Source organism: Bidens hawaiensis, unplaced genomic scaffold, assembly GCF_021521415.1.
Source record: "Bidens hawaiensis isolate Kalapana, Puna unplaced genomic scaffold, B.hawaiensis_p1.1 tig00034647_1, whole genome shotgun sequence".
NCBI classification, from domain to species: domain Eukaryota; kingdom Viridiplantae; phylum Streptophyta; class Magnoliopsida; order Asterales; family Asteraceae; genus Bidens; species Bidens hawaiensis.
In genome coordinates this window covers 161,056-214,556 of record NW_027496001.1, presented here as the reverse complement: position 1 = coordinate 214,556, position 53,501 = coordinate 161,056, and the positions used below count along the sequence as shown (strand labels likewise).

Here is a 53,501-nt window from a genome sequence, read left to right as displayed (position 1 = left end):
ACGGCGAAAAAACGAGTTAAAACTCGTTTTTCCGGTGAGTTCGCGCTTTTCCGGCGGCTTTCCGGCAAAAGCGGCGCCGGAAAAGTTAATACGAGGTTACGGGGTGTCAGGGAATGTTCTGACATCCCCTGACCTAACCCTAGTTCGCTAGGGAGTAATTGACGAATTAGAAGCGATTCGCTAGCTGATTCGTCTAAGGGAATATAACGAACTAGCTTTGATTCGTGTAATAATTCGTTAAGGAAAGACTGACGAACTAGCTTCAGTTCATTAAGTCCAATTCGTATGTCGACCAGTTCGTTATAAGGTTTGATTCGTTATGAGGACTGGTTCGCTATGAGGGTCCAATTCGCTAAAAAGGCCAATTCGTTATGAGGGTAACAGATTAGCCAGTTCGTTATGAAGGACAGAAGTAACGATGATGAACACCAATTCGCTAAAGAGCATCTTAACTAATCAGAACTTTGAAAGAATGACAGAACAGTCCCTAGACTTAGAAAAGAATGTTTTTAATTACAATTAGGCCCTTGAAATTTTAAGTAGCAAATTAATTAACGATTCAAATGTTAATAGAAAATGTGTTACGACAGTTAATGAAAATAAAATTTTTCTAAGCTGACCTGGCAGCTTAACCCCAGCCAGGGGCTCTGCCCCTTGGACCCTGCTAGGGGCTGCTGCCCTAGACCCGCTGCCAGGGGCGCTACCCCCGGACCCCCGTTCGTTGTGGGTTATATAAAGATAGAAATACAACATGAGTAGTAGTTAATTGATACGTGTAACTATTATACAGTTAGCCGTGCACAACTCAAGAAGGGAATAACGATTAACGGAGAGCTTAACAGGATTCAGGTGAGTTTCTAGCCCCACTCCCTTGTTATGTTTTCGGGGCTGTGTGCATACTCGATGTGATAGTTAATACACTTATCTTAAGTGGTAAGTGTATGCCTTGTATGATTTATGTATGATGATTGTTTGACGTGTGCGTGAACGATCTTCGGATATTGCGTGTACCGTCAGGTGGTAGTTAAGATATGATTGATAAGTATGATGAAAGATAGGATGTATGTATGAATATATGATGTATGCATAATGTATGTATGTTATGATGATGGTACGTGAACACTCTTCGGAGATTTCACGTATTGTCAAGGAAAGTATGTATGAACAGGTACGGTACAGTTACACGAAACAAAGGGACCAGACCCTTATAATATCTGTGATATTAGGGACCAGACCCTAATAATATCTGTGATGTTAGGGACCAGACCCTTATAATACCTGTGATGTTAGGGACCACACCCTTATAATATCTGTGAGGTTATAGGGCGAAAGGCTCTTTAAAACGTATGATTATGTATGTAAAGAAAGTATGAAAGTATATGCACTTATGTGTGTATGAAAGACAGTTAAGAGGTTAAGTATGAAATGTAAGAAGGTATTGTATGATTATGTGATTAACTAGAACTCACTCAGCGTAGCTGACTTTTAGTATGCACGCAGGTGAGTAGAATGAGGCAGGTAGCTTGAGGAGAACACATGGCAGAGTTGGACGAAGCTGGCATCTGAAGATTTTGCTATGATGTTTTATTTTAAAAGACCATGTTTTGTTTTTAAATGACTATGAATGCTCGATAAGACCAGAATTATGGTTATGGAATGTAATGGTTTGAATGTTTTTAATGTTCCGCGAATGTATTAATTAACTCTGATATTTAGAACTGCGTTTATGAGTAAATCCAACACGAAAGTAGGGCTACCTGTAACGGGGCCTTACAATTTGACATCTACATTTTTTTAAAATTATAATAGATACATATATATAATTTTATAGTTTCCAATATCATCAAACTTTACATTTCATTTATGTGTAAATGTAAATAATGTCTAAATTCAAGATTTATGCCTTAAATAAAACCCACATATTTCCGATAATGTAACATCCCGTTTTCTAGTTCGGTTAATAAACGAAAGTATGAGTTATTATGAGTCGGGCTAGTGTCAGGTTAAATGGAATTGGGTTATGGACTTGGGTTAGAGGAAAAGAGGAAAGACCATGGGCTAAGCCCATGATCCATAATTATATAAACCTTAATTACCCATTTATTTCTCATTTCACACATATTCCATACACCACCAAAACACACACTTAAGCTCTCTCTCTCTAGTCGAAACATAGAAAAAGAATCGATCCCGATCCAAGGTATGATAGTATGATATTGTATAAGCTTAAACCCGTTAGATATAATCACAAAACGATAAGCCGACACCGTTACATCGTTAAAGTCGCGAGATTCGGGTGGAATCGGGTATAAACCGAACCTAAGATGAGCTAGGGGTCATCTGGGTCGAACGGGACGAAAAACAATGAAAAAAGGTGAAAATACGTTTTTCGGTGACTTTTGCGGTATTCCAGCAATGGCGGCGCGTGAAAAGTTATGTACGAGGTTAAAGTGTCAGAGAATGTTTCTGACATTCTCTGACCTAACCCTAATTCGTTAGCGGAAAAATAACGAACTAGCATGTAGTTCGTTAAGGAAATAAGGATGAACTAGCTCATTCGTAAAGGCTATTCGTTAAGAGAGAGACGAATGAACCCCATTCGTTATAGGGTTCATTCGTTGACCAGATCAGTTCGTCTTAGAGGTTAATTCGTTATGCAGATCAGTTCGCTAAATGGGTTAATTCGCTACAATAGTCAGTTCGTTATGGGGCTAATTCGTTAAGAATCCCCATTCGTTAAGAACGGAATAACGAACTGGATGTTTGGAAGAATGACAGAACAGTCCCTGGCCTATAAAAGAATGAGATAATTACACATTAACCCTTGAACTTTTAAGTTAGTAAATTAATTAATGATTTAAAATGTTAATTGAAAATGTGATAAGACAGTTAATAGAAATAAAATTTTTCTAAGCTGACCTGACAGCTCGACCCCAGCCAGGGGCTCTGCCCCTTGGACCCTGCTAGGGGCTGCCGCCCCTAGACCCCGCTACCAGGGGCGCTGCCCCCCGACCTCCGTTCGTTGAGGGTTATAATTGTAATAGAAATACGATATGGATAGTGATAGTAATTAATATGCGTAATTGTTATACAGTTACTCATGCCCAGCTCAGGAAGGAATTAACTATAAACAGTGAACATAATCGCGTTGAGGTGAGTTTCTAGCCCCACTTACTTGTTATGTTTTCGGGGCTGTGTGCATACTCGATGTGATAGTTAATACACTTACCCTAAGTGGTAAGTGTATGCCTTGTATGATGATTGCTTGATGGTGCGTGAACGATCTTCGGATATTGCATGTACCGTTAGGGGGTAATTAAAGATATGATTGATATGTATGATGTAAGACATGATGCATGTATGAATATATATGATGTATGCATAATGTATGTATGATATGTTGATGGTACGTGAACGCTCTTCGGAGATTGCACATATTGTCAAAGAAAGTATGTAGGAACAGGTATGGAACAGTTGCATGAAACAAAGGAACCAGACCCTAATAATATCTGTGATGGTTGGGACCAGACTCTAATAATATCTGTGATGGTAGGGACTAGACCCTAATAATATCTGTGATGTTGGGGACTAGACCCTTTATATATCTGTGATGTTTGGGACCAGACCCTTATAATATCTGTGAGGTTATAGGGCGGAAGGCTCTTTAAATAGGATGGATAGTTATATATGAAGAGTAAGTATGATTAATGCACACCCCTTCGGGAACGTGTGCAAGTATGAGAACAGATTATATGTTGTATGATTAACTAGAACTCACTCAGCGTAGCTGACTTTCAGTATGCACGCAGGTGAGTAGATTGAGGCAGCTTGCATAAGAGGAAGCATATGGCATGAACTTGAAGAAGCTGGCATCCCAAGAAATGTTATGTTATTTTAAAGACAATATTTTATGTTTAAATATTCGTTAAGACAACAATGGATGGTTATGCAATATTATGGTTTGAATGTTTTAATATTCCGCGAATGTTTTTATTAACTCTGATGACTAGAACTATGTGAATGACTAAATCCAACGTGAAAAGTGAGGCACCGGTAAGGGAGCCTTACAGATAACCAATTCTAAATATTCTAAACACACATATATATATATATATATATATATATATATATATATATATATATATATGTTTGAATCCAACAAAATAAACTTTAGTGATGTTTATTTTGTGTCACCATATTATAACCATAGTCCTCAAAGTTTTATGTCATTTTAATAATTTTATAAACTTTAAAACTTTAAAATTGTAACTCAAAGGTAAATTTTGTAAAATCAATGGTCAAATATTTCATAATGTGTAACATTACTACGATTGAAACTTATTATTTTTAAAAGGATTTTCAGTTTTAAATTTTAAACTTTTAAATTTAACTGGTCAAACATTCCATAATGTCTAAATGTACCATGATTAAAAATTCATTATTACTAAAAAGATATCCATTTTTAAATTTTAAAATTTACAATAACTTAAATATTTTTACGATCTGGTCAAACAATCCATAGTAAACCTATTAATGTAATTATGATATTAATTATTTTAATTATTATTAGAATTCAAAAACATACTAAATCATCTCATTTACATTATATAAATCTTAAGGTTGAAAACCCTAACCATTATAATCTCTCTCTCTCTCTCTCGGATTACTATCTCCATCATTGCCAATTCCGGTAAGAGAGATTAATTATTTTCCGGTAAGGTTTAATTTGATAGTCTAATAGTTGATTCTCATATTATTCATTATTTCATTAACAATTCTTTTTTTTCCCTTTTTGTTTGTATTGATTTTAATAATTATATAATTTTCTTATAATCTCTTTAGGTTCCACATCAAAATAAAAAATTCAACGGAGATATTGAACTATTACAGTTTTCCGGTAAGGTATTATGAAAAATACTATAATACCATATGGGTTATTAGCATCTTGAGTTGAAGTCATAACAAGTTCAAGTCAATTTTAGAGTGTATACAAGTTATGGCTTTATGAATCGTTAAACAAGTCATATAAGCCAATTGATGTTTCTAAGTGTTTAGTTATTAGCTATTAAAAAAAACCAATTTGTTCTTTTTTATATTAATCTTTGACAACAACGAAATGCTACAAATTAAAGTATAAACCTTGTATAAAAGGAAGTATTTAGGGAGTTGTAAATATTAAATTTATGATACTTTTGTTAAATAAATAGTTAGATTGTATAGACTTTTGTTCGTGTTTATTTTAAATTACACTTCAATAAGTTCTTCCTACATCTTGTCAAAGTGAAAGGTACTTAAACTATAAAAAAAACACGAGGCTCACAGTTGGATGTCAATCCTTACATGTTGAAGAGATAAAATAATTTGCGAATTAATTATTGGATATATGTGAATGGAATGTTGGGGGGTGGGGGTTAAAATGATGACAAATGAATACCGATGGTCTTCTAATTAACAATTCATTATATCCAGTATATGATTTAATAGACTTTGTGTATCCTTCGATTTTAGACAAGTTCAATGAACTTACTTTCAAGAACGGGCGATATTGGGAGTTAAAATTATTTGTGTTTATTAGACGAATAATATAATATTCAAATATATAATCAAATTTCTTTACGTGACGAATTTTCTATTTTCCACCCGTGTACTACACGGGTTAGTAACCTAGTTAAACAATATAAATGCATACTTAAATATATATATTTCTACAATGCTGAAATATAACTACTATCCCAATAATTGATTCTTTTTGGTATCAACTTTTTTTGAAATGTGATTATAAAGGTGACATTTAATCACCTGTAATAATGAAGAGTTAAGTATCTTTTTCATACTCGAGATTTGATCAACTAAGCAACTTTAGTACCGTTTTTAATTTCTTTGCAAATTCACACGTGACGTTTCCAAAATCATGCTATTTTACTTTTCACGAACTCCGTTTGTTTTTTCAGTTAAATCAACGATAAAATAATTATTTTATATTTCTCGTTTACTTAACCTTGTGGTAAAAAATAAATGTGCTGGACAAGTTTTTTAACAAAATGAAACGAACTACTTTTTAAAAAAAAAATAAACGAATCGAAAAGTGATCCGGTTCGTTTATTTTTGCTACAAATAGCGGCTCGGTTCATTTACTTTTATTAAAAAAAAAGTGGTTCGGTCTGCTTGATTTTTTAAAGTAGTTCGTTTCATTTATTTTTGTTAAAAACATGTGGTTCGGTTCATATATTTTTGCTAAAAAGGTAGTTCGGTACGTTTATTTTTGTTAGAAAACTGGTTCAGATCGTTTACTTTTGTTAAAAAAGTAGTCCAATTCATTTATTTTTGTTAAAAAAAGTAGCCCCGTTTGTTTGTTTTTTTAAAAGTAGTCCGCTTCGTTTAATTTTGTTAAAAAATGTGGTTCGATTCGTTAATTTTTGTTAAAAAATGTAGTTCGGTTCATTTATTTTTGTTAAAAACTGGTTCAGATCGTTTACTTTTGTTAAAAAAGTAGTCCGATTCGTTCAATTTTGTTAAAAAAATAGTGCGGCTCATTTATTTTGACCACAGGGTTAAATAAATGAAAAATAGAAAACTATTGTTTTATCCCTGACTTGATGTAAAAAAACAAACTGGGTTAACAAAACGTACTAATATAACATGATTTTGGAAACGTCAAGTATTGATATGCTAAAAAATTAAAAAATGAACTAAAGTTGCATAGTTGGTCAAACCTCAGTTATAAAAATAAAACTTAACTCAGTAATGAATTAAATCCACACTATGTTATAACCCAATTGAAAAAATAATTTTGACTCATGACCCATGAATAACTAGAATGAATAAGATGAGTGATTGAGAACTAGGAGAATGATGTGCTAAAAGTAGTTTAATAATTATTAACTAAATTAAGGTAATCTAGACATTAAGTAATAATTCTAGACTCTTAAAACTCGACTAAACTACTAACCGGCAAGTGAACCGATCGACTCTAGTAAAGCTAAGTAAGTACGGATATTGAACCCACGAGACTCCTTAAATTGCGTAAATTAACTAATTAGACTCGACTAACTGACACAATTATTTAATTACTATTATTATTATTATTATTAAAGGGAGTTTAATTTAATTAATATTAAACTAATAAAAATAACTATTAAGAAAATACAAGTAATAAAATACAATAGAATTAGTTTGACTGACTCAGATGGCGATGAAAAACCACCTAAGCTAGAATCCCCAGAGTTTTAGTTATCAATTAATCGGAAAATTGTACCATCCCCAAAATTTTGGTCCAAATTTGACAAATTAATAAAGTTGAAGGATAAATAATAATCTCAAAGACAAGTAACGGGAAAAATATTTTCAAGATAAATACTAAAATAAGGAAATAAATATATAAAGTAAGTCATCCCACATGAAGGAAATAAGAGCATTCCCATTCCATTCTCCAAATAATATGAGTGGAGTCCCCATTTTTTAGAGATGGTTAAAAGTTGTTGTGAGAGGAGAGAAAAAAATGTTACTGTTCATGATTAAATTTAGAGAAATACACTGTTCACCTCTATAATTTTTTAATGTTTTGAAAGTGGTTGTGAGTGAAGGAGAGATAAAATGTAATGATAAAAGTATTATTTAATTGAAAATGGAAGATAAAAGATTATTTTTTTAGTGTAATTATAGAGATGGAGATAGACAATGGAATGAGAATGCTCTAAGAAAATGAAACTCCATCCCACATGGAAAGATGTAAGAAAGTGGGAGCATTCCACTTGGGTATAAATAAATAAATGGAATCCATCCCACATGGAAAGTGGTAAAGAAATGGAAACTCTTTATAAGAGAGAGAGTTTCCATAGTTATATTCTTTTATGCTTAGCATGCACCAAGTAGTCCTAGCAGAGGGTGCAGAGCACCCGACGCGCACGTACACGGGCTCGGGCGAGGACGAGGACGATAACGAAGGCGACGGCGAAGAGTGTTGGGCGCAATGTGGCGCTTTAATGGCGCACTTCGCACGCTCGCATCGCCGTGGGCCGCTTGAGAGCCGCCTTAGTATTTTTGGACAACGAGAGTTAGACCCAGAAGTGACAAGCTACTAAAGATAAAGGACTAAAAATGAAAAATGTTATTCAGGGACCCATCGCCATACGCGACGAGTCCAAGAACAAGGCCATCACGTAGCGTGATGGGCCGTTATGACACATCACACACGTGTCGCATCCAGGTGACACATGGCAGCATGGCAGGCCACGTGGCAGACGTGTCAGGCCATGTGGCGACACGTTGCATCCTCTGGTTATAATAAGTCATCGCGATACGTGATGACCCGTTTAAAAAGTCCATCGTGTATTGCGATGGGCTGAGATTTTGGCTATAAATAGGGAGGGGTACAACCATATCTCCCCACACCTTCCACACACTATCTCTAGAATATTTTCTCTCTCTACACCATTTTGCGTGCCACCGACCCGACAATCATCACCTCGTAATCCGTGCCAATACCCGATGTTTTCTTGAAGTACGTGCCGGCAAGTTACGACAACCGACACACATCATTTTTCGTGCCAATCTCGTAGTACGTGCAAAGCCTCGAAGTTCTGACGGTCAAAGATCGATACGCGATATAGAGTAGAAGTGCTGCTCGATAGGTTTTAAATATGTAACTCCGAATACCCGTGTGAGGTAGGGGTTTTGTCTAAGTTATTATTTTATTATTATAAATTGCTTAGACCATAGTCGGAAGGTATAGCCCAAACCTTGATTTCGATTAAGCATAATATAACTTTTCTTAATAAAAGGTTATAGTTAAGAAATTAATGTTTCTTCTTGAAGGAGAAACTCAGTATAGATGTTTCTTCCTGAAGAAGAAACGATCATATAATTGGTAAATAAAGAAAAGGACTAAAGGTCCAAATGTTTTATATAAACAAATGATTTTATCAAGGTTAAAGTTATACAAAACAGACTAAAGGTCTGAATCTATATCGATGATCTAGTTATTTATACAAAGGTTATTCTCGTACTATAGGTCCGAGGTAACAAAACAACAAACAGAAAATAGGAAACAGGAATCAGTATCAGAAACTGATTATAAACAGAAAAGGTGATTACGCCCTAAACCTTTACAAACTCTTTTAGAGTCAGAATGTTTACATAGGATTTACGAATCCTTAAAACTTTGTGTTACAATAATAAGAAACGTACACTCTGATTAAAAGTATACATGTGTCTGGATCCATTCATACATGGTGACTCGGCATTTCCCCGAGGCCATGCAAATCATCAACATGTCTCTGAAAGCTTTATGAGAAATGATTTGTGTATATAATTAATTGTACAAGGTACTTAGGGTAATTTGATCCCAATTTAGTTGGGCGCCTAATGAGTAGTTACAAAGGTTTTATTGTTGGTTTCACAAAGGTATTGAAAAGATTTTAAAAAAGAGTGAGCGTCATTCACCAGCTGTGTGCTGACGTATTTTCTAACAATTTTACAAGAAAATAGAAAGGTTAGGACAGACAAGCAAGAAATGATAGAAGATTGGAGAATTAGTCATTAGATGCTATCTGATGGCTCAGATATTTTATATTAAAATATTATAAAGAATTATGTTTTCTAAATAAAGGTGTTAGAAATATCAAACGAGTATTTAAACCCGAGTTTTCAATTATAATACTTATTCTAGACTTCTGCTGAAAAGAACTTATTTTCTCAAACATGCTTTGTAAGCATAAAAAGGATATTTTAATCCAACATTTTATAAATGAATATTTTATATTAAAAGACTTCCGCTAAAACAAACCCGCAACTCTGATATATTTACAAAACAGGTACCAACTATTGGTCACACGCCTAGGCCATAAGTCGGGGTGTGATAAAAATGCTTGTTATGAAACTAGGATCATAAAATAGTCACTTAAAAGAAAACCCGAACCGTACCTCTGACCCTTCTCAAGAAGACACCTATGGGTTTCTATTAAGTTCTTAAAAACACCAGTTTTAATGTTAGACTTCCTTACAGTTATCTAATTAATTATGAACGATTAACTTTAAATGACAACCTACGTTACAACACGGAAATCAAAGGTAATTTAATAAATTCATTCGACTCAATAGACAAAGTTGAAAAATCAAACATAGACGGACTCCATACGAAGAACTAAATCTAGCAATCTTAATCAAGAAAGACTATCAAATAACTTATCACCTTACAGCTTTTTAGATTAGCAGGACACTTTTATTTATTTGATTAATAATATTGGTTCTATGATCTTATTATAAATCAATCACAAAAAGTCAAGAACACACAGTAAATGACCTAACATAATTCTATTATATGAAAGAAATTCACCAAATAAACTGTGAAACAATAAAACTCATCAAATAAAACCAAGCACCCATATGCATCGATTAAATAATATTAAACTTTTTACTGATTCATAAACCCATAATGAAAAGCAAATCTCAAATAAAATAAAACTTCAACAATTGTTCATCACAAGCCTAGGCAGTCTAATAAGTTTAGCCTAGCATCATATAATCAAAAGCAAACAAAATAGTAAAATAAGAAAACATGGTGAAAGTAATGAAGAACGGAAAATCAAAAGTGATAAAACCCGTAATCTTCGATCTTGAATGTATAACTCTTCACCGAATGCTTCCTTGTCTTCAAAACCACTAAGAATCTTGAATAATAGCTCCAATAATCTTCAAATTCGTCTAGTGGTTGTAGGGTATCTTCATGTTACGGTTAGGGGGTGTTTATATAGTGAAACAAGGCCCAAAACCTGACCAAATTCGCAAACTTTCTGGAATATCATCATCTAGGCGCCGCGCGACCAAGGATAGAAGCCTGGCCGCGTGGCGCGGTGTGCTTCATCTGGGGGCGATCCGACCGGTTCTCCTTCCGGTTCCTTTCCTGGCGCATTCTGGCTTCTCGTTTTGGCTTATTTTGACTCGTTTTTTGCCCTTTTCAACCACGATTAACTTCCGGAACCTACAAAACACAATTATGTTAGTAATATACAAATCTTAACTAAAAACAAACAAAAACTAATTAAATATTATATAAAATATACAAGGGAAATGTATATATTTGTCATTATATCAGAGAAATATAGGCTTGACACATAGGCTTCAACATTTTTTTTTATTATTATAGTAAGATTGATAATTGTGATTAAAGTTTATACTAGGGAATGTTTTATAAACGGATATACCTAGCCGATGTTTACATAAAACTACCTTACACGTTTATTTTATTACATTATGTCTAATAGTCTCCCGCAAGCTAAGACCGGGGAAACACCTGGAGCGTAAAGCTACGAATCCGTGTATTGGTAGGGGTTTTGTAAAGATTTGTGTCTGCAACTTGATTTTCTATCTTTATGAACCACACTTGTAATTTTTGTTAATTATTTAGTTGTCGTCGTCGTCATCATCATCATCATCATCATCATTGTCATTTGCAACTTGTTCTTGAACAAAATCGAAGTCAACTTCAATATGTTTTGTTATTGCATGGAAAGCTGGCAGCAAGATAGGTTGCACAAGGTTAACACACCAGAGAGTTGGGGCATCTCTTATATATGCCCCTAGTTCTTTTAAAAATGCTTTTAACCAAGTTATTTATGCCACTGGACTAGCTTGGACCTTGTATTCAGATTCTGTAGAGGACCTGAAACTGTCTTATGCTTTCGTGCGACCCAAGATATGAGGCTGGAACCCTTGTATATGGCAAATATCCTAGTGGGTTGAAGGTCATCTAGACAGCCTGAAGTAACTATATAACAGCCAATTGATGGAGTTAGTGCAAGTTTAATTATAGTTTTAGTTTTATACATTTGGTTTTTAAAAAAAGATTAACTGATATTAGTATTTTTATGTCAGGATTTTTTCTTCTGTGCAGTGATTAAAAAAACAGTAGTATTTTATGTTAAATTATTTAACTAAAGAATATTGGTTTAAAATAATCCCGACTGTGCCCTATTGATACATAACAATCTTAACTTCACACTTAGCTAGTGACTGTCCCAACTAAAGATGTATTTATTTACAACAGTCCACGACTAACAGAACACTAACTCCGTTAGTTTCAGGTCATCGGAAAAATATTTTTAGCCGAAAAACTCACATTTATCTGTTGGAAAACTCAACCTGAACACAACCTCCACCAATTGACTCACCAACAACCAATTGCCACCACCAATTGACTCCGACGGTGATTATAGGGTTATGGAGACTTCAATAACTGAGGCTTTTACTAAAAAAAAGTTCATAAAGTTCTGATCTAAGGTTTTGGTTGAAAAGATTGAGTTTTTCGATGAAAATTTGACTTTTATGGGCAAACACGTTTTTTGGCGACCTGCAGTTAGGTTCTGTTAATCACGGACCGTTGTAAACAAATACACCTTTAGTTGAGAATGTTAACAACAAGTGTGAAGTTGAGACTATTCTTTGCCAATAGATCATAGTTGGGATTATTTAAAACCAATTTTCCTTGAATTAATGTTAGTATTTTATTTCAAAGTAAAGCATTTATAAATATATATGTTAAAAAATAGTTAATGATATCGATTAATTTATAATTACAAAACCCGCTCACACTCACATGACCATAACACACTTTAAGGTGGTTTCTATTTTTTTAGAAAATGCATTTTTGGTTTCTTTTGTCTACGTTGCACAGACCACGTGTGGACGTTTAGTTTTGCAATATGTTTGTTTTTTGGAACACCTTTTATTAAAAAGTGTTTGCGCGCCCTCTTATCCTTGTTAAAGAAAACATACGCCTTCTCCTACTTCTTCATTCTCGTCGCCAACCTCCTCTCTTGTCACAAGTCAGTGAACTTGAGGGACCAATATTGACAGGTAGGTCATAGTGGTTATGTTTCCAAATTAGAATATGTTTCCTAATTGTATTTAAATTAAAATAGGTAATGTCTTGCCTAGCAAGTTATGTTTACTTTATATAAACGGAGTTATGGTTAGACATTATTGCAGTAGGCGTGAGATGCAACTAAGTTAGAGTTCATCTAGAGACACACACGAGTTGCAACCGAGTTAGGTTCATTTAGAAGTAATCAAGTTAGGGTTGGTTCATAAAGATTTAAACTAGGTTAGGTTTTGAGAGTTGTAATCAGTTTTTTTGAGTTATATTTTTTGATTAATATAAATGAGAGTTAGTCATTTAGTTCATGTTTGTTTGTCGATCATGACTTGTTTGTATCAGAGTCAAGTTCAAGAAATCGATAATTGGTCGGCGGCGAGCGATGGCTTGAGGAGGAGCTATCACCAGCGCATATCAGAACCAAGTTGGGTTTCTGAATTTCAAACTAGGGATTCATTCACAGCAACGGTGTAGGGCCCCGGTCCCGGTACCATACTTTTACGTTGAATTTACTCATAAACACAGTTCTATATATCATAGTGAATTAAAATTTTCGCGAAATACTTAAAATATCAATCATTCATGCATAAATTTTTAAAACTTAAACATGTCTTTATAGTTCAAACATCATAAACATATAACTTCAAATCTTCATATGCCAGCTTCTTTATTCTTCAACCATGTGTGCTCCTCAAGCCAGCTGTCTCATCCTATTAGGCTGTGTGCATCCTAAAAGTGAGCTATACTGAGTGAGTTCTAGTTAATCAGGCAACATACATTTCATTCACATACTTACATATACATATGTATCCGAAGACACATATTACGTACTTAACATGTTTACCTTTCTTTCATATATAAATACATACGTTCATTCTTTCTTTCATACTTTTATTCATACATAACTACCTATATCTTTTAAAGAGCATTTCACCCCATAAACTTCGCAGATATTATTAGGGTATGTTCCTTACATTCGTAGATATCATTAGGGTCTGTTCCGTATATTCGCATATATTATTAGGGTATGTTCCCTACATTCCCAGATATTAGTAGGGTATGTTCCCTACATTCTCAGATATTATTAGGGTTTGTTTTGTTCTTACTCGTATCGCCATACATTCATACAACTATATAAATATATCCTTACACATGTCCTTTCACATACGTATAACATTCATAGGGCATACACTTATCACTTAAGGTAAGTGTATTAACTATCATATAGAGAATTCACACAACCCCGAAAATATAATCAGAGAAATGAGTAAGAAACTCACATGTGTGGCTGTGTCATGTTTATTTTCTGAGTTTATGGTCACACCTCTTCTCAGCTGGGCACGACTAAATGTGTAACAATTATCAAGCTTTACTTATCTACTCCTAATTTTATCATATTTCTAGGTTAATGAAACCCCTAGCTAACGGGGTCCGGAGGGCAGCGCCTTTGGCAGCGGGGTTCTAGGGACGGCAGCCCCTAGCAGGGTTCAAAGGGCAGAGCCCCTGTCTGGGGTTAAGCTTTACTAAAAACCTCATCAGAAATATGAAGTTCAAACCCCCGTATATGTTTCCAGCGTATATGTTTCATTACATACGCCATATATTTTAAGTAACATATGCGCCATTGATATAATGCTAAATATATATATATATATATATATATATATATATATATATATATATATATATATATATGTCCTGTGTATATTTTATTTAATATTTAATTTGTTTTTGTTTGTTTTTAGTCAATATTTGTATACTACTAACATTATTATGTTTTGTAGGTTCCGAAGTAGATCGTGATCGAAAAGGGCGAAAAACAAGCCATAACGTGGATCGGGAACGAGCCATAACACCTATGAGTTTCTAACAAGTTTTAAAATACACCAGTTTTATGAATTAAACTTCCTTACGGTTACTTAATTATTTATGTTTAAGTATCTTTATAATGAAATCCTACCTTACAGCGTGGAAATCAAATATAGCTAAATATACTCAATTGACTTAATAGACTAAGTTGACAATCAAACCTAGACAAACTTCTTACGGATAACTAAATCTAGCAATCCTGACCAATAAAGATCTATCAATAACCTATCACCTTACAGCTTTCTAGGCTAGCAACTAACTTTTATTTATTTAATTAGTTTTATTGTTTTTATGATCTTATTCTAATTCAATCACAAACTAGTCAATAAAACAAAGAAAATGACCTAACAAAACCCTATCATATGAAACAATTAACAAGGGCAATGTTAAACAATAAACCTAAGCAAATAAAACCAAGTAATCATACGCATCAATTAAACCAAACTCAACAATTTACTTAAAACATAAAATCCGTAACAAACGAAATTCCAATCAAAATTAAACCAAACAAAGGTTCATCAAGACCTAGGTAGTTTATAAAGTTTAGCCTAGCATCATGTAATCAAAATCAAACAAAGTAAATAAAACCGAAAACATGGTAAAAACATGAGAAACGGAAAATCAAATATGATAAAACCCATAATCTTCACTTGCGAACGTCTAACTCTACACCGGCTGTTCTCGTGCCTTCAAAACCGCCAAGAATCTCGAATATCAGCTCTTTTAAACTCTAAATTCACTTGGTGGCAGCAGGGTATTGTTCAGGTTAAGATTAAGGATGTTTTTATACTGAAACATGGCCCAACACTGAACAAAAAAGAAATAAAATATTGACCACACACATCTAGGCGTCGCGCGGCCATGGTGTGCCCCCATGATCGCGCTGCGTGGCGCATGGGGAGGGGTAGGCCGGTCAGACCGGCCTGGTCTGACCGGTTCTTCTTCCGGTTCCTTCCTGACGCGTTCTGGATCCTCGTTATGGCTCGTTTTTCGCCCTTTTCGATCACGATCAACTTTCGGAACCTACAAAACATAATAATATTAGTAGTATACAAATCTTGACTAAAAAGAACGAAAACATATTAAATATTAAATAAAATATACACGGGATATATATAGCATTATATCAGCCGCATATGTGTTATTACACTTAAGCGTCGTATATGTACACTTGTACATACACACCCGCATATACATATGCGCTCCTACTTATGCGTTGGGCACATATCCACCGGATATGTGCAAGTCAGCTCATCTTCAACGCATTTTTAGGGTTTTTCAGCGATTCCGGCACCGTCAGCCGCCATTAACCACCACGGTTGGCCGGATTTTGATTATTTATAACCCAGGTAGCTTCGGGGTGTCTAGATCCAAGCTAAGGTGGCCCGTAAGCTCGTTTTTTATTTATTAAACACACGATTAAAGCTAGATCTAGATTCAATCGGTTCATTCGGCTTCCTAGGGTTGCGGTGTCGGATTCCATAATTTTGGGTCAGCTATGATAATTAATATCTTTCCTTCGGTTGCTCTTGGATCATAGATTAGAATGGTGTAGAGAGTGTTTGGCTTAAGTGTGTTTTTGATGGCGTAATCTAAGGTGTAGAATGATGGAAATGGAAAGGATTTAGGGTTTATGGAGTATTTATACTCCTAGAGCCCATGAACCTTAGGCTCATCTTCAACTTAATTCCATGATTTAATTCCTTACATTTTAGTCTACCATCCTTTTATCATTATTATTATCTTACTATTTTTCTATTAACTCAAATTAATTCCTCCAACGTAAATAATATTTTAATATTTTTCATAGCAATTCGGGATGTTACAAGCTGTCAGTCGAACCAACGGTGGTTTATTTGGCGGTAGCGATAGGAGGGAGCGAGAATATTCCGTTGATTAAGTTTTGTAGTAGGCACATGGGTTCTTAAACGGTTTTCGATCATCTTCATTTAACTGATTTTTGTCTTTAAAGGTTATTAAAGAAAGAAGGTATGACAAAAGTCAACGTGATTATTTTGATAATTATTGCACAGATTACGAGAAGGAGAAAAACTTTTGGTTTTTGTTTTTTTACTTAAACCAAATTTGCGATGGCTTTGTTCTAGTAGAGTCGTGAAGGTTCAAAACACTTAGGTTGTAGTAGTCAACAAAGAAAATTAAATACTCGGAGTGAGTTTGAGAGAGTGAAAGTGTAACATCATGAAAATATCGGATAAAAATATTAAGTTTCCAAAGTCAAGGGACCAAAAATGTCAAAATTCTAAACCTTAGGGTTAAAATAAAAATTCTGGTTTTCTGACCCATCGCGATACGCAATGGATAAGAAGGGAAACCCTTTGCGTATCGCGATGGGTTGACTGACACACAAACACGTGGCTTGCCTCGTGTCCACACGTGGCACAACATACGCCACGTGGCAGCACGTCCGCCACGTGTCACCACGTGGCACAACGCCTGCCACGTGGCAGGTCTAGAGGGTGACTGGACCAAGATACGTCGCGATACATGACGAGCAAGCCAAAGGGGCCATCGCGTACCGCGATAGGCTCCCTGGTTTGCCTATAAATAGTGAGTTTCGGGTCTCTTTCATTTCATACCCAAAATCAGCTCACTTATCTCTCGTTAACATCTCTCCAAACATCATAAACCATACCCTCGATACCTCGAAGTTCGTGCCCTCAATTCCTCGTAAATCGTGCCAATATATCGACGTTCCTCGAAGTACTGATGTGTTGTAAAACACACATATTTTCCGCACCTTTTTATCATCTTTAATGGCTTAATTATATAATAAATAATAGTTACGGCTTGTTTTTATATGATCTTACAAAGTTTAATAATTGTTGTAGGTTAAGAGAAAATGTTCGGGTTTTTGAAGACAAAAGAGGCTTTTATGATCAAGTTTGAAGACTACAACTCAAAGCCCGACCCAAGCCCACAAGAACCAAGCCTTTCATGTATTATTATTATATAGTATATCATACAAATAAAAAAAAAACCTAAGCACCCTAGTTGCTCTCATTTTTCCGACTGGCAGCAGGAGGTAAAGAAAATGAAAAGTTTGTTGATACAAGTGCAAGGATAGGAGAAATTATATGTTGTCTCCTTAAAAGAGACAACATATAATTCAGTTTTCTTTGGAGCAACAAGTGGGAATAACACAACAAAAAAAAATTATAATCTCAACAAACTTGGGCAGAAGTTGCGATCCGCAGTTTCAACAAGGAGGAAAAGAAATTATTTTTGGGTTTGTGAGATCAAGGGAACAAGAAGGAAGCGAAGGAGTACATCGGGACAGCAGCTCGGGGATGTTTTTCATCATTTATCTCAGCCCTATTCTTGAGTAAAACATCCATAAACTTTGCCTTATTGTTCAAGGTTCATAACTCTTTGATTTTGGTCTTTAAATTGAATTGTTTTGCAATTGTATTGAAGATTGAATTGTGTATGATCTTGATAGATTGTTGGATGGTTTTAATTATGTTTGTGGTGATTAATATGGTGTTTATACTAATGTATATCTACTCTCCAAAAATCATGTTAGGCTAAACTTGTTAGTTCTACCTAGGTTTGATGAATATTGTTAGGTTTTAGTAAGTAATATGGATTGTTTGATCATCAAGACTTGATTTGTTAATGAAAGTTAGGTTTAATATTGAATTAGATTGTGTTTAGTGGCTGTGATTTTCTTAATTATACTAATATACCCCCTTGCTTTGATTTATTGAATTAGTTTTGATTGATTATTGCTTGTTTGACTATTTACTTTGTGTTTAGAGATTGTTGCGGGAAGTACAACCGTAGGGTTTAAATGGGTGTGTTAATTTGTTTGAATCAGCGGGGTAGGCACCTTCTTAGAGACTGAGATGTGATAGGAAGTAAGGTCGTCTCATTGTCGGGTTTGGGTTTGTGAGCGATTAGTTGGTCTAGTTTAAGTTAAACCAAATTGTTCCTCTATCCTTGTTTGCATAGTATTCATTTCCATTAGGGCCGTGTGTTTGTGAGTCCGAGAGGAGAGTCGACATTAGAACACTTTAACAACTCGGTTCCCGGTTTGTTCTTAAAATCAACTAAGTGTAAGTTAGGTTTTGTTAGTGAGACCGAGAGGAGATCTAGCTTTCTTGAGTGAACCTTAGTTGTGTCATCCTTCGATACCGGTGTCGTGAGATTATTCAATCCATTAACTTGTTAGACCTTCAATAGGATTCTTACCTAGGTAGACGTTTTCTCCATTGCCAGTTAAGCTTCTAAATTCCGTTAAGTGTTTCATTAAGTCTTTTTTAGTCTTTTAATTTAGTTAAAGTAATTAGGTCAAGCAATTAATTATTAAAAATCATTTAAAAAATATTAAGGTTGGACTTGGATTAGGGTTTATAATCTGAGCCGTTCTCACGTGTCTTCGAGTTCGATATCCGGACTTTCCTCATCTTTGCTATACATGACAGGTACACTTGCCGTCTGTGTAAACTAGGATAGGTTGTTTGGTTTTTAAAACTTAGTTGTGATTTCGTGTTATATATATATATATATATATATATATATATATATATATATATAGTCGCACATCAAGTTTTTGGCGCCGTTGCCGGGGACACGGTTTGAAGCGATTAGAGAACGACCCGAGGTTGGGGACTTACCTGCTTTATGTTTACTTGCTTATTTGTTTTTAGTTTAATTTTAGCCTAGTTAATTTTAGTTTTTCTTTTTAGTCGTATATGTCATACCCACTCACAAGGACCGCCGAAGCTTGAAACGTCTGAAGATACCGAGAAAGTCCAGCCCGAGAGAGAGCGTTCCGTTTCACCGACAGGTTCTGATTCTTCTTCTTCTTCTTCTTCTTCTTCTTCTTCTTCTGTTTCTTCCGTTTCTTCTAGGGATAGGAACATGGGTGACCAACCGCCTAGGAGAGTAGTAGCTGACTGTGGTAGGCCGACTCCGAATCCTCATTCTAGCATCACTTTACCGAACGGTACCGCCGCTGGTAACTGGTCCATTCCTGCCCACATCATGCAACTCATCAAGACCGCACTCCAATTCCAAGGGCTAGAGAGCGAAGATCCTTCAAACCACATCGACATGTTTGTTCAAATGTGCGAAACTTTCAATATCGGCAACATGAACGACGAAGCCATCTATCTCCGTCTTTTTCCCTTCTCACTTGCCAGAAAAGCCTACAAATGGCTGAAGTCACTACCTGCTAGATCCATCACCACTTGGGCGGGCCTTCAAAATTCATGACCAAATTCTTTCCGCCATTTAAATCCGATCGACTCCGTGAGGAGATTTTTTCCTTCCGCATGAGGTCCGACGAGTCTTTTGGGGAAGTTTGGGAAAGATTCAAGGACCTCCTTCTTAGTTGTCCTCACCAAGGTTTAGACAAATGGATACTTATAGAGATATTCTAAAATGGAGCCACACAACACGTGAGAGAGATGTTGAACCAAACTGATAACGGGAACCTCCTCAAGAATAAAGATCCCGATAAGTGCGTCGTCGTTTTTTATGATCTTGCAGCGAGCTACGAGGGGCACGGGGGCAGAAATTCTTTCACGTCATCGAGAGGAGTACTTCAGGTCGATTCGAGCACTAGCATGCATGCGCAGATTGATGTTTTAAACAAACTCGTTAGAGATCTTACCGTTAAGAGCGTCGCGAAGTGTGAGGTTTTCCGAGGGGGTCACGACACCATTGACTATCCTGTTAAGTCAGATAGCAATCAGGAGGAGGTTGACTTCGTCAACAACCCCTAGAGATATCAAAACTCCACCTTCGGCGGGAACCCTGTCTGGAGAAATCAGAATAACTATCGAGGGGGATAAGCCATTGGCTACCAAGCCCAATGCCAAAATTAGCGTCATCTATTCGGGCAGGGGAGTTCAGGTCAGGAGAGTTCGGAATAACGGGGGAGAGAGGAGAAGAAAGCCTCACTAGAGGAGATGATGGCTGAGCTACTGAAGCGAGATGAGAGGAACCGAGAGACAAATGGGGAAAAATTTGCGGAACACGATGCTATGCTGAAGAACCAGGCCACATCTCTAGCTAGTCTTGAGTGTCACGTCGGAGATATTGCCAGCCAGTTATGCGAGAGAGCACCAGGTTCACTACCGAGTAATACTAAGAAAAATCCAAGAGGGTTCGCCAAAGCGGTGACTACTAGGAGCGGTGCTAGAAGAGAAAGAGAGGCTGATCCTTCGAGAGTTGTCACACCTGCGGTCGATGAATAAGAGCAGGTGGACGAGGAGATCCAGATGGAGCCTCCTCCGATCGAGGCACATCTGCAGACTATCCCTGCGAGAGTACGAAGCCGGCCGATAAACCTTCATCATCATCTAACCCACCTCTCAGAGTCTACAAACCCAAATTGCCTTATCATGGAAGACTCCGATCTGACAGAGACGATGAGCAAAACTCCAAGTTCCTCGAACTTCTCAAGCAGCTTCACCTGAACATTCCTTTCCTTGAGGCGCTTACTCAAATGCCCAAATATGCCAAATTCCTCAAGGACATTCTTTCCAATAAGGAGAAGCTAGCTGAGGTCTCGTCTATTTCGTTGAGTGTCGGGTGCTCTGCAGGCTTGCATAGCAAGTTTCCTGAAAGGATGGCTGATCCTGGGAGTTTTACAATTCCCTGCATCTTAGGATACGATACAGCTCGACATGCTTTGGCCGACCTTAGGGCCAGCATCAATATCATGTCGTATTCTGTGTTCGGTAAGTTGGGTCTTGGAGAACCGAGGCCAACCCGAATGAGTATCCAACTTGCTGATCGTTCCGTGAAATACCCGCGAGGGGTGGTCGATAACATACTTGTCCATATCGACAAGTTCATTTTCCTGGTGGACTTTGTCATTCTGGATATGAATGAGGATGATAGTGTCCCTCTCATTTTAGGCCGACCATTCCATGCCACCGCACAGGCGTTGATCGACGTCCTTGAGGGCAAACTGATTCTGAGAGTTGGGGATGATAATGTCACCTTTGACGTAAGACAGTCACTCAAGCACCCAAGTCGGCGGACGACTCCCTGTATTTCGTTGACACCATCGTATCGCATGTGCGGGAGTTTTTCACTGACATCTGTGGAGGATCTACCTTGGAACCACAGATTCTCTATAGGGAGATTTCAGAGGTCGAGATGGTTGCCATGACTGCTCCACCAATGATGGATGACACCGTGTCACCACCCCTAGATTCAGAGTCATCTGTTGAGATTGCGGGAGACGATCCAAGGGACCGACCTTCTGTTGAGAGCCCTCCTCCTTCCTTAGAACTTAAGGATCTACCCGATCATTTGGAGTATGCATTTTTGGACGAAAAGAGGATACTACCAGTCATTATCGCATCTGCCTTAACGGAGGTCGAGAAGTTGACGTTGTTGAAGGTGCTGAAAGCGCACAAGGAGGCGATAAAATGGAAGATTATCGACATCAAAGGGATTAATCCCTTGTTCTGCACTCATAAAATCCTCATGGAGGATAATTTCAAATCCGTCGTTCAGCGTCAACGGGGCTTAATCCGAAAAGGCTAGAGGTCGTTAAGAAAGAAATCATTAAACTCCTTGATGCGGGAATCATTTTTCCCATCTCTGATAGCGCCTGGGTGATTCCGGTCCAAGTGGTTCCCAAGAAGGGTGGCATGACTGTCGTCACCAATGAATGGAACGAGCTTATTCCCACTAGGACCGTGATAGGTTGGAGAGTCTGCATCGACTACCGCATACTGAATGATGCCACTTGGAAAGATCACTTTCCTCTACCCTTCACTAATCAGATGCTTGAGCGTTTGGCGGGTCAGCAGTACTACTGTTTTCTGGATGGTTTCTCTAGGTATTTCCAAATCCTGATCTCTCCCGATGATCAGGAGAAAACCACATTCACCTGCCCCTACGACACATTTGCCTATAAACGCATGCCCTTTGGAATTTTTAACGCTCCAGCTACTATCCAGTGATGTATAGTGGCAATCTTTCACGACATGATCGAGGATTCCACGGAGGTTTTCATGGACGATTTTTCTGTCTTCGGGAATTCTTTCGATCATTGTCTCTCCAACCTTGATAGGATGATGCTCGTTGCGTCAACACCAACCTAGTCCTCAACTGGGAGAAGTGTCACTTCATGGTACGCGAGGGCATTCTTCAAGGACATAGGATCTCTAGTGTGGGGATCGAGGTCGATCGAGCTAAGATTGAAACCATTTCTAATCTTCCCCTGACCACATCTGTGAGATCTATCCGTAGCTTCTTAGGTCATGCAGGTTTCTACCGCCGGTTCATCAAAGATTTCTCGAAAATTGCGAGAACGATGACCAAGCTACTAGAAAAGACGCTCCATTTGTCTTCCCTGAACAGTGTATCGAGGCGTTTGATCTTCTAAAAGACAAACTCGTTAACGCCCCGATCATGATTGATCCCAAATGGTCTTGCCATTTGAATTGATGTGCGACGAGAGCGATTATGCCGTTGGAGCAGTACTTGGACAGCGGAAGGAGAAGCACTTCCACCCGATCTACTATGCTAGCCGGACCCTAAACAGTTCTCAGGAGAATTACACTACCACCGAGAAAGAGTTATTAGCTGTAGTGTTTGCATTTGATAAGTTTAGGTCATATCTTGTTCTGTCCAAAACTTTCGTCTACACGGATCATGCTGCCATTCGTTATCTTTTCAGCAAGCAGGATGCTAAACCTCGTCTCATCCGATGGATTCTGCTGCTTCAGGAGTTTGATAATGAAATCCGTGATAAAAAGGGGCCCGAGAATGTGGCGGCCGATCACTTGTCACGTCTTGAGAGAGCCAAGATTGGAGATGTTGGGGTAATCATCAATGACCATTTCCCGATTGAGAATCTCATGTTTGTCAGAGCCCAGACTGACGGCTACCGGTGGTTCGCCGATATAGCGAACTTCCTCGTCGATCTGTTTCTTTTTCGCATAGGTGCTGATCAACTGGTGAGGAGATGCGTAGATGTTGAAGAGGGGTGGAGGATTTTGAGCCACTGTCATGAGGGACCAACAGAAGGTCACCATGGTGTTGTTCTTACTGCTAAGAAGGTCTTCGATTCAGGATTTTATTGGCCTTCGATTTTTAAAGATGCTCATGAGTTCGTGAAAAGCTATGACCGATGTCAGCGTGTCGGTAACATCTCATCTCGAAATGAGATGCCCCAAAATGCTATTCAGGTTTGCGAGGTTTTTGACATTTGGGGTATTGATTTTATGGGCCCGTTCCCATCGTCTAGAGGGAAAAAGTGCATACTTGTGGCAGTTGATTACGTCTCCAAGTGGGTCGAGGCCAAAGCCTTGCCCACTAACGACGCCCGAGTTGTAGTGAGATTTCTGAAAAATCTTTTCTCTCATTTTGGTGTACCGAAAGCCTTGATCAGCGACCGAGGTACTCACTTCTGCAACGCGCAGATGGAGAAGGCGTTGCAACGCTATGGGTTCACCCATCGGCTTGCGACTGCCTACCACCCACATACTAGTGGACAGGTAGAGGTGAGTAATCGGGGCATCAAACGCATTCTGTAGTAGACGGTTGGACTAACCGAAAGGACTGGTCTGACAAATTAGATGATGCTTTGCGGGCTTTCCGTACAGCGTACTAAACTCCGACTGGTTCCACACCATTTCAGATGGTTTATGGGAAAGCCTGTCATATGCCTGTTGATTTGGAGCATCGTGCTTCTTGGGCGCTTCAAACGGTTAACCTTGATCTTTCGACTACTGGAGTTCACCGTTTCCATCAGATACATGAGTTAGAGGAACTTTGCGATCATGCCTATGCACACTCGTACAATTATAAGCTAAAGACCAAAGAGCTGCATGATAGAAAGTTGAGAGATGATAAATAGTTCAAGTGTGGGGATCGGGTTTTGCTATATAATTCCCGATTACGGTTATTTCCAGGAAAGTTGAATTCCCGATGGTCAGGCCCGTTCACCATTAACGTGGTATTCCCGTATGGCACAATTGATATTGAAGACGAAAGCGAGAAGTTTAAGGTGAACGGTCAGAGGTTGAAGCACTTCATAGGCGAGCCAATAGCTGATCAAACAGTCGAGGTGTTCTACCTTGACTCGCTCACCGAGGCGAACACGTGTTGGATGCATCACTCAGGAGATGGCTCGAGTTGTAGAGTGTGTATTATGATTTTCATTATTATCTGTTTTATTTATTCTGCTATTATAAAAAAAATTAAAAAATTAAAAAGATTAAAGAAAATAAAAAAAATAAAAATTAAAGAAATTAAAAAAAATACAAAAACACAAAAATATGTTTATTTCTTATGTTTTTTTCTGTTTTGTAAGCCGCTACATGCGAGCGAGTTTGAGTTATTGCTGGTATTATTACGCGCATGGTAGCTCTGTTGGCGTTTTGGAACTGGTTCTCCCGAGGTTGCGGCCGCGAATGAAATACTATACGGTCAATCGATTGATACACATCTAATGAAGATTCTGCATATAAACCAGGGGAGTAACCCGTTCTCTGTTTTACTTTTGATTGTTTTAAGTTTTATTTTTATTTTATTCTATTTCTTTTTCTTGTTCTCATCGAGGACGATTTCGTTCTAAGTGTGGGGATAGGAGTTTATTTTACTTAGTTGTAATTTAAAAAAAAACATATATAAAAAAATAAAATAAAAATTGTTTTGTTCTTTCGCTGAAAATTATGTCGGTTACTCAAGTTTGAGGGACATACACTTGTATATGTTTGGTCCCGTTTTCTACCTGTAGATGTACAGGATAGCCATTCACCCGAAAACTGAAAGTGGCTGGGGTGACTGAATTTGAAAAAAAAATCAAAAAATAAAAAAATTTTAAAGAAAAAAAATGTCCCTTGAAAATTGTTTTTGTTCTATGTTAAGAAGGAAATGATATTATTACCGTTGTGTTAACGAACTCTCGGAACTTTTGAAATATATAATATAACAATAAAAGAAGAGATGGTTTGCATATCTGATTTGGGATGTGTCGGTAGGCCCAACTAGCTTTGATAGTCCTCTTTAGCAGATTTTATATATATTTTAATAATTTGAAAAATGGTGAAACCGAATTTCGATGCTTAGGGAGGATTACCATAATCTAAAAACTTTGATATGGTAAGACTTAGATGCCCTCAAACCAGCACACCACCACATGTCCATCTTTTTACAAGCTTAGAAATAGTTATATACTTTAGAGTGATATAAAAAATGAAAAAAATGAAAAAAAAAAGAAAAGAAAAAAAGAAGAAGAAGTATATTTTGAAAGTGTATTATGTTGTTCTAGAAAGCAAATGATTGTGAGAAAGTTATGTATTGTAAAAATGTCAAAGAAGCATTCTCTAAAGTTCGTAAAAGAGGCCAAAGATGCACATAATAGACGGGACTTAGAGTTTACGTGTTACCAAGGGGATAGTGGCTCTGACGTTACACTATTGGGGCTCGAAGGTTCTTAGTCAATAAATATCAAATTAGTAATTTATATGACAAAGTCCAATAATATTTAGGAATAGCTCGTACGACCTCCACATGACCATTCATCCATAAAATTTCACCGAGTGCATGTACTTAGTACCATCAACGAGTCCTTGGCTTATGGTGATTTGTTGAACCAGTCTGCTTCGACTCTAGTTTTTCTAGCTCTCTTTGTCTGAGATGGGGTAGGTGTAGCCTTGATTTTTGGAAGTAAAAAGGCTTAATGCAATTGAGGGATTGATAGGTTAGTGGCTGGGTTTAAGTGGACAACAACATTGGCAATCGCGGTCAATATTTCGAGCTATTTCTTGTGCATTAATAATGATAAATAATCTGGGAGTTGTTTTTTTTCACTTGGTTATGATCCTGTGTAGATTTCCTTTTCAGGAACGAAAAAGTCTTAAGTGTGGGGATGTTTGATGTGTTGTAAAACACACCTATTTTCCGCACCTTTTTATCATGTTTTAATGGCTTAATTATATAATAAATAATAGTTATGGCTCTTTTTGTATGATCTTACAAATTTTAATAATTGTTGTAGTATAAGAGAAAAGGTTCGGGGTTTTGAAGACAAAAGAGGCCTTTATGATCAAGTTTGAAGATTACAACTCAAAGCCCGACCCAAGCCTTTCATGTATTATTATTATATAATATATTATAAAAATAAAAAAAACCTAAGCACCCTAGCTGCTCTCATTTTTTCGATCGGCAGCAGGAGGTAAAGAAAATAAAAAGTTTGTTGATACAAGTGCAAGGCTAGGAGAAATTATATGTTGTCTCCTTAAAAGAGACAACATATAATTCTGTTTTCTTTGGAGCAGCAAGTGAGAATAACACAATAAAAAAAAAGAAAATTATAATCTCAACAAACTTGGGCAGAAGTTGAGATCGGCAGTTTCAACAAGGAGGAAAAGAAATTATTTTTGGGTTTGTGAGATCAAGGGAACAAGAAGGAAGCCAAGGAGTACATCGGGACAGCAGCTCGGGGTTGTTTTTCATCATTTATCTCAGCCCTATTCATGAGTAAAACATTCATAAACTTTGCCTTATTGTTCAAGGTTCATAACTCTTTGATTTTGGTCTTTAAATTGAATTGTTTTGCAATTGTATTGAAGATTGAATTGTGTATGATCTTGATAGATTGTTGGATAGTTTTAATTATGTTTGTGGTGATTAATATGGTGTTTATACTAATTTATTCCTATTGTCCAAAAATAATGTTAGGCTAAACTTGTTAGTTCTACCTAGGTTTGATGAATATTGTTAGGTTTTAGTAAGTAATATGGATTGTTTGATCATCAAGACTTGATTTGTTAATGAAATTTTGGTTTAATATTGAATTAGGTTGTGTTTAGTGGCTGTGATTTTCTTAATTATACTCAAATACCACTTGCTTTGATTAATTGAATTAGTTTTGATTGATTATTGCTTGTTTGACTCTTTACTTTGTGTTGAGAGATTGTTGCGGGAAGTACAGCCGTAGGGTTTAAATGGGGGTGTTAATTGGTTAGATTCAGCGGGGTAGGCACCTTCTTAGAGACCGAGAGGTGATAGGAAGTAAGGTCGTCTCATAGCTTTTACTTGTTAGGATTAGGAGAGCGGGTTCGGTTCTTGTCGGGTTTGAGTTTGTGAGAGATTAGTTAGTCTAGTTTAAGTTAAACCAAATTGTTCCTCTATCGTTGATTGCGTAGTATTCGTTTCCATTAGGGTCGTGTGTCGGTGAGTCCGAGAGGAGAGTCGACACTAGAACACTTTAACAACTCATTTCCCGGTTTGTTCTTAACATCAACTAAGTGTAAGTTAGGGTTTGCTAGTGAGACCGAGAGGTGATCTAGCTTTCTTGAGTGAACCTTAGTTGTGTCATCCTTAGATACCGATGTCGTGAGATTATTCAATCCATTAGCTTGTTAGACCTTCAATAGGATTCTTACCTAGGTAGATGTTTTCTCCATTGCCAGTTAAGCTTCTAAGCTCCGTTAAGTGTTTCATTAAGTCTTGTTAAGTCTTTTAATTTAGTTAAAGTAACTTAGGTAAAGTAATTAATTATTAAAAATCATTTAAAAATATTAAGGTAGGACTTGGATTAGGGTTTATAATCTGAGCCGTTCTCACGTGTCTTCAAGTTCGATATCCGGACTTTCCTCATCTTTGCTATACGTGACCGGTACACTTGCCTTCTGTGTGAACTAGGATAGGTTGTTTGGTTTTTAAAGCTTAGTTGTGATTTCGTGTTTTATTTATCTATATATTTTCACACAGCAAGAACGTGCCACATTCCAACGACGATCCACCGAAGAAGGTGTTGTCATCCCGACATCCCCACGAATCATCTCGTAAAGTATGCCGACGAGTGGAGAAGTGTTGGTGTGCATCGTTTTGCGTGCCAAGGAAAGAGTGTCGAAGGAAAGGTGTTGATCAAGAAGAAAAAGAAGGCGAAGCGGCGTTGAAGTGCTGCTCGAGTGTGTAGGGTTTTAATAAGCTGACAAAGGTAGGCATAATGGCCAAATGAAATATTAATAAAATATTATAAAGGATTAAACCTTAAGTCGAGGTTATACTCGATACCTCAATGAATAAAAAGAAAATATTACAAAGAAAATAAAAGATAGAATTATGAATATATATATATTATATCAATGTGATTATATTATATGATGATTCTTTGTTATAAAATATTATTTAAGTAATAATAACTATTCTTAAATAATAAAGAAAAGAAAAGAAATATATGTTTCTTAGATAAGAAGAAACGTGAGGTTTAAAAGAAATAAACTAAAGGTTTATATTATAGGTTAATAGAAAGACTTTTAATTTATAAAGGAAAGAATACTTTTTAACTAAAGGTTTTAAAGTAAAGAAAAAGTCATTTGAACTAAAGGTTCACGAAAGAAAAATATAATTGAAGTAAAGATTATAAAAGATTAAAGGTCTTAAGCCGGATTATATATCCGACTAACAAAAGGTTATACTCGTACTATAGGTGCGAGATAGCAATGGGAAAGACCCTCAGACGGTGTATTGAAGCCGATCCAAATAAAAAAGGTGAATACACCCCCAAACTTTACAAACTTGTTTTAAAACGAGTCAAACGTGTTAAATGAAATGGTTTACATGAGACTACGTGTCTCTAAAACATTTATAAACAAGAGTATAAGCCTAGCCTTCAGGCTGTAGTATACGTTTGTCTAGATCCTTACATATGTGGTGGACACACCACACCTGGTTATATTGATGCTTTCCTGCGGGGAGTTAATGACCATGTGTATACATAGGGGTACATAACTATGTCGAACGCTGCGGTGTTTTCTGGGGTATTTAATGTAGAGACTCGTGTTTATAAATTGTGTTGTTTAAACTTGGTTATTCCTAAGCCACGATGGGCCAAGACCTACGTAGTCTCGAGGGGTGATTAAGTAAAAGAAATTATTTTTAGCGTCAGCATATTCAACAGCATGCGTTGCTGACGTATTTTCTAAACATTTTTGCAGGTGATCAAGGTTAGAGCTTGGAATGACGAAGTGCTCAAGATATCCGATGGCTCGGATCTTCTTGTTAAACTTAATATAATATGAATGGTGGTTTTGTAATTTAAACAAGTAAACATTAAATGGTAACTTTTAATCTCGTCTTTTGTGAATGTAAATATTATATTTTAAATCCACATGTTTTTAAGACTTCTTCTATTAAAACGTAACTCTGATATATTTACAAATATGGTACCAACATATGTGTCATACGCCTAGGCCACGGTCTGGGGTGTGACAGAAAGTTTAAATCACATGCGATAGGGGTGGAGTTACCCGAGGGATTCAGAGTATTACGATGTGATACCAGTTAGAAATGTGTACGCTGCGATATCAGTGAAGAATGGGTGAGTATGATACCTGTTAATAGATACAGTCGTGAATCCGTAAAAGATTAGTGGAGCGGTGCTAAAAGAGAAAAGTAAGTTGTAGTCAAGAGGGCGAGTTCCGATTGGATACGTTGTCGGCGTACAAGAGATTTGGAACGCGATTAAGACGCAAAATTTGGGGGCTGATCGGGTTAAGGAGGCAAGATTGAAAACCCTCTTGACCGAGTTTGATGGTCTAAAATTAGGGGGTGATTGTTGGACGTAATTTCGGACTCAAATTCATAAGTCGGTGAACTTGAGGGACCAATATTGACAAGTATGCCATAGTGGTTATGTTTCCAAATTACAATATGTTTCCTAATTGTATTGTAATTGAAATAGGTTATGTCTTGGCTAGAAAGTTAAGTTTAGTCTATATAAACCGAGCCATGGTTAGTCATTATTGCAGAAGGTGTGAGAGGTAACCGAGTTAGGGTTCATCTAGAGACACACACGAGATGTAACCGAGTTAGGTACATTTAGATGCAATCAAGTTAGGGTTCATCAAGAGTCAAACCGATTTAGCGTTTGAGACTTGTAATCATTTTTTTGAGTTAAAGTTTCTGATTAAAATAACGAGAGTCATTCGTTAAGTTCGCGTTTGTTTATCAATCTGGACCTGACGCGATTCCCCCTCTCATCCACCCCCATCGTCGTCACCCTCTCACCTCCACCCCGACTGTCGCAGCCGCCGTCCCAACACCTCCGCCAAGCCACAACCGCCGACAAATCTCCACCGCATGTAATGTAACCGATTATGTTATGTTTTGTGATTAGTTTTAGGTGTGAATTTGACACTTGGTTTGAACATGTTTGTGTTTGAATTGAGCACTTAAAAATTGTTTATGTTTGAATTGAGCACCTAAAAATTGTTTATGTTTAGGTTTGAATTGAGCACTTGGAAAATTGTTAAATTTTAGTTTATTTTAGCAGTTTGCATATGTTAAAAAACAAACAGTTATCTTCTTGCAGAATGCAGAGGTTTGGTCCACCTATTATTCTATCGATGTCTGCAGATGTGGTATGTAAACTGCAGACTTTTTACCTCTGAAAAACGAATAACACCTAAGGAGTGTGAAATGTGAAACTACTATTAACCCGACATCACTTTTTTTCTTTCACACTCGCATTAACATAACCTAAGCCCTAATAGTTGATATTTCTAGGGAATTGGCGGCATCTTAGAACTCATTGAATTAATTATATAATATAAATTTACTTGCGAAACTCGTTTTAAATAAAAATATATACATATTTAAAATATACCTTCAAATTTATCGGCTCTAATTGGACTTTTGAATTAGCTATCAAAATGATGATAATTTTGAAGATAGTATTAGGTAGGCCATTTGATGGCCAAGTAACAATAATGAATTGTAATCATATAAGAAGCGAATATTAAAAGGATATAATTGTAATCATCCACTCATGAAACAGAAATAAAAAACTTCATAAACTCTTCAACAATTATTAAACACAATTCATTTTCAACTATTGATGACGGGTTATGATCCATTGAGATTTGAGGAAATCAATAAAATAGTATTTTTAATAATCTAGGAAGTGAATTGTGGGCACAGCCTAAATTAAAAATATTTGTGTGTACGCAATGGCGATTTGTTCGGTCCACAACCACCAGTTTTGCTTAAAAATGTGCATTTTAAATTGTGTATGTTCCTTTATTTTGACCTCACATTTGTCATATGATAGTATGATATTAGCAATTACGGTTAAATAATATCTGAAAAATAGATAGCATGACATTCACGTATACGATTTAATCAACAAAAGTGGTCCAAACTCCAACATAAGTCATATCTTAAAATAGATAACATGATATTCACGTATACCTAAAACAAATTTATTTTATACATGTAAGAATAATAAGAGGCAGCATCGTGTCATCGATCTCTATTCATGTTTGACGTTCATAAACATGATGATTACATAAGAACAGCTTGTGATGTAGTTGATGTGGCAAAAATTCAAAATAACTAGACAAGTTGTTAAAATTCAAATAAAGAATAAAATGTTAACAAAGACATGTTAACTGTCAAACCCAATTGTAAGTTTGATTAAACAATAAGGATAAACCATGCCCTAGCACCACCATCACCATCGTCGCATCATTCATCCACCCCTCCATGCCCGCCTCTACTACCATCATCGCACACCTGCCTCATGCCCCCCCCCACCCCACTCCAAACAAACCGGCATTACCTTCGTCGCCAACTTGGCCACCACTACCACCACCACCACCACCATTTAGGGTTAACAATGAAACCAGGACCCGATAGGAGAACCCGAAGCATTTGGGACGGGTAATACCAATAATGGGATGTGACAGGTTTGGGATTACTTTTTAAAGTTTTCATGAGTTTTGAACAAATATTAGATTTATAATAATATGTCCGACTACCCAACCAAATTACCCATTATATATCCGAGTACCCAACACACACACACACACACATAAACACTTATACCTTAAAACTATTATATTTAAAAAAGTAGAGAACTAAGGAACCATGTCCTTTACATGTAAAAAAATAATATAAAGCTCGATTTCAAAAGTAAAAAAAAAAATAGTTTTAGCATAAATTTTTTTAGAGTTTTTGCTTATAATACATGTAGAAAATATTCCGATAACAAATTTTAATTTTGTAAAAAATATTTTTTTTTACCTTTTTTTAACTGCTTTAAACAAAAATTATGAAAACGGCTTCTACATTCCACATATGTTTATATGTAAAGGTTCTAAGAAGATTATGTATAAATGTGTTTTTAATATGTAAAAATAAACCTTTTTGTTATTTTTACATGTAAAAGATATGATTACCTATATTCTACATTTATGTGGTTCCTTTCTGAACCTCCATTATATATACACACACTAGTATACCTTAAAACAATTATATTTAATATAAATTATTATATTTATGAAAATATTATTCACAAGTTCCGACTTTGTATCATTCAACGTATCATCAAAGTAAAATTTAATAATGAATATCACATTAGAACAAGACATATATGCAACTTGTTCATGTACTATATATATATATATAATTGATTTCTTTTGAGAACCACTTTGAGTTTTAAGAACTCGAAAGAACTCAACGTAACAAAATTTTTTTTCGAAAATTTTTTACACATGTGTAATACGTAAGTATAAGTGATGTACAAAAAATTACGGTATTTTTTTACACACCGAATCGACTTTTTACACATGTGTAACTAACGTTTAAACTTGTGTAATTATCAAAAATACTTATTCTCTCTCATGCTTTATTTTTTAATCGAATTTAATCTCAGCCACATATTCAAACTCATTTAATTAAATGTGTGGTCTAAAATTGAGTTCTTAAAGTTCTTACAACTCATCAAGTTCTCAAAATATCCCTCCCCTATATATATATATATATATATATATAATTGAGTTCTTAAAGTTCTTACAACTCATCAAGTTCTCAAAATATCCCTCCCCTATATATATATATATATAAAGTTCTCAAAATATCCATCCCCTATATATATATATATATATATAGGGGATGGATATTTTGAGAACTTGATGAGTTGTAAGAACTTTAAGAACTCAATTTTAGACCACACATTTAATTAAATGAGTTTGAATATGTGGCTGAGATTAAATTCGATTAAAAAATAAAGCATGAGAGAGAATAAGAATTTTTGATAATTACACAAGTTTAAACGTTAGTTACACATGTGTAAAAAGTCGATCCGGTGTGTAAAAAAATACCGTAATTTTTTGTATGTAAAAAAAAATTCAAAAAAAAAAAATTTGTTACGTTGAGTTCTTTCGAGTTCTTAAAGCTCAAATCGGTTCTCAAAAGAAATCAATCAATATATATATATATATTGGATAATTTTAGAAGTTTTTTTACAGCGATAAGTGCGAGAAGTGAAGGTGTTAACTCCATTAATCCTTAATTCCACTTCATTTCTTATGTGTAGGTGTGTTTTGTAGGTGCGTATGTACATGTGTAGGTATGTATGTTTGTATATGTGTATGTATGTTTGTATGTGTGTAGGTACGTAGGTTTCAATGTGGCTCGGTACATTTGTAAGTGTATAGGTAGGTTTGAATGTGTATTAAGACATAAATACAACCAACCTACATACATGTAGGTAACATCATAAGAAAGGGAGTGAAAAATTAGGGATTGATGGAGTTATACATTCACTTCTCGCACTTCTCGCTGTAATATCACTTCTCGCAAGATCTATCCCCTATATATATATATATATATATATATATATATATATATATATCCGATAGATACCCGACGTATACTTTTAGTAAACTAACGAGTATATATATCCGATACCCGCGGATTTATGTGAAACCTAACGTGTAATTACCCGACAAGTTTAAGACGTGATTGAGACTAGCTTTAATAATCAACTATGGGTTTAAAAATACCTCAACCCGATCCAGTACCATTTCTACCACCATTACTATCACCATCACCATACTCCAATTTTTTTAAACATATTAGCAAAACATAACTATTTTGGCACAAAAATATCACATTAGAACAAGACATGCATGCAACTTGTTCATGTACATATACATGCATGCATACATACATACATACATACATCTATATATATATATATATGTATCCTATAGATACCCGGCGGACATATTTAATAAACTAACGACTATATCCATTACCTGCGGGTATACCTGAACATGACGTGTAATTACGACGAGTTTGAGACAAATTTGTTATATATATATATATAGGGTTGGTATCATTTAAGAACTCCAAAAAAATTAAGAACTGTTAGGAACTCTAAACAATCAAACATTTTTTTAATTTTTTTATATACTAACATTATTTAAGAGTAGTTTTATCATATTTTATATAAAAAAAATTTGATTACATATATAAATCACAAGTTTACATATGTGTAAAATTTATGTATTAACAAATTTACATAGGTGTAAAATAAAACATAGATATGTATAAAAACTAATTTTCAAAACTGTAATTATAAATATAGATATACAAAATGCTGAAACTACACTCAAATAACATTAACATACAAAAATTTTTATAAAAAACGTTAGTTTTCAATGGTTCCTTCAAGTTCTTAAATAATTTAAGAGTTCTGTAATGATACTCATCCTATATATATATATATATATATAGAGAGAGAGAGAGAGAGAGAGAGAAAAGAGTTCAAATAAAAAACAAGTGTTTTGTGAGAAGTGTGAGAAAAGCTTTAAAATAAAAAAAACCACCTAAATATGACACTATACAATGTAAATATGAAACAATACAATTATTTAGAAATTACCAATCTCAACCACTAGATCATAGATCCAATGGCCTAGATCTATTATTATTCTTCTCACAAAAATATTGTTTTTTACATTAACCCTACCCTATATATATATACATATATATCCTATAGATACCTCAGCCCATTTCCATCCCTACCACCATTACTGTCACCATCACCATACTCCAATTTATTTTTTAACGTATTAACAAAACATGATTTTTAACGTATTAACAAAACAAATTTGTTATAAATTCCAATTCATTCAATATGTTTAAATTTCCGTCCCAAAATAAATTTTAGATTTTCACCCCTTAATTTTTTTTTAACAAAACTATTGTTGTTATATTTGATTCCGGTTCTAATTTAGCCTTTTCTTACATTTTCTGTTGTATTAGTCAAATAAAAGTGATCAATAAAATCTAAGAAATAGCGAGTAACGACCACTACTTTGTTTACAGTTAAAAACAGTTAGCAAAACATTACAGTATTATATAATTAAATAAAATAAGCAATAATTAGTAGGATTTGACTTAAATATATGGTTTGAGTTTGTCTATTATGTGTACTTCTGAACACCATTAGATCTTTAACCTTTTCAACATGTCAGTTGAGTATAAGACGAAAATCACAAACCCAAATGCATGTTCAAAAAGCACTTTGATCAAACTAATTGCTTGCCGTGCTGTCTTCACTCAAAATTTGTAATTAGTACTTTAATTAACCTTAATAAAAGAATGTTTTTAGTACGACAACAATTGTTAAATATTGTCAATCATATAATGGGAGACATTGCATGTGAATCTAGATTAAATCCTTTTAACAATAAATCCAAAGGTCAGTCACAAACCAGAGAAGGGCCACTATCGACTCGTTTCAATGTATGAGGACATTTCTGACATAATGTTATGGCCACATATTTTGTTTAATTGTGCTTGCTGACCACATATTCCATGCTATTTTGTGCATTTTAGACTTATCTTGCCTTTTATATTATAGGCAAGCATTCTTGGTTGTCTTTAACCGGTGACAACCCGCGCGTTACGACAGAAAATTTATGCGACAAAAAATCGTTGCGCGAGAAATTCTGCACATGTATAAAATATAAGAATAACTAGTTTGAGCCCCCCGTGTTACAGAGATATTTATGTTTTTGTTTTAAACTTTGTGTAATTTTATATTTTTTAATGATTTTTTTTAAATTAACGTAGTTTTGTTTTGATTTAATACATATATATTAGTTTGTTATGATTATTATATTTTTTAACGTTTAGGCTCATTCAATTGAGATGTGTAGGGTTTCTAGATTTTCAACGAACGAACATGTAGATTTTTTAAATGAACAAACACCAACACCAACACAAATATATGTCTTATGAAAAGATGGGTGGTTGATGTAAGTGACGATGCTGGTTGATGCATTAGAGGGTAGGTTGACAATAGTGTGTGGTAATCAGAAGTTACCTAGTCGTGGAGAGGTTAGACCAACGACAAGGAATATGTAGAGTAGAGAAATAAAATTATTGTTTGATGATTAAATGGTTATTTCACAAATAAATGAGATGTTATAACACGTTTAAGTGTTATTCGAGTTTGGTGAGAGATATGACCCGTGGAAATTATTGTTTGATTTGAAAGAGTTTCATAAATAAATGAGTTATTATAATACATTTAAGGACTATCCAGGTTTGATGAGACCCATACCCACATATTCGGTTAAATGCTTGAGAAATCGCAAATCAAAATGTAATCTGGTGACTTAAGAGGATGTAAAGAGTAACTAGAGAGTGACACATATAATTTTTTTATAGACATTTATATAGATAGATAGCTATTTATAATAGTACTAAATCAAATAAAAGTTACCAACATAAAGTTGTGACTTGTGAGTTACCACTTAAGTATTGATAGTGAAAAATTAGCGATTCGTATTAGATTAAAAAGATTATTAATAATGTTGTGATTACATAAAAGTTGTCTTTTATGACCCAGACAATCATGCGACTTTTAATACGCTTAAAAAGAAATCGATACATGTTTACATCGGCCAAAACCCATAAAAAGAGTATTGATACCGAGTATGATAATACTAACACTGATATACGTATGCTATTTAGTATGTACCAGTACGGTACAGACACTCGATATAATTACGATACTAAAGGTTGTCTTCCCAAAAACTAAAATCTCATTTTATATCGATCGAAAACCATAGTAACAAAGATTAATACCATTTCCGATAATATCGATAACAGTGCCAATGTTCGGTCGGCAACTGTTTCGTTCGTCACGGCACCGGTACCGGTACATTATCGGCACTCGATATGCTATATGATACAAAAATATATTGTATTTTAAATACAACTTTATTTCTACAAAATTTATTATTCCGGAATGCCGAGAAAAAAATTTAAACACAACTACTAAACACACCACAAATTTCTTTTTTTTTTTAAAAAAAAATGTTAACGAACGAAAGTTATTGGAGAAAAATTAAATGGGTTAATTAAAAGTGTGTATAATCAGGGCTGGCCCAACCATTTGGAGGCCCAAAGCGAAGTGAAAATACGGGGCTCTTTCCTATATTTTTTTATCTTGCATTGGTGTGTATAATGTTGTGAATTGAGGAGAACTTTGAATTAGAATGAGACATAAGTACATAAAGAACTTCTAAAAAATGATTACAGTCAAAGAGTTCACATTCAATATTTTATATATATATCAAATATAATGTCGAGATAGAAATTATTATTATTTAATTTCATAAAAAGTTAGATTTTGATTAATCTTTTGGGGTGAAAGAAACCAGATTGTTGAAAGAAGTGAAAACAAATATAGAATTGTTGAATCAATGGAACAAGCTTAAAAAAACCAAATTGTTAAAAAAGAAACTTGAAATGATGGACAAATTAGGAAGAATTGAACTTGAGACCCTTGGGAACCAAAATGGGTCTCTAACCACCCAACCACAACAATAACTTGTTTAAGTCGGTAAATGTAATTAATATACACAAACTTTATTTTTTTTAAATTGGGGGCTTTTTATTTTGGGGGCCCAAAGCCCTAGCTTTGGTTACTAAAGCTAACGGGCCAGCCCTGTGTATAATGTATACTCTATATTATTGAAAACTGAAAATAGTAGTGTTCAAACATGTTATATGTTATAACAAGAGTCATCATCACTTTGGTTGAGTGGTCGGGAGGTTTTTCTTAAGGGTTTTTTTCTTGGTGATTCTAGGTTTGATTTTGACTTATGTGCGCACTTTGAAATATAAGCAACACCACTATAAAGGGATTTGAACGCAGATAATAGGATGACAAGTGTTATGAACATTTGTGAGAGACACTGCTACCACAACAACCGATACATTGCATTTCGGGGGAAAAAAACAGTGTCTTGTACTCTAAATCTGTTAGAAATGTTAGGATTGCAAATTTAGTTTAGTCCGGCATCAACAATTTAATTAATATATTACATTACATTTCTTGATAATATATTTCTTTTTCAATATTTTACGTTTACATGAAAAAAGATATGATATGTAAGAAACTAATTAAAACCACATCCCAAGGCCTCTTTCGTCTACGTGGAACAATCTTTAGGAAGAATTTCGTTGTAGACAAATACCCAAGGTGATATTATCCCATACAAGGGAAAATTGACGAAATACGTTGGGCCAGATGAGTATTTTTTTTTTTAAATTTGATTTTGGATGTTTTAAAAATGAAAAAATTTTAAAAATGGCCTTTTTCAAGAGAGTGAAAGAGGTAAATAGCCCATATTATCTACACATTTCAAAAATAGCCCACCAAACTTGACTGAGGAGACGCGATATGGAAAAATCTTTAGGCCAATAGAATTATGACAAGTGTCAAAATCCGACGGTTTTTTAAAAAATATTGGAGGACCAGTCCATATTTTCCATTAAATGTTCTTATAAAAGACAGTCTTTTCCGACGGTTTAATAATGTTTCTTAACAAATCCCCTCAACTTCCAAAATTTTTGGAAATTGTGCCTTCAAACTCAGTCTTTCAAGACGCATTTCGGGTGAATTTGTAACAAGAAGACCATAGATTTTTAAATATTAAGGGACCCGTCCATATTTTTTAACTAAAATTTATTTTCCAAAGTTTTCTTGTCAGACGGATTATTTAGGTTTCTTATCTAACCCCTACAAATTTTAAACACATGAAAAAATGTGTCATTTATTTTTTTCTTTCGAGACACTTGTTTGGTAAATTTGAACTAAGGGGGTCCTTTTTTTGAAAATATTGAGGCTCCCGTCCATATTTTTTCACTAAATATTAATATTAAAAGTTGTCTTGACAGACGGTTTATTAAAGATTCTTATCTGAACCTTACAAATTTTGAACTCATGGAAAAATGTGCCTTACAAATTTGTCTTTCAAAACATATATCATTTTAATTTGTACTAAGGAGACGATTATGTAGTATAATCTTACGTGTCTGGCCATATTACTTTATATGTATCATCTTCCTCGATTCTCAATAATTAATTCACATCTAACTTCATCAACTCTAACTCTCTAAGTCTTGAATCAAATCATGAAGTTTAAGAGGTGTGATCAAGTGGAGGTTATGGATATGGGTCCCGGGTTCATTGGATCCTATTAGGATGGCAACATAATCTCAACGTTCGGAAACATTGGATCCTTCCGTTACCGGTTTGCCAATTACCACCATATCAATCAAGAACATTATCAAATTCCATGGAAGTTAAGGTTTAGGGTGTTATGAGAGGATGGTTTAGAGTGGTATGAATGGGAAGAAGAAGATAAACTCATGTATATTATTTGGACGATCGTGTCAGAATAGACGGAATCTCATAATATTGCCGGTGTAGACGGATTATAAATAAATTTTGAAGGTGTGGACTAGATTTCAACACATAAGAAATAAACTATAGCTCGTCTTCTTGGTACAATTTCACCCGAAATGCGTCTTAAAAGACTAAGTTTGAAGGCACAATTTCCAAAGTTTTTGAATGTAAGGCCCCGTTACCGGTTCCCTACATTTGGTCGTTGGATTTACTCATAAACACAGTTCTAAATATCAGAGTTAATAAAAACATTCGTGGAATATTAAAGACATTCAAACCAGTTCATTACATAACCATGTTTCTTGTCTTAACGAGCATTCCAAATCATTTAACATAAATCATTGTCTTTAAAATAACATAACATTTCCTTGAGATGCCAGCTTCTTCAAGTCCATGCCATGTGCCTCCCCTCAAGCGATATTTCTCATTCTACTCACCTGCGTGCATACTAAAAGTCAGCTATGCTGAGTGAGTTCTAGATAATCATACAACATACAATCTGTTCTCATACTTGCACACGAGCCCGAAGGTGTGTATGTTATTCATTCCTTGCTTTACATACATAACTATCCAAACTACTAAAAGAGCCTTTCGCCCTATAACCTCACATATATTATAAGGGTCTGGTCCCCAACATCACAGAAATTATTAGGGTCTGGTCCCTACCATCACAGATATTATAAGGGTCTGGTCCCTACCCTCATTGATATTATTAGGGTCTGGTCCCTATCCTCACAGATATTATAAGGGTCTGGTCCCTATCATCACATATATTATTAGGGTCTGGTCCCTTTGTTACGTGCAACTGTACTATACCTGTCTTTACATACTTTCCTTGACAATACGTGCAATCTCCGAAGAGCGTTCACGTACCGTCAACATATCATACTTACATCATTCATACATCATATTTATTCATTCATACATCATCTATACATCATATATATTCATACATACATCATTCATTCACTATATATATCAACCATATCCTTAACTTCCACCTGACGGTACATGCAATATCCGAAGATCGTTCACGCACCGTCAAGCAATTATCATACGTAAATCATACAAGGCATACACTTACCACTTAAGGTAAGTGTATTAACTATCACATCGAGTATGCACACAGCCCCGAAAACATAACAAGAAAGTGGGGCTAGAAACTCATTTGAACTCGATTACGTTCACCGTTAATTGTTATTCCTTTCCTTAGCTGTGCTCGACTAACTGTATAAGAATTACACATATCAATTAATTATCACTACTCACATCGTGTTTCTAGTCTAGTTATAACCCTCAACAAACGGGGGTCCGGGGGCAGCGCCCCTGGCAGCGGGGTCTAAGGGCAGCAGCCCCTAGCAGGGTCCAAGGGGCAGAGCCCCTGGCTGGGGTCGAGCTGTCAGGTCAGCTTGGAAAAAATTTGTTTTCATTAACTGTCTTAACACATTTTCCATTAGGATTTTGAATCATTAATTAATTTGTTAACTTAAAAGTCCAAGGGCTTCTTTGTAATTAAATCATTCTTTTTATAAGTCCAGGGACCATTCTGTCATTCTTTCAAAGTCTAGTTCGTTATTATGCTCTTTAACGAATTGGGGTTCATTCGTTACTTCTGTCTTCCATAACGAATTGGCTAATTCGTTACTTCATAACGAATTGGTCTTTATAGCGAATTGGTACTTATAACGAATTGGACCTATATCGAACTGGACCTTATTCGTTTGGTCTGTTTAACGAATTGAACTTCTTAGCGAATTGAACCCTTATAACGAACCAGTCCTCATAACGAATTAGACCTTGTAACGAACTGGTCATCATACGAATTGGACTTTAACGAACTGGATCTAGTTCGTTAGTCTTTCCTTAACGAATCAGAGCTAGTTCGTTAGACCTCCGCTAACGAATTAGGGTTAGGTCACATTCTCTGACATTCCTCTTAACCTCGTACCTCTTTCCGGCGCCGTCGCCGAAAAAACGCGGTTTCGCCGGAAAAACGAGTTTTGACTCGTTTTTCACCGTTTTTTCCCCGTTCGATCCAGATCTGAGCTAGGGTGATCCCTAAGCTCCTAGGTTTGGTTTATACCCGATTCCACCCGGACCTCGTAACTTAAACGGTTTAACGTTGTCGGCTCGTCGTTTACTGACCATATCTAACGGATTTGAGTTTATACAACATCATACTATCATTACCTTGGGTCGGGATCGGTTCTTCTTCTATGTTTCGGCTAGAGAGAGAGAGAGAGCAAGATGAGAGAGAGCTAAGTGTGTGTTTTGGTGGTGTATGGAATATGTGTAAATGAATGAAAAATGGGTAATTAAGGTTTATATAATTATGGATCATGGGCTTAAGCCCATGGTCTTTTCCTTCTTTCCTTCATTACCCAAGTCCATAACCCATATCCATTTTACCCAACACTAGCCCGACTCATAATAATCCATATTCTCATTTTATTAACCGAAACTAGAAAAACGGGATGTTACATTGAAAGTTGAGGGGATTTGTTAGGAAACATTATTAAATCGTCGGAAAAGACTGTCAATTATAAGAACATTTAACTGAAAATATGGACTGGTCCCCAGTATTTAAAAAAAAACGGTCGGATTTTGACACTTGTCAGAATTCCATTGGCCTAAAGATTTTTCCAGATCCCTTCTTCTCAGTCCAAATTTGATTGTCTATTTTGATAATGTGTGGAGAATATGAGCTATTTACCTCTTTCTCTCGCTTTAAAAAGGCCATTTTAAGAATTTTCCTTTTAAAAATTTGTATTATATAAATTATTTTACTGAAGTTATTAATTTTATATAATTTTAAATTTAGTAATTGAATAAAATAACAATCACAAGTGATGTTTTAGCTTAAAATCATGAATTTATATACTTCTTACATTTTTAAAGTCTTTAGTATAATGCCTTATTTTATACTAATTTGAGTCTCATGTTACCCATACTATAGAGTATTTTATAAAAATACAGTATTTAATAAATAATCGATATACAATAAACAATAAATTTATCAAACACTGTTAACTAATACATAGTCCTTATACAATAGCATTTACAACAATATTTAAATAATCAATACACTTTTATTTTTTTAAGGGACCTCAATGTTTTACACAAATTAAATAAACCAAGAAGCAAGAAAATACCTTTTAAATTTGGGTAATTGGATTTTAATAATCACTATTGACTGATATTGGCTGAAAATAATCCATATTCATTTTATCACTACCGACGGTCCCATAGTTTTAAAAAGTTGGCCCCCAATGGTCATCCGATAAAAATGACTGAACGACGTTATACATTTTCCCGAATTTCAAACTAATGTTTTAGGGTTTTTTTGATCTGAAGGAGGATACGAGTCGATTGATGTAAAAATTGATCTCGAAAAGGAGATCCAAACGACTTGATTTTTGTTATTTGGAAGTTTAAACACCCGAATTGAATCATTGCTTTGTCGTTTTGGAGGACCCTTTCTAACTAAGTTTTACAACAATTGACTCGTATCCTCATTCCGATTGAAAGCCCTAAAACATTAGTTTGAAATTCGGTAAAAAGTATAACGTCGTTAAGTCATTTTTAACGGGAGACCATTGGAGGCCAACTTTTTAAAATTTGGGACCGTCAGTGGTGATAAAATAAATATGGATTATTATTGGCCAATATCAGCCAATAGGATTATTGAAAACCAATAAACCTTTAAATTTTTATCAATGCACCATCTTAAAAAAGTTATAGATTACAAATGTTTTAGTTCGTAGCATAATACTTTATTGGCTCTAGACATAAAGGCGAAGATTGTTAGGAGTTTTGTCTAGGTCAATGATAGTCAACGGTTTCGTTAATAACAATTAAATGTAGTTTATAAGGTTCGGAGATAAATCTGTGAATAGGGTAAAGTGTTTAAAGAAAGTTCAGTTCAAGTTTGCACTTATGAAACTTCTTGGGCTGGATGTGCCAAATCCAACACTTATTTGTTAGACTTTCAATCAACTCGTTACAAGAGAATGAGGTCATTAACGATTGGTTAGTTCGATCATCAATTCTCTGTCGTTTCTTAATTTGTAGTTTTCTTTTGTAAATGTTTCGTCTGCTTCGCTTTGTTTTTTCCCTGAGCATTTCGGTTTAACCGTTCTTGATTCATTCATATTCTTATTTGATTTAAGTTTGTTGTTTAATTGAAATTTCGCTTATTATTCAATAGTTCCTTTTTACTAAACTAATTTTAATAGTTGAATAGAAAACTAACACAAGAAACTAATTTTAATACTTTGATAATACGTGAACTTTTTACTAATGAAAGTTCAAATTTATGTCTCAATTGGATTCATAATATTAACACGCGTCTCTCATTAGTCATTACCTACAAGTGTTAGGCTGCTAGCACTAGAGATTGGAAATAAATGGTTAATATTTAATTGCGAAGGAAGAAGGAAATGACATATAGATTAAGTTTGACTGCATGCCAAAGTTTGAAGTTGAAATATTGTTGAACAATCTTAATCTTAACTTATTAATCTATACCATGCTAAAGGGTGACATCTTTATTTTCAAATATAATTTTGCATTGGTCTCGTTGATATAATGTTAATATAGTTGTTTGGTGGGTATCATCTGCTATTCAATTAAAACGACGATATAGTGGTCCATGGTTCGTTGATGTTTCGACCAACTAAATTTTATATGATTTGATACATCAAACGTCGTTTTTCTCTTTTCTTTAAATAGTAAAGTGTGTGAACATATCAATCGCCAATCCGGTTAAAAGTTTTGGTTAATATATATGTCGGTAGAAATAGTTAGCCAAAGGAGTAGTGACAGAAAATATATATTAATTCTAAAATATCTTTGAAAGATTTCAATTAATCGGTATCATATACATAAATAACATGTACATAAAAAGTAGCATCAAATATTACGCAACACAAAATTTTCTGATAGCCGCATCAATGCGTCGGTCCACCCGTGGATACGAATCAAGTTATATGCTTTTCCTAGCAGTTCGCATTCAAAATTATAAGTCTCCTAGCAGCCTTGCTTTACTATCTAGATGCCAAAGTGGGTCCTTAATATTCGAACCCACGTTTTAAAAATAAATGCCGAAAGACTATATCTTGACTTATAATGTTACGGGTACTTTTCTATATTAATGTGGAAAAACAGGCACAATTTAGTCCAAATATCGGTCAAGAATATTACTTTTCTTAATTCTTACCTTAATATTATTCGTCACCTAGATAACACGAAGTTTCCTTCACTTTTGTCTTTTGTGCCTTAAATCTCCTATAAATCTAGATCCCCCTCATCCAACATTAAACCATCACATACAAACTCATACACTCACAAACACAAAGCAAAACAAAAAAAAAAAAACTAAGTTTCAAGAACAAAAAAAGACGGCAAACTTTCCATTGATCAACTTGGAGAAGTTGAATGGTGCAGAGAGAGATGTCACCATGGAGAAGATCAAGGATGCATGTGAAAACTGGGGATTATGTAATATATATGTTACATTTAGCTGATTAAAAATGTTTGAATAAGCATTATGTGATTTTGAGTATATATATATGTGTGTTTATAGTTGGTGAATCATGGGATTCCTCATGAACTACTTGACAAAGTGGAGAAAATGACTAAGGACCATTACAAGAAATGTATGGAGCAGAGGTTTAAGGAAATGGTGGCAGCCAAAGCCTTAGAAGGTGTGAAAGCTGAGGTTACTGATATGGATTGGAAAGCACTTTCTTCTTACGCCATCTTCCGATCTCGAACCTGTATGAGGTTCCAGATCTTGAAGATGAATACAGGTAATTAAACTTTTGATTTGTATATACAACAAAAATAAATAAATTAATAAACAAACAAACATAGTGTGCACAAAATCTAAAACCGACGTTGAAGAATTAAAATAATCGAATTTAATAAAAGACTGACGGTTTGGTTTTATGGTTCTTACAAAACCCGCTTTTCAGTTCGATTTTGGTTTTGCATCAACCAAAAACTGAAAAAAGACAAACTGAATTGAAAACAAGTTTTATGTAGTTTATAAGAAATTAACAAATGGTATGAGTATGACTAAAAAGTTTTAAGTATTAACTATGTAATAATCAATTGATCAATTAACATAAAAGTTTAGGCCTAAAGTTGGGTTTTTGGTTTGTTTCAAGCGGAAACCGACCCATGCACACTCTACTTATAACAAGCTTTTTGATCTAATTTATGAACATGAATACATGATGATGATGATGATGATGCAGGCAGTTGATGAAGGATTTTGCTGGTAAGCTAGAGAAACTAGCAGAGGAGCTTTTGGATTTGCTATGTGAGAATCTTGGATTAGAGAAAGGTTACTTAAAGAAAGCCTTTTATGGATCAAAGGGTCCAAACTTTGGAACCAAGGTTAGTAACTACCCGCCCTGCCCGAAGCCAGACTTGATCAAGGGTCTCCAAGCCCATACCGACGCAGGCGGCATCATTTTGCTCTTCCAAGATGATAAATTTAGCGGTCTCCAGCTTCTTAAGGACGGCGAATGGGTGGATGTTCCACCGATGCGCCATTCCATTGTCATTAATCTTGGTGACCAAATTGAGGTAGCCATTCAATTTTTCTTCTTCTTATTATTTTTTAAATACAATTAAACCCTGATACTAATAACCTGATATATATATTGCAGGTGATTTCAAATGGGAAGTATAAGAGTGTGATGCATAGAGTTATTGATCAGACAAACGGGACAAGAATGTTGATTGCGTCTTTTTACAATCCTGGGAATGATGCTGTGATCTATCCAGCTCCAACATTGTTGGAGAAGGAGCCGACCGAGAAAGAACAAGCATACCCGAAATTTGTGTTTGATGATTACATGAAACTGTATTATCATCATCATCATCATCATCATCGTACTCAGTATATCCCACCAATAACAAAGCTATGGTAGGGTCTGAGGAGGGTAAGATGTAGGCAGCCTTACCTCTACCCCATAGGGATAGAGAGGCTGCTTCCGGTGAGACCCCTGGCTCGATAGTAGTTTTGCATCAAGCCTTGGACATAAGGCACATAGCACTCAATCATCGGGACACCGGCTGATCGGTGCATGTACCCTTATCTTTCAGCTATCAACGCCACTACATGATGCCTGATTAACCGTCCGTCACTTTTAACGTTATTTTCACGAGATTAGTAAAATAACGTCAAAATTAGTGCAATTTCACTTTTGCCCACCCGAGGGTTCACACATATATACATCATATGTGCGCACCGCAAGCAGGGCTATATTACATGAAACTGTATGCTGGTTTGAAGTTTCAGGCAAAGGAGCCAAGGTTTGAAGCCATGAAAGCAGTGGGAGCTAATGTTGGTTTGGGTCCAGTTGCAACATTTTAAGACTTTAAATGAGAGAGATTTATATAATAGGATATTATAATAAATTGTTCTGTTTTTTCTTTTTCTTTTTTTAATTTGTTTAAGAGGTCTCAGCATGGAAGATCTACAAAGAAAATCGTGTGTGTACTGCTTACTAGATATAGCTTTATGACAAAAGTTTATTGTACTCATTTACAGTTAATTATTAGTTGAGATTTGGTGTGCAGTTTTTTATCTGCTCTTTCACATTATGTATTATCTCGTTCACATTATGTATTATCTCTAACGAGTCAAATGGTTATAATAAAAAAAACATTAGCTTATAATGAAACAGTTCACATGGGTAAAGCGTCGCCTTCACCACGATATATGGACCTTTCCAAAATTATTTATTGAAATGGTGACACTCCTGTAATTATATATGAACCTTTCTAAAATTACATATTTGACCCAACCCAACCCGACCAAAAAGTTATCCATTTGGCCCAACCCAACCCATTTTGACCCGAACAAAATATTTCTAACTAGACACGCCCTGCTCGACCCTTAATAAAAATTTACCATTTGGTCCAACCACCCGACCCATATCAGAAACTACCCGTTTGACTACCTATTATTTTACTACCTTTACTAGTAAAAAGGTGTGGGACAATGGTCATATTGTTTTCTTGCTACAAAGTGCAACAGATGAGCCTTCAAAAAAGGTAACATGCAGCAGTGAGCACTATCAGCAGACCATAAAGTTGTCAACACTTATTAATGCAATAATACATTAGGTAATCTTCCATTAAAAAAACCATGAACCTTGCCTACAATACCCTCTGCCGACTTCGCTTTCCACAAAGGGAATTAAATAAAAGAGAATCTTGCAAGGATGTCATGAGCAATTCTATATTTAATAAAGCACAAGGTCCACAGCTTAAAGCATCTGTAATTATGCAGATTATAAATTTGAACTAAAAGAAGGAAAATAACGTTAGAAACCAGCATTATTTGCATCTATGCAGAAAACTTTTGAAACTAATAATAAGCAATATTAAATATATTTACATGTGGGCTCATAAGTATGGTTGGGCTTTGAAGAGCATATATTTATCAAACTGCATCAGTTTGGCCCAAGTTCTTCCGTATGTCTTTTTTGGGTTCCGTGAAAACCCAAATGAAAAACTCATGCGACCATGTAAATGCCTCTTGGTCGGGGCATGTGGCCTTCATGTGCTAATGCGGAAAGTGGAAACCAATGAAAACTGGATTCAAACCTGAGACCTCTGCTAGAGTGAATCAAACGCTTTTTATTTTATATTTCATTTTCAGTTATCATTTACTTAAATCACATGGAATTAACACTTCCATAATTTATAACTTTAACTATTCATTTTGTGCTTCCGTTTTGCGTCAAGGCTGTTGATCTGATGAAAGTTATTGTTTCTTCATTTTCATTGATTCACAAGAAACTACACATCCAAAATATATTTTGATCAACTTACTTTCATTCCTTTTGATAGATTACAATGACAAATAATTCTTAGCAAATGCATTCATAGAACAAACTAGCCAAGTACAACAGGAACAGAAAGGAATGAAAGTCCTAATAATAATAATAATAATAATAATAATAATAATAATAATAATAATAATAATAATAATAATAATAATAATACTCATTTAATCCTCAAGGAATGGTAAACATCATTCCTGAACTACTAAACATATTCCCGGAAATCAAATTTATTCCGACCCAAACGGGGTAATGGGAATTGGGCTTTACCACTTCAAGTTAGAGGCATCAAACAGCTCCATGAATCTCTGATCTGAGATTCTAGCTTTAGCAGCTGCAAACTTTTGGTATTCATCAAATATTGTAAGTAGGTTCCATTTCTGCATCTTTCTTAAGCATCCCACCAGACATCCCGTTCGATGCTGGATTAAGGGAAAATAAATAAATGAATATTATTATTTATAATTAGAGATAAGTAACAGTGGGACTCAGAAGAAAACAAATACCTTTCCTCTTTTACAATGAATCAACAAAGGGTGGTTTCTTACATCTGCCAACAAAATAGAGAAGCATAAGAATTCAACTTAGCTTACATTTTAAGTTCCATACAAGACACGATGAAAAGAAGAGGTAAATACCAATGACAACTTTTAATGCTTCTCGAATGGTATCCTCAGGAATATCAATATACGGTTCCTGCATGGTAATATGAAAACACATAGAGATATTGAGCGTATACCTGATCGGTTACTTGCTTGTAGATATTATTTTTCAGGGAATCTATATTCTAAAGCAGAGATTGTTGGCCCAGATCTTGATAAACACACAAACAACAACAGGATAGTCAGATGAACACAAATAAGAACATAACTCGTTCAACTTGATCTTTTCACTATTATTGTGAAGAACGAAACACACCAAAGCTCTTTACGAAGATCTCTATATATACAACTCCTAACAATATGTCCTAGCAAATTAGATAAATTTTGAATTCAAACTCTAAGCTTTATCTTCAAACTATTTATTAGATGTACCCCCTGTACGTACATTTCAGTTGTTCATAGTGAACAATCATTCACTGGTTTCGTGCCTCCACCCCTCAAGGTCATCCCAACATTAGTTGTGCGCTTTACCCGGACCTAGTCAAAATGGTATTGATGGGGAACATGAGTTTTGTCTAATGGTACGTTTAATTGCATATCATAAGTAGATGCACTACAATTCTTGTGATGATATCACATGATTATCTGATAGTTCTACATGTTTATGGTTCTATTTGCATATAAAAGTTTAGCCTTGTCAAGAGCAGTTCTAGAACTTGGTAATGCAGTTGGAGTAATGAAACATCCGTCAGTCTTAGACATTCAAGTGTAATGAACTTGGGCATTTTCGGCATGAATGTCAAAAAGGGAAGAAAAAGGCGGAGGCAAACCTTATCGGGCATGAGGATGACGAGTCAACACTCTTGTGAAGAACAACTGGATCTCGAAGGATGAAGAGCTCACTTAAACTGAATTTAGTTTAAGGGGAGAGTCAATCAATCAATCAATCAATCAATCATACCCGGTGAAGTCCCACCAACAGCAAAGCTATAGGTAGGGTCTGGGGAGGGTGGGATGTAGGCACACCGTACCTCTATTCAAAGGGATAAAGAGGTGGCTTCCAAAGAGACCCTCAGCTCTAAAGTCCATATGTATAAAGCAATACAAAGGAAATCAAAGTTCAACAGTAGTAGTAATAATAATAATAATAGTAATAGTAATAATAATAATAATATATGTGGAAAGAATATACTAATACTATATATATGGAAAGAATAATACTAATAATACTAATACTATATATGTGACCAAAATAAGGTAAATAGAAGCCCTAAGGAATTCCTTTCTCCCTAAAAATCCTTAACTTTAAGGGGAGAGTGTGGAAGTTAAACTAAACTTAGGGTATAATTGTCATTAGTATAAAGTATGTTTAGGATTAAAATTGTATATTATAATTAGGAAGGGTCTCTTGGTTATTAGTAATAAGTATTATACGGTGCTTATTTCCATACGTTGTCATGTTTTGTTGCACCGACCAGTTCACATTGTCTATATATAAGGAACAATGTAATCGACAATTGTGTTCTTATCATGTTAATCAAAGTTTCAGTTTGTGTATCCATCTTTTGTTCTTGATATTCATTTCTGATTTGCTATATTGATTACCAACACCATCTCTCCCACCCCAAGTAAAATATGTTTTACTTTTTTTTTACTTGCGTTAAAAGATGTTGATTTTGAATGACAAATGTTTAGACATTTAGAGCATCTGCAATGGGGTCTTACGACCCCATAGACACCGATGTGGAGAAGGGAGAGAGAGTAGTTGTAAACACAAAGAGGGGGGGGGGGGGGATCACAAGGTCCCTGGTCAACTACCGTCCGGGCCACACATCTTATTTATGTGAGATGGAGGGGTGGAAAAAAGTGTGCGGTTCATAGAAGAGTAGAAGAGAAGTGAGAGGGAGAGTGACGGTCATCAGATATATTCACGGCAGTGATGATATAGCGGTCCGTTGCCTCTTATTTCAGTATGCGCTTTGTCACCATCTGAAACTCTTCTCAAATTTGTTTAAATATATATTATACCTAAATTAAGTACCTCACAAGAGCGATCCATGAATAATCAAAAGCAAAAAAATGTACATCAAGCACCTTATGAAAATCGATTAGGTCCATGTGTTTATTACGTACCAAAAAGTTCTAAACATTGTCCTGTTACTCTTAATTCTTAAAACCAAAAGCAAGTGTCCACATCGGCTTAACCTGTTCTCAATATTTTTCTTCCAATCTTAATTTATGGACCTTCAAACAGTGTATAGTTATCCTAGTCGCCGCATATATAGTTATTGTAAAATTAGTAATTTATTGTTATTTGACTCTCTTCAAGATAAAAAGTATAATTAGCACAAATATCTCATATTTTAAGGAGAATAATTCTAGTTTTTGATATAGGAAACTACATGCATCACAAGATTTTTAATCTTCAACCACTACCCATGAAGGTGGTTAACGGTGATACTCTAAATCGGGCCGTGGATAATTTGATTTCTGACTGATGATACTCATTGTTCTAGTAGTAAACATGATGTATTTTAAACACTATTTCAATTAATCCGTGGAATAATTGAAATGTGGATCCATAACCAGTACGAGAAACAATAAGTAATCATGGCCATGATAAGAAAACCATCAGATCAGATCTCAAAGTATCTTATATCCAGCTAGACAAACATCATGAAGAAACACAACAAACTACTTACATTATCAATTAAGATTTAAGAACATGGAATTGCCTGACAGAATCGAAATCACCCGTACCTTGGTTCCTTCAATAGCAAAGTGAAACAACTGAATCCGATTAGACTTCAAGAACTCCAAGTTATTATCTGGATATTTTTCGGGACACAAATATCTACAACACAAGTTCAATATTCTATTAACTTCTATTGTTAATTTCATTTCCATCTATAAGGCTCAAGGTGATCGGGCTGGACTTATTTGTTCATTAAATATGTAATGAGTTTATGAGATTGCAATAAGAGTTTTATTGTATTTGGTATTACTTATTTGCCAATTCCGGTCACACTTATTGCTATCAAGTTTTGAGTTCGTTTTTCTTGATTATAATAATACGAGAGTTCATATTCCTAAACTTGTGTGTTGGTAAGTGTTTTGATTATCAATTCGTTCTTGGACTTCAGCCGGATATTGTGATGTTAATTATATAACCGGCAATCAATCAACTTTCTAACCAAATAACAATGAACTTACACGATAGAGCGAAGGCCTAGGGCAGTAAGAAATGAAAAGTTGACGGAGTCCGGGAAGCTGGAACGGTAGATACCATGATCGACCATGGCGAAGTTGATAGGTGGATATAGCTCATCGCCGGTGGGGTCTACTTTACCGGTGGTCTTTGTTGAGAGCTTGATGGTTCTACACATGTCACCGCCTTCATGATCTTGGTCTAGTTTCATTGTATGAGAATGGAAGAAAAAAGATCTAGAGAGAAAAGATGGTGAAGAAGACTATTCCGGTCTATGGTAGTTAAATAAAATACAAGAGAGAGCACCAGAGGATCATATTTATAGGGTTTGGAAGATGGTTTTTTCTAACGGCTAATTTGAATTACTGTCGTTTATTGGTGCACTCCCATCATCTTCACTCCTCGAGCATTGGAGACCACCTTCAAAGGAGGAAACATTTTTTTTTGTCATGGCGTGAGACTTGAACCTAGTACCCTCTTCTTTTTAAATTGAAGTCTTTGAGTTCCGAAAATGGTTATTTTTTCTTTATTCTTAATACTTATTATATTATTTTCCATTTTTTAAGTATATCTTAAAGCAAAT

General features: G+C 35.3%; 1 protein-coding gene and 1 pseudogene across 2 annotated transcripts; one reads left to right on the top strand and one right to left on the bottom strand.

The window, feature by feature from the left end:
* The first annotated feature begins 21,874 nt into the window (after positions 1-21,874).
* Positions 21,875-47,782, top strand: LOC143586411 (1-aminocyclopropane-1-carboxylate oxidase 1-like; annotated as a pseudogene). Its single transcript, XR_013144702.1, has 5 exons — positions 21,875-22,120; positions 45,829-46,054; positions 46,505-46,838; positions 46,922-47,118; positions 47,716-47,782. The product of XR_013144702.1 is annotated as a 1-aminocyclopropane-1-carboxylate oxidase 1-like (transcript).
* Positions 47,783-49,348: 1,566 nt separating this feature from the next.
* Positions 49,349-53,286, bottom strand: LOC143586412 (inositol diphosphatase DSP1-like). Its single transcript, XM_077067968.1, has 5 exons — positions 52,924-53,286; positions 52,471-52,564; positions 49,747-49,804; positions 49,615-49,658; positions 49,349-49,530 (listed from the first exon to the last, which is right to left on the bottom strand). Exons 1-5 carry the CDS (start codon positions 53,127-53,129, stop codon positions 49,375-49,377), a joined length of 558 nt encoding a protein of 185 aa, XP_076924083.1. The 5' UTR covers positions 53,130-53,286; the 3' UTR covers positions 49,349-49,374.
* Between the last annotated feature and the right edge of the window lie 215 nt (positions 53,287-53,501).

What these genes read in the sequence shown, in the direction of transcription:
- LOC143586412 (XM_077067968.1), bottom strand. Translation starts at nt 53,129, where the DNA reads ATGAAACTAGACCAAGATCATGAAGGCGGTGACATGTGTAGAACCATC. An exon ending in AGCATTAAAAGTTGTCATTG is followed by an intron (nt 49,659 to 49,746) that starts GTATTTACCTCT and finishes TTTTGTTGGCAG; the next exon opens with ATGTAAGAAACCACCCTTTG. An exon ending in TTCATTGTAAAAGAGGAAAG is followed by an intron (nt 49,531 to 49,614) that starts GTATTTGTTTTC and finishes CCCTTAATCCAG; the next exon opens with CATCGAACGGGATGTCTGGT.